The 54,204-nt window shown below is 35.7% G+C and overlaps 3 protein-coding genes and 1 pseudogene across 3 annotated transcripts; all 4 read right to left on the reverse strand.

Annotated features, from left to right (window-relative positions):
- Positions 1-16,888: 16,888 nt before the first annotated feature.
- Positions 16,889-17,557, reverse strand: LOC145628262 (uncharacterized). The gene has a single exon (XM_081680563.1). It carries the CDS (start codon positions 17,555-17,557, stop codon positions 16,889-16,891), a length of 669 nt encoding a protein of 222 aa, XP_081536689.1.
- A 102-nt stretch (positions 17,558-17,659) lies between these two features.
- Positions 17,660-19,141, reverse strand: LOC145628271 (uncharacterized). Its single transcript, XM_081680572.1, has 3 exons — positions 18,934-19,141; positions 18,113-18,837; positions 17,660-18,034 (listed from the first exon to the last, which is right to left on the reverse strand). Exons 1-3 carry the CDS (start codon positions 19,139-19,141, stop codon positions 17,660-17,662), a joined length of 1,308 nt encoding a protein of 435 aa, XP_081536698.1.
- Positions 19,142-22,248: 3,107 nt separating this feature from the next.
- On the reverse strand, positions 22,249-24,169 carry LOC145562881 (putative inactive receptor kinase At1g27190 pseudogene; annotated as a pseudogene).
- A 10,413-nt stretch (positions 24,170-34,582) lies between these two features.
- Positions 34,583-38,763, reverse strand: LOC145628281 (uncharacterized). Its single transcript, XM_081680581.1, has 4 exons — positions 38,457-38,763; positions 35,394-36,376; positions 34,861-35,196; positions 34,583-34,756 (listed from the first exon to the last, which is right to left on the reverse strand). The coding sequence occupies exons 1-4, from the start codon at positions 38,761-38,763 to the stop codon at positions 34,583-34,585; spliced, it is 1,800 nt and encodes a 599-aa protein (XP_081536707.1).
- Positions 38,764-54,204: the final 15,441 nt, after the last annotated feature.

The following is a 54,204-nucleotide window of genomic DNA, read 5'->3' on the forward strand; positions in this document are numbered from 1 at the left end:
CCATCCAACTACACCATCATTGGACCCATGTCATGGACCAACCAAACTGGATTGGATGTTTTCTTAAAATAGGTTTTCAAAAACAGAGAGAAGAGAAAAGAAATTAAAACTATCCGCAACACTAAACTTTCCACACTTTCACTTTATTCGATTATGATTCGACGCAAAAGGCACTCATCATCGGGTTTGGTTTCGGGGAGACACAAATGGGTGTCTACACTTGGTCCATTAACATGGTATCAGAGCCAACGTAATATAGAGGTCACGGGTTCGAATCTCACTCGCCCCGCCTTTAAAGTGGAATTAATTCGCACCAGGTATGGGTGGGCCTGTTTTGCATCCATATTTCAAGCCCAAAGGACTTTCATGTGAGGGATTGTGAATATGATATATATAATACATATTCGTGGGCCTCAACTATCAGCTTAACCTTTGATGGTTGAGTTGTTCCTTTAACATGGTATCAGAGCCAGGCCCAAGATATGGGACCTTAAAAAGTTCACTGGGCCAAGAGTAGGACCATGTGAAGGAGAGTAAAGAAGCACTTTAGCCCGAAAAATCACATGAGACAAAGTTAGAAGGGACCTTACATGTGGAGGGGAGTGTTGAAGAATAAACCTCTCAAGTGTCACCACATGTAAGTGTCCCACATTGGTTGAAGAAGAGAGAGTAAAACACTTTATAAGGCTAAGGGGCTACTCCTCCTATTGCCATATGGTTTTTGGGATGGAACCTCCTTTAATCCTGTGAAGTGAACTCTCTCTCTCTCTTGGTTTGCAGGTGCGACCCAAACCCGCGTTTAACAATATCACTTTTAGTGATATTGGTTATCGAGTACCAGAACCGTTAGAACTAACGGTAGGGGTATCCGTCCCATGTAGAGGTGAGCAAACCGGGTACCAGGTCAAAATTTTAGGACCCGGACTTGGAATTGGTTGAAACCGGGTCCTAAAATTCAGATCCGGGATTGGAATTGGTTCAACTAGGTCCTAAAATTTAGGAATTGGTATTGGAACCACCGGGTACCGGTTTTGATTCCGGGTACCCACTTATGTATGTAATTGTTAAAATATAATACAAATTATAATTCTTATTTAGTTAGGTTCATTTTTAGCGTTTAAAACTCACTTATATTTATACATGCATTAAGCTATTTGTATTTATGTTAAGTATTAATAATACTTTTTTAATTTACAAATTAGATACATTCAACATATTTTTATTATTTAAAATTTATTTATTTTAGCATATATTAGGTAACCGGGTACCCAACCAGTTCCGGTTCCAAAAAATTGAGAATTGGAATTGGTTATAACCGGGTCCTTAATTTTTTACCCGGAATTGGAACCACCGGGTCCAATTCCGGTTCCGGACCCGCCGGTTCCTAACCGGTTTCGGTTCCAATTCCGGGTACCCGGAATTTTTGCTCAACCCTAGTCCCATGCTCACCCCTATTATGTATAGCATGAAATACTTAAATGTTTTTTTTTACAATTTTCAGTGCAAGTTATTTACCAAACTTGCCACTTGGTAAAATTACTTGTTCTCTCTGTGAGAAATATGTATTTTCTCGCATAAGTTGACACTTGATTAACATTACATGTTTCTCATTGTGAGACATGTATTTTCTCCCACTTTTACTATTACCCAGTACATGCTTTAATTTTTATTGCCCTTTTTATTTTATTATTTTATAAGTTTACTCTTTTTTATGAGTATTTGTATTTTTTTTCAGAAAAATTTAATAGAGAATTAAATTTATTTATTTTTTTTTTTACAAAGGATAAAAACCGAAAGAAACTTAAGTAGGGGATTTTGTTTTTTTTTTTGGTGTTTAGAGAGCCACAAGGGCGGGGTGAGAATCGATCCCAGAATCTCCTGGAGCCGGGAGGGAAGCTCTAACCACTTGAGCTATTCCTCACTCTCAAAGTAAGGGATTTTGTGATAGAATAAAGGATTTTAAGATTGTGAGTTGTGATAAAAAAAACTTTTTTTTTCCTGTCAAAAAAAAAAAAAAAAAAAAAAAAAGTTGTGAGTGAAGGAGTATGTCTTCGATAAGTGAAATTACTAGATATATCAAGAATCACGATTATGGAGATAATTAGTTCATTCTATAGGGTCGTCAATGTTTGGTGCTAGATATGACAATTGATCTTTGGGCTGGCTTAATGGCCCAAAGCTTTATAGAATGGATCCTACAAAGTCACACATAAGAGTATTGGGTTAAACAAGTTAGAGGCTCATTATTGGGCCTCATGAGTTCATGACATACCATGTTGATAATTGGGCTTGGATAGTTAGAAGAGTCTGATGGGTTTTGGACTTGACATGGTTTTATTTCTAGATATGATCTATAAATATAAACCATGCCTAGGGTTGCATGACACAACAATTGACACACAGTGAATTGTCACACAAGCAACCAAGTTTCCCAAAAACCCTAACTCTCTCTCTCTCTCTCTACTCGGCCCTCTCTCTCTCCTCCCTGTCCGTACGGCCCTCCTCCCCGAGTGGCGCGCGTGTGGTGGCGCGTGGGTGGTGTTGTGGTGTGTTCGTGGCTTAAATCTCCGTTGAAGGTTGATTGAAGTGTTCAGTCACAACTAACTAGCATTAGTGGAGGCTTAATCCATGCTCGTGGACTAAGTAGAGGAATCACGCTTGGGGTTCTTTATCTCCCATTGTTCTTGCTCGATCGCACGTGGAATCACGCTTCAAAGGTACGATTATATGTTCTTTATGTGTGATGCATTAGATCTTGGGATTAGGTACTGTATGAATATGATTCATGTTTTTCCGCTGCATAGTACCTATAATTCCCTACAGTGGTATCAGTTAGCCTATTGCATTTACGCATATTGACTATAATTATTTGATAGTCAACATTTTTAATTCAATTAGGAGGGTGAATAATTTAATTATGGGTCAATTATTATATTAAATGTGATTTAACTCTTGGAATTGATTAAATGTGATTTAATAATGCTCAAAATAGCCATGAAGAGATCCGAATTTTGCCCCTAATCACTCGAAAATTTCGAACCCTCGCCCTATTTTTTTGAAAATTTCGAAACCCTAACCCTAAATTATGAATTTTGTGTTTTGGTTTTGATTTAATTCGTTTACTAGGTAATTAATGATTTTAATCTATTTGATTTCATGAGAAATTATGAATTTTTCATGATCAAATTATTTAATTTAAGTGTTAAATTAAATTAGGGATTAATTTCATGAAAAACCCTAATTTCAAGATTGAATATGATTTAATTTTGAAATTAATTGGACCACATTAACATTAATTTAATTTTACAAAATATGTTTTGTTTTATTTAAATTAAATTAAAAAAGGGGGTTTTTAGCAGCGGCAACAGCGGCTGGGTGGCGTACCCACGGCGGCTGCCGCTGTAGGTGGTCCAGAGGGAGGGGCGGGGTGGGGCAGGAGTAGGGGTGAAAGTTCGGTGTTCGGTTTGGTTTTTGGCCCAAACCGAAACCGAACCACCTAAATTCGGTTTCTTGATTTTAGAAACCACACCGCACTACTTTACTTTAGAAACCGAACCAAACCAAACCATATTTATTTCGGTTTCACAATAAAAAAACCGAACCAAACCGATTTTTAAGCAATTGAGCAATTAATTCCCACAAATTAGCAGAGAAATTAAGCAATTGACCAATTAATTCCCACAAATTAGCACAAACTAAAATCGCAATTCACAAATTAGCAAGTAGTAGAGCAACGATTCAAGCAAGTAGCAAGTAGCAGAGCAAAGATTAGCAAGTAGCAGAGCAACGATTAGCAAGTAGCAGAGCAACAATTAGCAAGTAGAGCAAATTAAAATCGCAAATTAGGAGAAGACAGTAGAGAGAGAAGTAGGTGGACGGTGGTCGCCTGGTGTACTAGTCAGTGGTCGGAGAGGAGACAGGAGGGGAATGAGTAGGAGGAGACGAGGAGTGGAGAAAGAGACTGAGAGAGTGAGGAAGGCTGAGAGGAATTAGGGTTTTCTTATTTTTCATTATATACCTAGGGTATTTAGTTTTGGGCCAGGGGTTTTGTAGAATTGGGCTTATAATTCGGTTTTGTTCGGTTTTTCAATTTCCCGAACCGAAACCGAACCGAAAACCGAATTTTTAAAATTTTTGACACCGAAACCGAACCACTCTCTCAAAAAACCGAACCACATTCCTTATTCGGTTCGGTTTTTCAGTTCGATTCGGTTTTACACTGATTCACTTTCACCCCTAGGCAGGAGGACAGGACAGCAAAGGCAGCAACAGCAGCACCGTGCAAGGGTTGCGCGGCACTGCTGCTACTGTTGTGCACCGCTGCAGAGCAGCGTACACCTCACGGTGTACGGCCACCGTGGCCGGCTTTGGCTGGCCACACCACGGTGGCAGGTGCACGTTTTTCAAAAAAAATTGTTATTATTATTTTATTTTAAAAATATTTCAAGATAAATATGATTTATTTTGGATGAGATAAAATATTTTGAAAATATGATCTTTAATTTCGAAAGATAAAATCGGTTTTATTTGGATAAAATCTTTTATTTTAGGATAAAATCAAATATTCAAAAGTTGTTATATTTGATATTATCCATATTTAAAGTTGTTATTTTGATAATTATCCATAATTAAAGTGGTTAATTTTGGATAAGATTTGTTAGGATATTCTGAGCATATTCCAAAAAGATAATAATTGATTTAAATAATGTGATTATCCCATAATTAATATTGGATATAATTGATTTAAAATTTTGTGATTGGCTAGTAATTAGGATATAATTTCTTAACATTGTTAGGATAATCTTTGAGGATAAATATGATTTATCTTTTAAGATTAAAATAAGATTTTATTCTATCTCATGACTAATTTAGAATATATGATATTTTATTGATGGTCATGAATAATATATGATATTATCTAATTGCATTAATTAAAAATATGAGATATTTTGGTGCCATGTTTCCTTAATTGTGAACATTCGATGTTGTAGTTTAGGAAAGCATGATTAGTGATTTATTATGTGGCAATTTTATAATATATGATGTTATTTATTGCTATATAATGACTAGTATGGCCCAGTAGATTACTAAATACGATCTACACATCGTGATGTATTTTTGTAATCTTAGTACGGTCTACATACCGATAAAGTATTTTTGTAATTTTATTTCATTTTATTTAAGTAGTAGATAGAATAGAATAAAATTACAGGTTGCAGTTAATCCAAGAAATCCATGGAGGGAAGGCCCAAATGAGCAAGATGGATGAGATCCATGAAGGTTCAAGTGGGAGTTTTTTGCTTTATTAGTTTCTTAGGATTAGGGGCCATGCTATGTCTTGTTTATGCATTCATTTTATTATGCATGTTAGATTTTATTGATGTTTTGTGATGATGTGCTAGAGTTCACTAAATAATCACAACATAATAAATCTAGGTCCCGGTAATATTGAGGTTGCTTTTCCAATTAAAAACCCGATGAAACCTTCGATATTTATGATGGGTCATGCCTCAGCTGGGTGTCATATTATATCTTAGGGGAGTGGGGGTAAATCACGTTTTACAATTTTAATTGGTTATACTCAACAAGGTTACCTAAAGAGTTTAGAACCTTGAAGCTAAGGGTAATAATTAAACATGTGATGGGTGATTATTCAACCAAGAATTACAAAGAGTTGTAATCAGTAAAGAGTTTACTCACCTTGAAAATGCAATACTTGATGGTAGGGCCTCAGTCCGGTCAATTATTGCACAAATAAAGGATCTTGGAATCATTTTATTCAATAGGGATCAAATTAAAATTGAATAAATGCTTTAAAGTTACCAACTTAATTCGCTTATGGTACTTTAAATTTTATTAAACATAATTGAATTTTGCGTTTACTTATAAGTAACATGTCGTTCTAATTTTATTTTATATATAATCTCCTCGATTGGAAATAAAGTTGAGAAACGTTCTCAAAAGGTTAAAAGATAATCCATAAACCTATATTCCAATTATGCTAAGATGGTTCTAAAAGGCAAGTTTTAGAAACCTATGTCATATGTCTAAGATTAGTTTTATTCAAAATGTTTGAGTAAAATGCCAACACATCTTCATTTTGAAAAGTGTTTCAAGGGATATAATGAGATGGGATGTACAAACCCTCTAAAAGACAAGTATAGAAGTCCAATAAAATCTCTTATCTTCAATATGATTGAATATAAGAAAGTGATTGAAAATCTCTATGATCAAAAGTTGATCAAATGACGCTATTCTTCATCCACTTTATATAAGAGTTAAATTGTTGGTTAAACTCTAATATGAATGATGATTGAATAGACTTAGCAAAATCATGAAATGTGCTTAAAGTAGTTATAAAAAGCAACATTTTGAACCTAAGAGAAGTGTTCAAAGTGGCTCAAATGGGAAAGGTTTAGGAATATATGAGGATTGCATTAAGAAGTTATGGGCCAAGAAATGCAAATAAGTTTCTACTTCTCAAACCTAGAACTACTTACATGCTAAAAGTTGTTATGAACAACAAATGTTTCAAATTAAATGGACCAATTCCAATTGATTAGAAACTGCCTCATAACAGTTGGAAGGTAAAAGAATGGAAATGTTCCAATTTAAGAAGTATATTATAGAAATTGATTTAGCACATTGATACTTCTTGGACATATGATGTCTTGTTTAGTTATCTCTTATTGAGAATGAGGTTGAACTAAATGAAGAAGTATGGCTAAAGGAGAAATAAATCTACAAGTTTAGAAGCAAATGTTGCTACTTCACAAGTAGAGTCTACGAGTTTGGAAGCAAAAGTTGCAACTTTACAAGTTGGACCTATATTTCACCTTAACTAGTTATTGGCTAGAATTAAATAAATGTTATTCATTCTTGCCATTATCAAAACACCATTCAATGTTAGTAATGACTAAGCATCGAAGATTCAAAAACGTGGAATAAATCTTATTCTATGCTTCATTGAGTCATAATGTGTTTTGAGATTGCCAAATAGGTTCAAATTTCTATATGATAGAAATAATTAAACCATTTCTATATATGAATTGTCTCTAATTCGAACGAAAATGAACATTGCATGTGAAAGATCCAAAGGGATGGACTTTCAATATCATTAGATTATGAATCCATTGATATATGTAATTATCATTCTAATTTGAAATTTTGAAAAGTCACCATTTACAGAAATGATGATGTGAACTCAAGGTCGAATACATATCGATGTCAGAAAACCAAAGGTTCAAAGGCTAGAGACGGACAATGAAACTTCATTTGTGATATGATCTCTACTTGTGCTTAGTTGAAGCATAAGTATGAAAATTTTGAAAAGTTAAAAAATGTTCAGTATGAAGCTCAGTATCAACTTGACAAGATAATGATTACATTACAATATGATTGTAATTGTGAAAATTTAAGTCAAAAGACATATACTTGAAAACACATTCAAAATATTGCGATATGATCGTAATAATGAAAATTTAAGCCAAGACCTTGATGAACATCCAAGAGTTGTGAAATCGTTTTATAACAAACTCCGAAAGAAAACCTTGTGCAGTGTTTATGAAGGGAGCTATCAATATATATAAGATATATTTTGATAATGGATGAAAATTACCTATCTTCCAACCGTTTTTCAAGGGATATACTTTTAAGATAAGCTACAAAACTAAACAAAGAAACATAAGTCAAATCAAAATGTAGCAAAGGTTTCATATGTGATATGGATAAGAAGAGTTCTTATTAAGCCTTTCTACAAAGCAAGGAATAAATATTGTATTAAATCGTTTAATGCACGATCAATTCCTACACAGAGCACGGGGTACTACTACATAAATCATACTTAGCACAAAATGTTTGTTGCTCAAGTAGGTGCCCTTATGTTCCAAAAGGTCAAGTGGGAATAGTGTAAATCTTGAAAGAGTTCTAGAAAAGCAACAAACAAACATGGTTCAAACCATGGTTGGTTCACCCTATGCTAAATGTGCCTCCTCAAAAGGCAAGTGGGAGTATAAGAATCTCAAAATGTTTGAGAGCCTTGAAAGAGTTCAAGAAAAGTGATTTCGAAAATCTTGAAGAAATTTGAGAAGTAATCGAATCAAAGCAACAATATGAGCATGATTCACCCCATGTTACAAATGACAACGTGTGGTCTCATTAAGTGTAATGGGAATAATAACCATGTGTCAAAGGTAGTACATTCCAAGTGCAAATCCTCTATTGTCGTTTCTCATTGAAAGCTAAACAAAGTTGTTGTATGAGTTTTAATTGTTGCATAAAAACCCACAATGATGACTAGCATATGTACAACATAGCCAAAGAAATATGATTTCATATTGACTAAGAGTTCTAAAATATTTATTTTGGAACATGATGATTATGCAAGTAACAAAGATGATTTGACAAGTTATAACTCCAAGTGGTTTCAAAACCAGGAAATCTGACATAGATTCTAAGTCTGTAAGCAAGTGTATGACACTTGAATAATTTGCCTCATTGGGTGAGACCCATTATAAGCAAAACAGACGAGAAAGAAAAATGTTTTCTAAGTAAGCAAAGACTTGTTAAAGGATTCAACTAATTCATAGTATGACTATGACTACGACGAAAACTTTACATTAGTCATGTTGCAAAGATCTATTAAACATATTTTAGTGATTTCTACCTTATAAGATTTGGTAGATGGATTTCAGAATGCCTTCTTGAAATTGTTCATGAAAGAAGATTTGTATATGATACAATCAGAATGATTTTAAAAATCCAATAATCCTAAAGATGCATAAAAGATCCTTTAATGGATTGAAGTTAGCATCATGGAGTTGATTAATGTTCTTAATTTTGTGAGTTAATCAAATTATTTGATGTTCTCGTAAAATGAAGAAAAGGTCTTGTGTGCACAAGATGTTTAGTGGGAGCTATGAAGTCTTCTTGGTCTAGTACAGAGAGCAATTATTCATTTCTTGAAGGGTCAAGTGATGGCTAATGCATTTTGTATGAAAATCTTGAAGAAGAAGATGAGTACATTTGGGATTCAAGATCTATAGAGATAGGTCTCAAATGATGTTTGATCTTGGTTAAGAAACTTATATTGATAAGACTCTTATAAGGTTCAACATTATATTGAAAGGAGTTTCAATCCCATGTAACATGGCACATTGCTTATGATTCAATACTTTGAGAAAGGTTGATGAAATTAAGGTCTTGAGTGATGATCCTTATGCAGGTTGCAAAGGATGCATCATGCATGTCATGGACTATACTTGTCTATTTGATTCACATGTTTTTAAGAACAAGTGATGATAGATTTCAATCGAAATCCTATGTAACGTTGGAATACAAATTAGAAATTTCTAAGTTCCTTGTGAAAGGACGAAGGAAAATTCTTAGTGTATGGAGATGAAAATGATTATAAGATTTAGAAATTACAAAATTCATGTTTATGAGAATGTCTCATGAACTCTACTTAGTAAACCCCTTCCATTTCCAAAGCATGAGAAACATGCTAATGAAACTGGATTGAGGAAAATGATGTAATTAGAAGTTGTATTTGTTTTTGGAGAAAAACAAGTTACATGTGTAATACATTCATTTGTAGAATTATATTTATCAATTGAAACAAAGTTTAAATCTTATTTAATCGTGGTTTCAAGATTAAATAAAATGTCCAAAATAATTATGAATTGATGGGCTCATCGGGTTGATGACTTGTTGAATGAAACCCCACAGGTGAACTAAATTCATACATTATTTAAGTTCCTAGTTCGGAATCATTAAAGTGGACATAAATGATTTCATAAATTGGACTAGCATGTAAGATTGATTGGATAGTGCAGTTTCATGGGCTATAGGAGCATAGTGATGATGCTCGGTCAATCACATGGATATGCATGAATGATGCATGATCGAACTATAGACCTACTTTGAAGTTCAAGTATAGAACTTCCGGATATATTAGTGGATTCCTTTGACATGAGTGGAACACTGATTCCATTCAATGATTGATTTAGCTGTGGTACACTCAAACATCCAACCGTAACTGGGGATTATAAAGGGTGTTTCCCGGTTGCTTCATGAGTTGAGTGGGAGCTTTGGTTGCCACAAGATTGGATTGAGTCTACCTATTAAATAGGAATGTGTTTTGGCCCCTTGAAGAGGGAGAATTCAGAAAATGTATGGCCGTGCTTAAATGCATTACATAGTAATCATTTGTTCTGTGAATCTCACTCAGTTTTTCAAGAAAAGATTTGTAGACTAATATGATCACGACATGAGATGCAATCATATTATCAAATCGACACACATTGACTTAAGGAATTTGAATATTGCGCACTTGTCTCAGACAAGTGGGAGATTGAAGGAGTTATGTCTTCGATAAGTGAAATTACTAGATATATCAAGGATCACGATTATGGAGATAATTAGTTCATTCTATAGGGTCGTCAATGTTTGGTGCTAGATATGACAATTGATCTTTGGGCTAGCTTAATGGCCCAAAGCCTTATAGAATGGATCCTACAAGGTCACACATAAGAGTATTGGATTAAACAAGTTAGAGGCCCATTATTGGGCCTCATGAGTTCATGACATACCATGTTGATAATTGGGCTTGGATAGTTAGAAGAGTCTGATGGGTTTTGGACTTGACATGGTTTTATTTCTAGATATGATCTATAAATATAAACCATGCCTTGGGTTGCATGACACAATAATTAACATACAGTGAATTGTCACACAAGCAACCAAGTTTCCCAAAAACCCTAACTCTCTCTCTCTCTACTCGGCCCTCTCTCTCTCCTCCCTGTCCATACGACCCTCCTCCCCGGGTGGCGCGTGGGTGGTGTTGTGGTGTGTTCGTGGCTCAAATCTCCGTTGAAGGTTGATTGAAGTGTTCAGTCACAACTAACTAGCATTAGTGGAGGTTTAATCCATGCTCGTGGACTAAGTAGAGGAATCACGCTTGGGGTTCTTTATCTCCCATTGTTCTTGCTCGATCGCACGTGGAATCACGCTTCAAATGTACGATTATATGTTCTTTATGTGTTATGCATTAGATCTTGGAATTAGGTACTGTATGAATATGATTCATGTTTTTTCGCTGCGTAGTACCTATAACTCCCTACAGTGAGTTGGGGAGTCAACGCCGGAGCTCGATTTGACCACCAATCATGAGTATTGACTATACATTCATCTACTGAGTAATTCCACAAACAAAGGTTTTGCCTCCTCTAAAACATTACTCCCTTCCTCTTATAATAATTGATACAGTCAAACTTTGCACACTATTAATGCACTAATTTGACCTTATTTTTGTATAATTAAATATTAATAAAAAAATATAAAAAAAAAAGTTATAATATAAATTTCATATCAGTACCTATATAAAAATAGAATAATGCTATATGTAGTCCTAAGGGTTATATATAAGCATTAAATACACTCTTGGAAATTGTATAAAATTAAGAATTCATGACAAAAACACGTGTAAATTAGTATAATTAGTATCTATATTTTTATGATTTCTTAACTTTTTATGATTTTTAATTGTAAATTTAATTTAATGCTTATATGTAGCCCTAAGGGGTATGTATAGCATTTTCCATAAAAAATATTTTTCATGATTTTTTTTAAAAAAAAATAGATATACATATATTTCATGATAAAAAATTATTACTTTAAAAAAATTATAATCAAAGTTAATATATGAATAATGAAATTATATCCAAATGTGTATACTATTCTAAAATGGAGTGAGTATTTCACATATTCATGTCATTTTCACTTCCAATTTTGAGTTTCGACACAATATAAATTGAAAAATTGGCTTAAAATAATACTAATTGTCAATGGTGTGTGCAAAATAATACGAACTAAACTATTTACTATTAGCAGTACCACCTTTTGTACTATATGTGCAAAATAGTACTACAGGCACCGAAAAAGTGCCGCAAGTAATACTTCGTCTATATTTTGCACATATAGTACAAAAGGTGGTACCGCTAATAGCAAATACTTGAGTTCGTATTGTTTTGCACACACCGTTGATAGTTGGTATTATCTTAAGCCAATTTTCCATATAAATTTGGTATAATGAGTTCAATGATTTTTAAATAGCTATCTACCTACTTTTTTTTTTTGTTTTTTTTGAAACAAGCTAGCTACCTACTTTTAGTAGACAAGTAAATATTTATGACACTATATTAATTTGTACAACCGATAGTAAATGTGTTTCACGTTAAAGATTGTATATTGTACATTTGTACTTGTATTATCAAGATAGAAGTCATTGTTAAAAAAAAAATTAAAAAAAATAAAAAATAAAATAAAGATAGTAGTCATGTTCATATGAAGATATGATGCATGTTCTTTGGAAACACCATAATACCATATGCATAATGCACGGTGCATGGTGAATTGGTGATGGTGCTATATAATAAAGCTCAATATGAAATTGCTCCCAAGACTTTCATAAACGATATGCGGAGTAATTATTTAAGATGTTATTGGGATGAACGGGATCTTACTTTTAATGCGAACTACTTATCTCATAATGATTTTTTTTTTCTTTTTTCCTTTTAGTTTAAGACAATAATACTCGCCAGCAATATTTACTAATGAAGAAACATGAGTTAAGTACAAAGTTAGGGTCTAAGTTTTTAAGTTTTTCACCTTTTGGTACCTGAGTTTTTTTTTTTTTTTTTCACCTTTTGGGACCTAGAGTTTAGAATCCAGCAAGTTAACTCACATTTAACTCACCTGAGAAAAACTTAGTCCCTTAGCACTAATTTTAGGGAAAAAAACATAATCCTCTCTTTAAAAAAAAAACAACATAAATGCTGTCAAATAAATAAAAAAAAACAGGTGAATCATTAATAAATTTTAAAAAAATAAAATTTTATAAAAATATTTATAAAAAATCGATGGTAATCAGTAATCTTCTAATGATGTTGATTCCCTTATTGTAATTTCTTTAAAAAAAATATAAAAAATTAAAACTTAATGTAATTTCTCCTTAAGCATTTGGGCAGCCATCTTCACTATTCCCAGCAACCCCTACGACCTTCACCTACCCAAAATCACCCAACCATTGCAGCACCACCTCCAAGTTCTCCAACCACCGTCCACAACGCGTCCAGCAACCAAAAATCACAACAATTTTGATTCAACTATAAAATTTTAAGGGGGCTTTGAGCTTCATCTTCATCTTCGCCATCATCATCGGAGTCGTTGTTGGTTGATGCTTTAGCTCCTGTAATATCGGATCTCGCCGCATGAAACTCTTGGTGCGGCATAGTTTGTGAATATATATAAATTGAATTGCAAAATAATATTAGTGTAAAATGGCATGATATACGTAATTTGTTTAAATTGTATGCATAATTCCGTCAAAATTATTACTACATTTCAGCACACTAAAAAAGGAACGCTTGAGCAACACTAAGAGAAGGGAGGGTGTTAAATTAAAAAAAGAAAAATAAGTGTCATCTATGAGTATCTAATTATCTATAGGGGACTAAGTTTTTTTTTTTACCAACTTTTTAGGGGACTATGTTTTTTTAAGGAAATTTTGACATTTGCTACCACTAAAATGACCTTCTTTCACATTTGCTACCTGTTTAAAATTTTATTTTAATTTACTACCACCCAAATCTCACATTGTTAAATATCACTACCTCCATCCTTATGTCGTTACTATTTCCGTTAAGGAGCTCAGCCACCCTCACTGCCATCGTACAACCACTCCTATCTCCTCAGCCAAACCTATCGCTCCTCTCCCCATTCCGGCACCTAAACCAGTCCTAGCCCCTCTTCGCCGACCTTATCTCTCTTCTTCACCGTCCCTATTGGCTATGGGGGTTGAATTTGGCGCTCGAATCATCATTTTCACCATCTTTTATCAAGAAATTAGCACAATTTAGCAAAATGCATAGAATCGCACTTTTTCACACAATTCACAAATTAAAAATCAACAAACTTCTAGAAAAACTTTAGCTTTAGCTTTAGAAGTAGCAATTACAGTAGAACTTTCAGGATGTGATTCAACAGAATGAATCAAATTCGTCGGTCTCTCACCGACAATTCGATCATCATCCGCCGGAGACCGATCGATGACGACAGAAGACAACGAAGAATCACGGATCTCGCCGAAATTACAGCAGAATACGTCGTTTTTTACGAAGTTGAGGCCATTGAAGAGGATTAGGGATCCCAGTGTAATAGTAATAGAAATTATCTAGAAAAAGGGCCGATTTTCGAGTGGTCGGAGGTTGAATTTGGTTTTGGCGGTGCGATGGTGGAGTGACTGATATGTGGAGGTCGATTTGGGTTGTTTGTGATTGATTGGGCAATGCTGCTAACTGGTGGCTGCTTCGACGTTTGGTGGGCGGTACGGCTGTGCAAAGTGAACTACTGCTACTGTTATTGTCGTGTTGGTTGGGTGTTGCTGTTGGAGTTGTTGGTGTTTGCGTCATTGCGTAAGTATAGACAGAGGTGCGAGGTGGCTGTGAACAGTGGAGGTGACTCAGGTGAGGGTGATGTCGCTGAATTGTGTGGTGATGGTGGTTGGTTTGAGGTGCGGTGTGGCTGCTTGGTGGGCAGGTATAGGGAGGGGGAAGGATGGCTAACGGGGAGGGGGAAGTGGCTGGGAAATATATTTGGGAAATTCTACGTGGCGGCCTCCAACTTTTACAAATTCTATATGGTGTCAAAAAAAAAACACATAATCTCTAGTGAACCCAAACTTTCATTAAACTCTATTTAGTGGCCAAATCTCACTTAGAATCGGTTAACCACTCGATTAGGGTTAGATTATTAACTCTAATCAAGTGAATTACTAACCTACCCCCATTTAAATCATATCCACCTTTTTATTTCAACTGATTATATTAAAACCATTGCAGGCTCTTAAAATCCTCCCCTTTTCTTTGATAAATTAGGGTTCTTTAAAAAAAATCTGACTTCCTAAATTTGCAATTGATTTAATTGGTTTTCGAGCAATTGGTTCAAGGTCCAAAGCCACCATTACAAAAACGAAGAGCTTCAATTTCTGATCGCCTTCAATCGCCGACTAGTCCCCTGTTCTTATGCTCAAACGACGACAAACTTGAACGCGCTAAAGCCCGTGCCGCACGCGCTGCCACCGTTCGCCGTAAACTCGCCTGAGGTGATCTATTTCTGCTATATATCTTAAATTCTAGTGTTTTTGGGTAATTTTTGGTTTCTGCTTGGATTGGTGTAGTTTAATTTTTTTGATTCTATTAAACTGCAATTTGTGAAATTCAATTGCCCTTTTTTGTAATGATTTCTGGGATTTTTATTTTTTTTGCTTGGATTGGTGTAGCTTAATGTACTGGTAAAATTCTCTTTCATATCATGTTACTTTGCTTGATTTTTGAGTAGATTAATTACATGAATTTTATTAAAGATGCTGGATTTCTGTAACTAATTTATTGTTTAGGGGAATTATGTTGGAAGTTAAGGAATTATGCTCATGTCAAGAACTAAAAATTAGATTAAGATAGTTGCCCCCCTGATGATCGAACCTATAATACGATCATTAGAGGTTATATACTCAATAATGACTTGTCAAATGCAATATACTCAATAATGACTTGTCAAATGCATTATACTATTGTGATCTTATGGTTGGGAAAAGATTTGAAGCTGATGCAGACACTTTGTCATTGTTTGTTGGCCTCTTGTCTTCTGATAAATTAAGTGACTCAAACAAGAATTTGCTATCGAAGTTTATCAGCTGAATTTCAGTTAAAATGTATGCAAAGATTTTGGACCTTGAATATGTTTTCTGCAGAGAAAATTGAGATGGAGTAGGATGCTCCTAGACAATCTATGAATAACAGACCGCTTTTAGCTCCAATTGGCATGTTTCTTGTGAGCTTTGGTGCAGAGATCACCAAAGAACAATGATATCTTGTTTGTATCCAGATGCTTCACTACTTGGTTTTGTAAATATTTCTGTACTTTAATGTATATATTATGCTCCTTTACTTTGTTGTTAACAATGTAATGCCCTGTGAGGTTCATTTGCAAAAAAAAAAAAAAAAAAAAAAAAAAAAAAAAAAAAAAAAGAACTAAAAATTAGATTATTTTTCAAGGCTATTAGCTCAACGGGTAGAGCAATGTACAGTAGTGTACATGGTGCGGGTTCAAGCCCCGCATAGCCTACATAACACTCCTAGAGTGATCAAAGTTGATGCTAATATTCCTACCCATGGCATATCTTAGAGTAAAGCAAATGGATTGTATATAAAAGGTTTAATCAACATTAGAACCATACTCATTACCTCATAAGCACACTGAAGCTTCTTAAACGACTCACTTGCTTGTGGAATACCCATATTTTTATCAGGATGCACTAGCACAGAAAGATAAAAGTGCCAACAAATTTATCCTTTTGTTAGCACGTACATCCATTCTGCATATTGTTGCAACAGAAAGATGCATAAATAACATGAAATATTCGGCAATTTATAAGAGCCCATTGCTCAGCACTTCGGCATGAAAAGTTTACTGATCTTACTGCATAAGGACAGCCATCTTTGGCATTTAATTGCATTAAAGCCATTTAGCTGGAAGGTAGTCACATGTATACAACAGCAGATCTGGCTGGACTATCACTAAAGTGAATGTATGTAGAAGTTCAGGAATCAAAGCAACACAAGATTAAAAGTAGATAGCAGCAGTCTGACAAATTCCAATTGATGCATAAAAAAATGTTTCAGAAAAAAAAAGAAAAAAAAAACATCAAATCTAGTACATAAGTTGACCTTTATTTACTACTAAATAAAAGATACTCATGTTGAAAAAACCAGACCCCAGGCTACATTTTCTCTTTCCCTTTGTTGCTGTTCCTTGGCTTGGACTGAGATGGCTAAGAAACTGGCTCTGGTTGGGAAGAAGATATAGTTAAGCTTCGTGTAACATTAGCAGTGGTTGGCTGGGATGCAGAGGCAGCAGCAGTTGTCTTTTGTTTTTTCTCAGTACCGTGTGATGCTTTCTCCTTTGCCGTCATACCACCTTTGCATGTTTGCTTGTTATGGCCATATGATTTACAGAGTGAGCATTTGACTGTGGTTGACCTTTTTTCTTTATCTGGTTCATCATCAGCTCTTCTTCTCTGTCTTGATGGTCTTCCTATTCCTCTCCTCATTGTAGGAGCTTGAATTGTTGGCTGGTCAATTTCTGGCCAATGCTCAATGTTTGGAATTGAGTTGATGGCATGTGAATAACATTGTTTGTAGGCTGCAACTGAGTACCATGTGCTAACATACTTATGAGGATCATTTCCTGCAGCTAGTATAGCCCTTAATGCATGCCTACAAGGGATGCCTGAAATTTGCCAAGCCCCACATATACAACTTCTATTATTGAGTGACACCGGGAGCATTGACTTACCCTCTCTTATTTCATATTCTCCCTCTTTACTCTGGAATGCCTTGCAAGTTCTAGAAGCATTGATCAGCATTTGGATTCTCCTTACAATGGTAGGACATGGATCAGAATCATTCCAATCTTTACATTTCTGTCTTCTACTTGACATCCTTACCATACACATTCTTTGTATGCTTGCAAAAACCACATATAACCAAGCATACAATTCAACATAAGAACCAAGTTATATTTACAAAAATAATTATAAAGATTAAGAAAGACATAAATTTTTACCTTCCAAAAGAGTCAGAACAGGTCCGCATCTGTCCACTCCTAAAGTGGCATTGAAACTCTCCACAAAGTTTGTTTTATTCTCATCTGTGCATATCTTTGGGTCAAACTTGTGTCTTGACCACCTCTCTTGATCTCCTAGATTAGCTAACCATATTAGTGCCAAGTGGTTTGTCTTCTGAATTCTTTCCATAGCCTTTTTAAAGGTGAATGTTGAAGTAGCACTACATGCCAACCAAAATAAGGAGTGCATCAAGGGTCCTGGAAAAGCAGATTTCCAGTTTTTAGCTAAGTGCTTGCAGCAATACCTCCTCCCTACTTTTGGCCATAGCTCAGTTAAAGCAAGATCTATTCCCTACAAGAACACATAATGAAGAAATTAACACTAGTAGAGTATACTTACTGAAATTAAGCCAACATATGAGACACTAACCTTTTGCCTGTCAGATATAATGCACCAATCATCCCCTCTATTTAAGTCTTTCAAGATTTGCTTCAAATGCCAAATGAAAAACTTCCAGTTCTCCCCATCTTCAACTGAAACTATAGCCCATGCAAATGGATGTAGCTCATTATTTGCATCTATAGCCACTGCAGATAGCAAAACCCCTCCATAGTTCCCTTTCAAGTGAGCACCATCAACCCCAATCAAACTTCTACAACCTGCACCAAGCCCATCTATTGCTCCCTTGAATGATATGAAAATGCTAGAGAAAGTGAGTGACAGTTGGGGATCATTCTTTCTCCATGCACAGTTAGCTTCTGAACCAGGATTAGTTTGCTTAACCATTTCATAGTACCTAGGAAGATGGCCATAAGACTCATCATGCTCACCATTGATCTCCCTAAGAGCAATACTCCTCATTTTATAGAGAGTACTAGTGGCCATCTGCACCCCATACCTGGTCCACAACAAGTCATTCAAAGTTTTCCCAGTTATATCATTGTTTGCCCTTATATCATCAATTAGCTTACTTGCAGCCCATTTCACATTAACTAAAGGATTCCTCTCATCCAAACCCCTACAACTGTGCTCTTGATCTTTTATACTCTTTATGGCCCAAGTAGTGCCATCAGGGAGTACACTTGAATGTATCCTCCAATTACAGTTCAATTCCAAGCACTGAGCAGTGAATCTAGCTGGACTAGATCTATCCACTACAATGGCAAACCCAGATTGTATACAATAATCTCTTAGAACAGATAGGAAATGTGCTTTATCACTAAATATCATTCATGGTTTCAAAACAATACTTCCAAACTCAACATTTTCAGCAAATTCTCCATTCTTATAAATTTTACTGACATAAGTGTCATCATCAAGTAGTTCAGTTTGCCATACATCAGATGCATAAGCATCATAATTGTCAATGATCTCACTAAATTCCTGATCTTCTTCATCTGAGACACCACCTCTTTCAAAATCTATGTCTAAATCTTCATCTCCAATGTTAGCATTCATTTTTGGCCGTAAAGTTTCTCTATGCTCAAACCTCCTATATATTAAACTCCTCTTCAGTAATCACTTGTGCCTCTTTTTCATATGGTTTGTTCATCAAGCCCTTCCTAGCAGCAGTAGTCTTAGGTATTTTATGAACAATCAAGGCTGTGTTGTTTGATAAGGTTGGATTCAGGGTAGTTTTTTCAAGCAAAGGAGCATTGGAAAAAGTAGTAGTGTCAGCTAGAGTAAGTGGCTCATTAGTAGGTAAACTCCTTTGAACAGGTAACTTAACCCTAGGCTTAGGATTGCCCCCTCCCCCCTTTCCCTTCTTTTTAAGTGTCTTACATCCACTCGCTTCCTCTTCCATTCTTTCCCAATTGTCTATAAGTGTTTCATTTAACCTAGGTGGACTAACATCAGGCATGTCACTAGTCCCAACATCAAAGCTTTGGTTGTTTTTCTTAGGTGGACTTAGACCATAATGCATATTGGGTTTGTTTTTCAATGACTCTTTAAGATTCCTAGCTGCAACTACACATTCAGAAGGTGTTTCAACTGAACCCACATACACTGTAATCACTTTCTTACTTCCTCCTATTCTATCTAACATAGACATTAAATCACTGTCACTAGTAATTTTAACATCCTTCTTATTATAACAGTAATGGAAACTAGGATATTTAGGCATCATATACGCATTTTTCCTAAACAATTCCTCATACTCAATAATCAAATCAATCCACATTACTTTATCAACATCATCAACATTAATATCAACCACATTCTCTGCCGTTTGAAATTTTAACACAATTGAGTCCATTCTGCAACATTAAACCAAACACACAAAAATTCCAAATAAATCAAGGGAATGCTCAATAAAATTCTCAAAACTAAGCTAGCTGCAAATCGCACAAAAAAAAAGACCAAAAAAATGCTGCAAATCGCACAAAAAAAAATTTTAAAAAATTTTTTTAAAAAAAAAAACAGAGTAACCAGATAATTTAGCATGCATATATGAGCAAAATTCAAAATTTATTGAAAATATCTTCAACTGATTACCTGGAAGATGTTTACCACTTTAATGTTCAGTCGCAAACCGTTATTTTGCAATAAATCCAACAACAAACCCTAGCCGTCGATTTGAATACTCAATCGCAAAATTGCCAAAAAATACAACACAAAACAGAGAGAACTTTGTGCAAAATCTGTAAATAATCAATTTACGTTCTTAAAATTTGCTCAATTTCAACGAGTTTGAAGTGTTGTTATAGATTGCACTTTGAATTTTAGGGAAGAAGATGAACATGTATATGAAATAATAGGGCAGTGGAAGAAGATGAACAGAGAGATCATCAGTGCGTGAAATATAGTCAGCATTAATGAAATAAGAGGAAAGGATTAGAAATAGGGGTATGTTAGTAAATTCATAAATTAGAGTTAATAAAGTCAGCATTAGTGAGTGGTTAACCGATTCTAAGTGAGATTTGGCCACTAAATAGAATTTAATCAAAGTTTGGGTTCACTAGAGATTATGTGTTTTTTTTTTTTTTGACACCATATAGAATTTGTAAAACTTGGAGGCCGCCACATAATATTTTTTTAAGAGGTTTTTTTCTTTTTATTTTTAATAAATTAAATTATTATTTAATGAAATGATGGTCCCCACTTAACGGAATTCTAACGGATTCTGTTAAGTGGTAGCAATATTTAACAATGTGGGATTTAGGTGGTAATAAAATAAAATAAAATTTTAAACAGGTAGTAAACGTGAAAGAGGGTCATTTTAGTGGTAGTTAATGTCAAAATTTCCTTTTTTTAACTAAGGGACTAAGTTTTTAACCCAACTCAATTAAATTTTGACCAGAATTTGCATGTGATGTCCCAAACGGTGAAAAAAAAAAAACATAGGTCCCAAAAGGTGAAAAACTTTAAAACTTAGACCTCATATTTGTACTTAACTCGAAGAAACATTTGCCTATTCTTCAAAAAAATCTTGCCTAAAATTTTAATAAAAGACCCTTTAAGTTAATCATATCAAAATAGAAAATTAGTATAAACATTCAGATCAAATTTGATCATACATTATTATCTTATCATATCATTCTATAAAAATAAATAAATAAAATAAAAAAAAAAAAAACTCAATACATTTTCTCAAATATGACATTGTACTCCGGTAACTTGTCATACCATTAATTCAAATTACATGACCAACACGACTGTTAATTTTCGATGGAGGGAGTTATTTTTCCGAGAAGTAAAGCAATGGTCGAAAGAATATGAACACACCCCTTTCAAAGTATGGTCATGAGGAGTGTAGGGACGAGAACATGTGCTCTACTTCATTACAGAATGCAACAGCAACCATATCATACTCCGTAATATCAATGAATTATAGGCAGCAGAAAGCCAAAAGTCATACATCTACAAATAGTCCAAAGTATACTCTATATCAAAAGCATCACATGCTGAGTTTTAATGGTCCCCCAAATCCAACATTTTCAGGCCCCTCAGCAGTAACCTTAGACAAATGGATGAGATTAGCATAAAAAAGGGAGACTATGATTGAACATCAAAGATAATGAAAGCTGGTTAAATATACACATTTATTAGGATCACAAGAATCCTGCTTTTGGTGCTACCTATTCTCCTTTACTGCACCTGATTCATCAGCTACTTCATGATTCAGTTTTTGGACTAAAGCAACAAATCTATTTCTAATGATCATGCCCGGCCCTCTAATCGATCGATAAATATAGTAGTAAATCATTGAACAATGAGTGCACCAATAAGCTTGGAAAAATACTGAATCCCTATGGTAGAGAGATGGAAGTTCTGCCATTGAGCTCTCACTTGATTCTCGACATTGATGGATGATAAATTCATCTCAAGCTTTTTTGGCATAAGTTGGGCATTTAGGTATTTCTCTCATTAAATGGGATAAGAACCCCGAGAATGAATGGTTTTATCCATCCCTAGTTAGTATAAGCTTTATTGACTACCATGACTTTCAGGACTGTTTGAGTAATTAGTGGCATACTTGCATAAACAATGATAGCTAAAACATGTATAGTTGTATATTATGCTGAATAAACACCACTAAGCATAGACACAATCATACAAGTGGATGAAAGAACAATGGAAGCTGACAATAAAGAAAGGTGATAACATACAAAATTTTGTATTATACAGGAAATTCCAACAATGGAGGAGACATAGAAAGATACAAGCTGCAGGAATTGGAAAACCCCATGAACTTGAAAAGCTCCAAGAACACAGCAACAAATACAACAAAGAGGTTAAATTTCGAACCAAACCATGAAATTAACATGTTAAGAATCAATTTAATCAAGATCTTGTTCATTCAAGATCATAGGGAACTCATCGTACTGCTCTAAGCAACCGTGATTCTCAGCCAAGTTCTTCAGGGAATCGTACACCCGGAACATAGAAGGTCTATCCTTGGGCCTCGAAGCCACACACGAACAAGCAACTCTAAGCAACTGCTTAATCTCATCGTCGTTACCCTTCCCACACAAGGACTTATCAATTGCATCCTTAATCCTACCAGAGCTGGACAAATAAGTCACCCAATGAACCAAGCTCCCTTTAAAGCCTTCCCCTGCATTATTAACTTCAAGGGGCTTTTGACCAGTAACCAGTTCCAATAGGACTACTCCAAAGCCATAAACATCACCCTTCAACGACGCAACCAATGTGCTTGCGTACTCAGGTGGGACGTAACCAAACTCTCCAAAGTCCCCATTGGCAACCGAGCTGCCATTGGAGTTCCCGATCCCCATGAGCCTAACTAACCCGAATTCAGTGATCCTAACATCGAAATCATCATCGAGTAGAATCACATTCGAGCATATGTTTTGGTGCTTGACTGGGGGCTGGCAACCATGATGGAGCCAAGCTAACCCTCTAGCAGCCCCAACACTAATCTTAACCCGAGCTCGCCAATCCAACACACTATCCTGATTAACCCCTGAGTGCAACCATGAATGTAAATTCCCATTACTCATATCCTTATACACCACCAATTTCTCATCCTCCACACAACAAAACCCCAATAATGGCACCAAATTCGGGTGCCTAAGTTGCCCTAACCTATAAATCTCCGACCTAAACTGCTTCTCACTCACCTTATTACACCCTCTTAACCTCTTAATCGCCAATGCCGATCCATCACTTAACACCGCGCCATACGAAACCCCGGTTTTCGTGGTATTAACAATCTTCCCATCACTAAAACTGCTGGTAGCAATTAACAAATCCGCCACTCGAATCTTAACAATAGGTTTCTGAAAGAACACCACTTGAGCATTCTTATTAGACCTCAATTTCCCAACCCAACCCACAAAATTCCCACCTTTTTCACCATCAAAAACAACATCATCTTCCTTCTTTCTATGATCCCAACAACACCACCACCAAATCATAAACCCTAACAAAAGAGAACCAACACCACCAATCACACCACCAAGAATCACAACCCTAAGATTACCATTTGCACCACATCTTAATCCAACAACATTCCCACAAAGTTCATCATTCCCACTAAACCCATCTTTCCCAAACTTACCCAAATCATCTGGGATCAAACCCTTAAGTCGATTATTATCAAGTGAAAGCTTCTTAAGCCTATCTAACCTACCCAATTCAAAAGGGATAGACCCAGAAAGCTTATTATCACTCAAAATCAAACTATTCAAAAACTTGCAATTTTCGATCTGGGGTGGAATCGAACCAGAGAGCTCGTTTCCAGAAAGATCTAGGGTTACTAAATAAGGCAACCAATCACAGATTTGAGGTGGGATTTCGCCGGAGATTTGATTGCCGGAAAGCACAAGAGTCTGTAAACTCCGGCAAAACTGAAGCGAAGAAGGGATTTTTCCGGCGAGATTCATCGTCGGAAGTTGAAGAGAGAGAAGACGGTCTTCCTTTTCATTCCAGCAAGAAACGCCGGTAAGTCGGCAGATTGAATCGACGGAAGTGTTGTCAAAGTGCCAGTTTGAGAGACGGTTTTGTGGGTCTGAAAGCGACGATTTTACGCCTTGTAAGCATTTTACGTCGTCGTCGAAGGAGAGAGAAAGCGTCACAAAAAGAGAAAAGAGGAGAGAGAAAATGAAGGGAAAAAAGGAAGACGACATTTTTTTTTTTAAAGGAATTTAAAATTTCAGGGAAGCCATGGAAGTAGAGAGTAGAGTAAATGAAGCAGCTTTTTTTGGAAGATGAGGAAGGAAGAACTAAAAAGTGAAAAAATTGGAATGAAATGATGTCGTTTTTAGGAGAGAGACTTGAAAGTGTTTTTTTTAGGCTAATGATTGAATGAAAGGGTCAAAGTGTGTTCAAACTATAATTTTTCTTTTTTTTAAGTAAAAGTTTTTTTTTTTTAGAATAAAGAGTGATTATTGTATAGTTTCTCAACAAAAAAAAAAAAAAAAAAAAAAAAAGTGATTATTGTATGATTTGTGTAAAGATGTGGTTGGGTCTTGGAAATTGGGTAAACCTTTTCAATGGTTTTGGGCTTTTTGGAAGGTAAAAAGGCTGCCTGCCTTACTAATCATGTGGTCTTTAAAAGTGGTTGGATTTCTACGAGTACTTCGTGTATTAGGCCCTGGTAAGTACAGTAAAATAGAGAAGGATGAGCACTCAGCAGGTAGAACAAGGAGCAGAGCATAAGGGTCTGTTCTCATTGATTGAATTGAGCTAAATTGAACTTATTGCAGCTGAACTGAAGTGAGCTGAATATTTTATAAAAGAAGGAAATTAGGAGCTGAACTGAACTGAACTTATTAGAGCTGAATTAAACTGAATTGCACTTATTAGAGCTGAACTAAACTGAACTGAACTTATTAGAGCTGAGCTAAACTGAACTGAAAATTATCGTATCAGAACAGGGTCTAACAGTATAGAAACCTAGATTAGAACCGAGGAAAAAAAATTTGCTCAAAAGAATATGACCTTAGAACATAAAAGTAAAATACTCCCTATGCATCATTTTGAGTTTTCACACTACTCTCTTTGTTTTTATTAATAACTCATTTTGATTGAACATGTAAAATCGATATAGAAATTTGACTAATTATATATTTTCTTTGTTTTTTATTAAATTGCATCATTTGTCATTTCACGCTTGTTGATAGGGATATCATGGGGTGGGGTGGGGCGGGCGGATGTTGACTTTTCCATCCCCACCTAACATTTTCATCCCTATCCCTGCGGCAGATTCAGAATTCATCCTCATCCTTGCTTCGTCGGGTACAACTCCAAAATCATCCCCGCCCCCCCCCCCCCCCCCCAACACTTAAATATCCACCCCCTCCTAATCCCTACCTAAAACCCACCTAATCCCCACCCAAGACCCACTTAATATCCATCTTTCAAATACACAATTCAACATAATTAATACGGATTACAATAAAAAAATCCTTAATATTACACACATTTTTTTTTTATAATATAAGTGTAGTACAAAGTATTATAATTAATATTTTATTTCACGTAATTATTTTATAAAATAGCATAAAAGTATATAATTTTGTTTTTAAATATATATAAATGTGGGTATGAGATGGGGCTGGGGCGGGTACGAAGTGGTGTGGGGCGGGTACAACTTAAAATCCACCCTCGCCCCATCACCCATGACGGGTATGGTTTTTATCCCCATCCCCGCCCCACCACTCGCCAAACTAAGACCCATCTCCGCCCCATTGGGGCGAGGGTAGCCGGGGCGGGTCTCCTACTTGACTCGCCCCGCTAACATCCCTACTTGCCGATGCAATACTTAGGTCATTAACATCTTTGATTATAGTTAAGTAAAAATTATAAAAAGTTGATATTTGAAAAGTAGACGTTGAGACAAATCCAACAAGATCCCACATGACTAAGTTTTTTTGTATAGATAATTCACAAAGATGCTCAAAGGAGGTTGTGTGAATCTATAGTGTAAAAGTCCATATAGTATGTAATTATTAATAGGGTTTTTCTACATGGTACCCTTGAATTTTTGAGTTTTCTACCTTGTACCCTTCTAAATTCAGATTTCTACAAGGTGACCTTGAGTTATTAGTTTATTTTACATTATACTCTTGAGTTTTTAGATTGTTCTATATGGTACCCTTGAGTAGTAATATAAATGGCTCTAAATTAATTTGACTCAAACTCACACCACCTAAACGACTTATTTAGCACCATCAAATACACAACTAACATGTTTATTGTAAAAAAAAAAATAATAAAATAATAATAATAAAATAAAATAAAATAAAAAACCTAACAACTTGAGTCCCTCTAAAACAAGCTCTTTTAGTTAAAGTATGAGCAAAAAAAAGTTCTTACCTTCCATCTCAAATGATCATACAAAAGTTTCACTAAATAGCGAATAATGAAGATTGGTGATTCCTCCATCTAATATAAATATAGAAGTGGTAAATAGATCATTTAGATGGTGTCGGTTTGAGTCAAATTAAGTTAGAGTCATTTAATTTACAACTCAAGGGTACCATGTAGAAAAACCCAAAAACTCAAGGGCACCTTGTAGAACTTAGGATTTAGAAGGGTACAATGTAGAAAACCCAATAACTCAGGGGTACCATGTAGAAAAACCCTTATCAATAAGTACAAATTATAATAATTGAAATGATAAACTATACATTGAGATGATTCTAACAGGACCCGCAATGTAATACCTTGGAAATTTCCTCCTTTTAATACTCTTTTTACTCTAAATAAAACTCATTTTAGGAAATAACCAAAATATTACCACCACCATGATAACGGCTAAAGCTATTTTCAAAGTCACACAACGAAAGTCTAACTTAAAAATCAACTTTTCAACATAAATAATTGAGTTCACAACCTCAAAACATAAGTAAATTAAAACAACCACAAGTTGGAACTAACCAATATAAACATGGCCCATCCAAAACCAACTCTAAAATAAAACATAACAATGTTAATCCATAAATCATAAGCAACAATTCAAAATATAAAACTAAGAGATCGAGCATAACAGATAACTCTGTGCACTCTCTCCCTTCATGCTCTTCTTGCTTCAAGTATCTGTCACTTTCTCTTTATTTCAATCCCTCTACTCACCATATAAATGGGTCATATTAGGGTCAATCCAAAGATAAGCCAAACACAAACACAAAAGTACGAATCAGCAAAAGCCGAGTACATATGCACCCCACTAATATGATCTGCCTAACAATAAATAAAACCTGCTCGCCATACTATTCATAAGTCAACTTATCTTTGACTCATAACTAACACTATTAATTTTAATAAATAGCTTTCGCATTGAACGAGTTTCTTTCCTTAAAAATAGCCCATTAAAATATTAAGCTTCCAATTAAGGAGCTACCCCAATTGGCACCTACTATGTCACACTTGTGACGGAAGTCCAACGCATTATTAATAAAAGAAAGTACAGCGTCATGTACCCCTGTATATACATTCCAAGAGTTTTGGTGCATATCCTCTTACACTTTACGTGATTTAACATTTTTACTTGTGATGATTTCAATCAATCAATCAAGAACAAACATCACAATAAACAATACATACTTCCATTCCATTCTTGAATTAATTAGTGAGCACATATAATTTATTTTAATCAAGGTTCATTGCCTAGTTTTTTGCATAAAATTGCACTATTACTACCTTGGTGCATAAGATCCACTAATAAACTTCCTTAACTCAATCTCAACTTACATGAGTGAGTAAAATAAAATAAGCACTAGGTGAAAAAGGGCTTTGGCAGCGGTTCAAACCCGGTCTAAGGCACCGGTTGAACCGCATTCTATGTGGAAGGTGCCAAATACCCCCCTTTTTAGCACCGGTTCAAAACCGGTGCCCTATACCCAATTTGGCACCGGTTAACTGGTGCCTTTAACTGTTTTGGGCATCGGTTAACCGGTGCCTAAAATAGTCTCCCGCCATTTTTTTTGGGTGGTAGCTAGTTTTGGCACCGGTTAACCAGTACCTTTTTACTCAATTATTATTTTTTTTTCCCAATTTTCGTGCAATAATATTTTTTTAAAAAAAACCTGTTTCCAGCAATAATAATAACCTGTAATTCCAACAATTATATTAAATAAAATAATTAATAATATTATTATTATAATTACTAATAATAATAATATTATTAATTATTACAGTAAGATACAAAAATAATATTAAAAACAAGAATTCATATATATATATATATAGATATAAATATTCCCAAACGCAATACAATAAAAACAAGAATTCATATATATATATATATATATATATATATATATATATATATATATATATATATATATATATATATATATATATATATATATATATATATATATATATATATATATATATATATACATATACAAATGATAGTAAGTAAATATATAATGAATAATAATATATATAGTTCAAAAGTTAACATAAATAATTTACAATTAAAATGTCATTTACATGTTGAAGGTGATAAAATACGGCAACATGTCACGAACTTCATTAAGCTCCTTGATTGTCAACGGACCATCCTTTTGGACCTTGAAAAACTTGAAATACAAAAACATTATGTTAGAATTAATTAATTAGGCAAAACAATATGTATTTTATCAAATATTACCTATATGACTTCTATGTAGCCCATTTCCTACATTACTTATCAAATGAACTATTTCTTTCTCATAACATGTCAATGTTGGGTAGTTTTATGTGTCTAAGCCCTAAAATTGAATCAAAGGAGCATTTTATTAAGGTTTATGACGCTTTTTACTCAAAATGGCTCGAATATGGCCTATATGACTTTACTTTGCCCATTTCCTACATTTCTTATTAAATGAACTTTATTTATCTCATAACATGTCAATATTATCTAGTTATAGGTGTATAAGGAAAGAAGTCACATCAAAAGAGCATATTAACACAAAATGGCCAAAATATGGCCCATATGACTTCTATTCAGCCCATTTTCTACCTTTCTTGTCAAATGACCTTTTTATTTCTCATAACATGTCAATGTTGGGTAATATTAGGTGTCTAAGGATAGAAATCACATCAATATAGCAGTTCATTAAGTTTTAGGACTTACCGCATCAAGCTATCTAGTGTCCGTACAATGAGTCACAATGTCAAGCATGAATCTCATCACATACAAAGCACAATCAAATCCATTATCTTGTTGTGCGCACTAGCATATGACAAACAAATCACATCAGTGAAACATGCAAAGGAAATTAGCAAATATTTACTAACATAGATTTTGAAATAATCACAATATCATGTAAATTACCAACGGTGACTTCCATGTTGGACCCTTTGGAGCACGACAATGTAGCTTCTTCATAACACTGTAGTAAATAAAGTACATTCAAATTTGATTAGTCGTATGACTACTAAATTAGTTATTATTAGCAATAATCATCACTAGGTAGCTATATATATATTTACTTTTGCAATATAGACTTTACGAGCCACTTCTCCGATGATCGAGCTGAATCAAGGTGATAAATTGTGTTATTGGAATTACAAATCACCATGAGGCTCCAATGCTCCCTACATAAGTTCACAATAGACAAGCAAATTAATATTTAGGAGTCAACATATAATGAGGCCAAATCGATTGAATTTGACATGGTTAGACTTACTCTTTATAACATGGGGAAAATATGAACTTGTCTCCCGCACGCGCTGATTCCTTGATACTTTGCTCAATATAGTACAACACGTCATGGGGGTTTCCTATGATTCTAGTAGTGGATAACTACTCGGGGCATAACCACCCAACTTTACAAGGAGAATCAGTTTCAGTTAAGTGCTCCTGTACTGCTCTGCGTGCATGAACATTGAATAATTAATCACATGTAGGATAATCACCATAAATTTGAATAACTTGAAAAAAAGTGTAGATTATGTGGGCATTGAAGTACCTCATGAATGTTTGAATGAGGGAAATGTTAAGCTTTGCACCATGTAGAAATTCCTTCACATCTTCTTTGCTGATCCATGCAACTGCATCCTCATCATAGTGGAACATTGCCTTAGGAAGTGAAACTTCCATGGGATCGACCAAATGACAAGCACGGTTGTGAAGAAAGGTCATGTCAGTAGAGAGCGATTGAAGAACAATGTCTTCAACTAGTGGAGTAGGTTGCATGGGTGAACCTTTCGAAGAGTGCAACTTCGATGCTTGTTCACTCTTGGACCTTTTTCCACTTAGCTTCTTCTTAGGTTGATCAATGCTTTAAGGCTTCTCCACCCTCTTTCTCTTTGAAGTTTTGCTTCCATGCGAAATCTGAAATAGTTTGAGAAAGAATAAGTTTATAAGTTGAGAAATGAAGAAAATGGCATTATTTTGATGAAATGGGACCAAAAACCTTAGAACTTTGCTTCTTTTATGTAATTTTAACTCACAATCACTTATAAATATGTAATTATGATATGGTTTGAGAATGAATAAGTTTATAGGTTGAGAAATGAAGAAAATAGGCAAATGAGAAGCCATTTTGGCTCAAAATGGCTTTATTTTGATGAATTGGACCCAAAACCTTAGAACTTAGCTTCTTTTATGCAATTTCAACTCACAATCACTTATAAATATGTAATTATGAGATGGTTTGAGAATGAATAAGTTTATAAGTTGAGAAATGAAGAAAATAGGCAAGTGAGTAGCTATTTCGGCTCAAAATGGCTTTATTTTGATGAAATGGGCCAAAAAACTTAGAACTTTGCTTCTTTTATGAAATTTCAACTCACAATCACTTATACATATGTAATTATGAAATGTTTTGAGAATGAATAAGTTTATAAGTTGAGAAATGAAGAAAATAGGCAAGTGAGAAGCCTTTTTGGCTCAAAATGGCTTTATTTTGATGAATTGGACCCAAAACCTTAGAACTTAGCGATTTTTATGTAATTTCAACTGCCAACCACTTATAAATATGTAATTATGAGATGGTTTGAGAATGAATAAGTTTATAAGTTGAGAAATGAAGAAAAAAGGCAAGTGAGAAGCCTTTTTGGCTCAAAATGGCTTTATTTTGATGAATTGGACCCAAAACCTTAGAACTTAGCTTCTTTTATGTAATTTAATTTGACAACCACTTATAAATATGTAATTATGAGATGGTTTGAGAATGAATAAGTTTATAAGTTGAGAAATGAAGAAAATAGGCATGCGAAAAGCCATTTTGCCGAGTTTTTTTTTTTTTTTTTTTTTTTTAAAAAAAAAAAAGAAAATTGCTCAATTTTTTTTAAAAAAAATACGCAACTTCCGCCAAACCGGAACACCCGAGGGAGCCGCCCTCGCTGCCGGAACAGCGAAGCCCGCACCGAGGCCACAGTAGCCCCGGCAGCCTCCTGCCAAGGCTGCAACAGCCCAGGCAGGGGCTGCAGCAGCCCCGACAGCGGCTGTGATAGGTGTGTCGCGTACCTAACAAAAATAAACCTAACTAGACCATTACTATGTAGACGGGCAAGCAAGGGTCGAATCCCAAGAGACTATGGTTCAACTAATTAAATAGACTCAAGCAATTACTAGGCAAGTAACCAAATCAAATGAATGAGAATCAATAACTAAAGAACTAATTAAAACGATTAAATCAAAACAATATGACAAATCAATGCTAAAAACATCCAAGATCAAGCATCACCACGAATACAATTAATGCAATAGTCGTTCTACCCCTAACACATAATTCAATTGATTAAAGAGGAAAAGTAATCCATGAATAATACCAATGGTCTCTCCCGAGTTATCAATGGCTTCTCTAATCACAATCAAGCCTACTTCCGTGGAATCATGTAAATTAAAGACCTTAAGCACATTACTCTAACTTCCTAATCATCCATTCAACTACTCCCGTGATGAACTGCAAACCCTTAATTGATTTATTTAAATCCGTCAAAACTCAACTCCCGTTGCGATTAAAACAAAGGATTAATAACAATACCAATTATCCCTAATATAGTATTGGCATAAGCATAATCAATTACAATAATTATTAGAGAATTTAAAGAAGTAATTCATGCATCAATTATATTCGGGTTCTGATATATCTTGGAATAAAGAAACTACTCACACATATTAATGAATGCAAAAACAATAATCAATGAATAAAACATGATTAATAATCAATTAAAAGTAAAAGAAGAAATAAAGATGAATACCAATTGCTTGAATGAAGAAAAGTACCAATTGTTGATGAACAAAGATCAAAACTTGAAAGTGCAAATTAATCTAGATCTAGAGAGAATATTAGGGTTCTAATGAAGGTTTAAAATCTATAAAATAATAACTAAGTATGTTAATTCGGGGTTTACAAAGGGTATTTATATCCCTTAATTAAGAAAACCCGAAAAAATAGGAAAACGCGGTCTTCAACACTCCGCCCGGTCTGACCGGGCAAGGCTGCCCGGTCGGGTGCGCGAAGAAAAATCGACCTTATCCCCTTGATAAATCCTTCATATGCAGTGCTTTTGTCCGCCCGGTCCGGGCGGATTGAAGTTGGACTCTTCACTTCTTTCTCATGACTTCTCTTCTTTCCTTCTTCGCTCTAGCTGCCAGGGCAATGTTGCCCTCCAGGGCGGACACGGGTAAAATTCTTCTCCATCTTGATAAGCTCTCATAGCTATCCAAAACAAGTTCAAATCATCCGAAAATCTTCAGGTGCCTATAAAATCAATTAAATAGACCAAGCCTCACTAGAGAAGAGAGTATTAGCGAGAAATAGCTCCGTAGAGCTCAAAAACCATATGGAAATAACTATAAAATGAGGGTAAAATATGGTATAGAATGTTTACATCAAATTCCCCCAAGCTAACTTCTTGCTTTCCCTCAAGCAAGACAATCAATGACTAGCAACAACCAAATAAACATACTTCACCCCATAATACATTTGAAAATACCATACTTAAAATCGAAATCGGACACACAAGCATCTTAGCCAACCAATCACCTCATTCAGACTATCAATCAACCTGAATGGCCATCAAACAGAGTCAACCATGTACACATAAGGAATCGATGACTAGAATTTCTCACTTAGTGGTCACTCCGCACAATTTTATGTGGCGAGCTAAAAATGAGCCCGATCTCTCTCCATCCCCACTAATAATGATAACCCCCCATTCTCACAACACTCGCGTGTTTAAAGGGTGATGATGTCGCTCAACCTAGTCAAATGTCGACTCGAAATGTGACAAATACTCCAGCATTTTGACAAAAGACTCGTTTCACATGAACACAATACTATGCACGAAGGTCAGAAGGTCTTTTTTTTCAAGCTTGTAATGTTGGCCGGGTGAAAATGGGTAGGAAAAATTTGGAAAATGTAGGCAAATATAGTCCCTCAGGGAATCCATCAAAAATGAACAATACAAATCAAAATCCCATCGAACTAATTCACAAGAATACACACTCCAAACACAACTTGAATTAAGAGCAACTACCACCTTATTCACCCTACATAATCAATTCATCACACTATTCTTATTGTTGAAGCTATTTTATTTATCCTTCAAGAAGCTGAAATTTTTTTCTTTCTTTTTTTTCTTTTTTCTTTTTTTTTTCTTTTTTTTTAACAAACTATAAGAGCTAAAAAATAGATCATATAGCAAAAATTTCAAGAACCTTCAAGCTTTAAATTAATCTTCTCCAAAACATCATCACAAACCATAGAGAACACCAAGATAGATGGCTCCCCCAAGCTAGACTTGGGATAAGTTACTAATTGGGGCCGATAGGTTAATTTTGTGACTTAGATGAAAAACATGGACAAGGCTACAACATGGGTAAGCAAGAAGGGGACAAACGTTTCTAAATTCATCTGGAGGCTACCTAATGAATTGAACATGGCCTTCGTCTTCCTCATCGTGCATGTGCAATGTATCATGACATACTACTAAGAGTCTCAAGACAAAACTAAGATCAATGTCACACCAGGAACTAACACAAATAAATAAGTAATAAAGGCTCAAGCCTCACAGTTAACACAGTCAAGCTCCAGATTCATACACAGTTGCGCAAAGTTGATTTCCATTAGGCCAAGACAATCCAAAATCAGATCATGATCATTTAATCCGCATTGCAAGTCTTTCAATCAAAATCAAGCCAAAAACCTTTAAATCATCAAGGATAGGGGCACAGAGAAGTAGTTTACTAGCTATTCATGTCATGATTTATAAAGTAACAACAAGCTAAACTTCACATTGTCCTCAATCTGAACATATATCAAATAACAACAAGCAAGGGAAAAAGAAAACTAGGCCCTACTGGTAGAGGAGGGATCATACCTAAGGGCGGATCTGGGACCGCCCTCAAAATAACGTCGCATCATAACCCCAAGACACTAAAAAAAAATTAAATAAAGGGAAAATAAAATAAATAACAAAAACAGAATGGGTTGCCTCCCATTTAGCACTTGTTTAAGGTCTTTAGCTCTACCCCTCTTTAGTAGCTCAACCTGGGTCACCACACAGAGAAGATACTCTATGGTATTTCTCATAAATATATCCACCTCCAAACGACTCCTTCAAATTAGAGTTGATGTGCTTTGTATCCGAGCTTATTTTGATGTAGCTAAACCCATCATGTACTGTGGTGGAATATTGTCTTTTTTGCGCACATGATTTCTATTAGAAACACACTTATTAACCAAAGGGTTAGTAGCATCAATTCTCAAACAAGTACCACCATCAAAAGTAAAATTATGGTCATTGAAAAGCTTAAACACAACTTGTTTATCCTGAGCTCTAATGGTCACTTGTCCTTTAGGAACATTTATTAAAGCTTGACTTGTAGCAAGAAAAGGGCGACCAAAGATGAGTGGGATCTTATGGTCTTCTTTCATATCCACTACAACAAATTCAACAGGAAAAACAAGTTCACCAATCCCAACTAATACATCTTCAACTACACCCTTAGGGAGTCTAACAGTTCTATCAGCCATATGAAGAGATATAGGAGAGGGTTTAAGGTTTTTCAAACCTAGTTTGTCATACACTGAAGAAGGCATTAAATTAACACTAGCCCCTAAATAACACAAGACCCTATCAAAATATGTTTCGTTTATCTACAAGGGATAATAAAACTACCAGGATCATGCAATTTAGGTGGTAAGCTATCATGTAAAAGATCAGAACATTTCTTCTTTACTACAAAACTTTATAATTTCTTATCATTATGATCATGATCTAGAATTCCTTTCACAAAATTTGCAAATTGAGGCATTTGAAATACAAGATTGGAAAAAGGAATGGTAGCATATACCTTCTTAAGAGTCTCAGAATACTTCCCAAAATGCGTATCGAGCACATCTTTTGATAACCTTTGCGAGAAAGGCATCGGCTCCTCATATGCTTGTGGAGCAACATATTTGGAACCTTCTCTCTCATGCTTCTCAGTTCTTGACTTCATATTGCACACTTTTTCTTCTAATCCACCCATAAACAATTCATCACTCTTCACGAAAATTGCATTGCATTGTTTCGTCTGGACTTTTGCTTGATCTTGAAGAGTTGTTAGATGACTCACTTGCTGTGAAATTTGATAAAGATGAGTCTCTATCCTCTTATTTTGAGCGGTGAGCAATTGGATTGAGTTTTCAAAGTACTCATTTTGCTTTGCTTGTAGCTCAAATTTCCTTGATATAAGCTCTTGTTGTTGAATTTGGGAGGTAGTAAAAACTTTCATAATTAATTCAAGATCAAATTTTGAGGTTTGGGGTGGTGGTAGTTGTGTGGATTGATGATTCAAAGGTGCCCTTGCTTGAAAAGTAGGTGGTGGTTGAGGATTCACTTGAGCCTGATTGTTCATATATGAGAGCCCTTGATGATTTCTCCACCCTTCATCAAACGGCCTTGTGGAGGTTGTGGTATAAAAATCATTAGCCTGCTCAATTGTCATTCCATCATAATTAGGTTGACACTCCCGTGTAGTATGGCCTTGCAATCCACACATCTGATAAGTTTCCATCGAGGGTCGAGGGGACTCAGCTTGGAGTTGATTGCCTTTATGAGTTAGTGCCTGCACAGAACTAGTCAACATGGATAGCGCATCAACATCTTGTTTATTACCGGTGTTGATAACATTTCTTCCCCTTGGATGGTAATTATCATTAGCCGCCATCTTCTCAATCAAATCCTTTGCATCGGTTGGGTTCTTCGTCATGATAGAACCTCCAGACGCAGCATCAATGTATATGCGAAACTCATGGGTCAAACCATTATAGAACGTTTGGATCAAGATCCACTCTGGAATACCATGGTGGGGGCATTGTCTCTATGTAGACACCCATTTGTGTCTCCCCAAAACCAAACCCAGTGATGAGTGCCTTTCACGTCGAATCATAATCGAATGAAACGAAAGTGTGGAAAGGTCTAGTGTTGCGGAAAGTTTTATTTCTTTTTTCTTCTCTCTGATTTTGAAAACTTTATTTTAAGAAAACAGCCAATCCAGTTTGATTGGTCCATGATATGGGTCCAATAGTGGTGTAGTTGGATGGGGCTTGCAAAGACCTTTCCAACGATATATTATAAGCCCAATTCCGATGAATGTTGAGGAAGTTATGGCCAATTTACTAAACTGGGCCCGGTTTGAGCTTTAAGTACGGCCCTATGATCTAGGGGAGGGCCTAATATAATTTATCATTCCTAATGTAATTAGGAATGGTTTTAGTCTTCTAGAACATTCTAGAAGGTTCTTTTCATTCTTAATTCAATTAGGACTCTTCAGAGTTTTAATCAAGATCAAATAGCATTTTCGATGGAAATTATATTATTTTATCTTCCAGTACGGTAAGTTTATCAGATTTTCGAAAACGCGTTGAAAACCACTTTGGCGTCCAACCCCAGGCCTTGGCGCCTGGAACCAGGCTTGGCGCCAGACGCCAGCATTGGCGCCTGGCGCTAGCCACTGGTCCTGGCGCCAACTAGCCAGGGCTGGCGCCAATGTGTTTTTGTGGTCTTCAGACTCTGTTTTGTTAAATTATCTTTTTTGGCTAATTTTCTCTATAAATATTGTATCAAAAACTCCGTTTTCAATCATCATCTCTTTTCATTCAGGAACTCTCATCAAGATTTTCTTGATTATTCTCTCTCTCTCTCTTTTTCTAAACTAGCCTTTTCTCAAATACAAAATTCCGCATTCACAAGATCTAGAAACACTTAGCCATATTCGAAGTTGCCTTCGCCCTAGACGTGAAAGGTTTAATTTCTGAGGGTTTGGTCCCAAATCTCTATTTCAATTATTTAATTTAATTGTTTTGATTATTATTTTCCTTGAAGTTACTAACGTGTGTATTTTGTTATTAGAAAGAGATACGAGGCATCCAAGTAAGTACTTTAATGGTTTTATTGATATTATGATGTAGAAATCATGCTTAGATTGTTATGATATTCCTAGTATCATGTCTAGGGTAACTTTAATATCAAGTATGATTAAAAGTACGATGCTTCCTATGTTCTTCCTAATATTTATGATTGTTAGTATCATGTTAGGGTTAAAGATTTGATTTTTATTGCTTAGTGACATGCTAGGGTTTGTTATTAATCTTGTTAGTATCATGCCTAGGATCTTGCTATGTTTATTATGCTTTAACATGAATATTGTTGATTATTATTATTATTATTGATTATGTTGCTTGATGCTTATTTATTCTTTATTGCTTGATCACCTTTATTGCATGTTTAAAGGGAATTGGTACTTGTAATCACGTTTAATAAGATAATTAATAATCTTGTTTAGGGTTAATTGTGATTATAATTCAAGTGATCGCCAATAATAGTTTATTTGTGCATTAAATTCAACCAACATAGATTAAACAGGTTTAGGGTTAATCCTATTGATTGTATGTTAATCAGAAAGCGCACATGAATACGAGCAGAATAAAGTAGAGGCCTATTATTAGGGCAGGTTCAATCTCTTTTAGGTTGGATTTGTACCATCATCCCCGAACCCTTATTTGGTTCATGACCTTATGGAGTTGACGATCTCTTGGATCGTTAAGGGGTGTAACCTTCACCTCGTGAACGGTTTACAAGTTCCTTAAAAACTTGTTGGCGACTCTTTTGCTCTATCTTCTTCCCTTTTGGACGCCACCGTACTTTAGTGTATGATCACAGTGGGGTTCAAGCTAGTGGGATTTTAAAGGCTTGAAACTATTCCCTACATTCTGAAATCTCTTAAACCTTCTCCATGACTCATATAAGGATTCGTCATTAGATTAATGAAAGGTAGATAGCTCGTTCCTTAATTTCGTGGTTTTCTCTTTCCCCAAGAATTTTACTAGGAAGGCCTTAGCAAGCTTGTCCCACGTATCAAAGGAACCAATACCTTCATCTCGTAGCCACTCCCTTGCCCTATCCCTTAGTGAAAAAGGGAAAAGGCGTAGTCTAATAGCATCATCAATGACACCGTTGAGCTTCATAGTGTCACACTTCTCCAAGAAACTATCAATGTGAGTCACAGGGCAATCATTTGATGAGCCCGCAAAAGAATCATTGGAGATGAACTGTATGAATTGGGGCTTCAACTCAAAACTCTGAGCGGTGACAGGTGGTCTAACAATACTGGAGAGAAATCCGGTTGTTGTATCCGGAATACCATACTCCAAAGGAGATTTTGTTCCTGGGTCGCCCATGTTTCTTATATTTCGATTTCTCCTTCTTCTACCTCTTCGTCTTCTTGCAGTAGCTTCGATCTCAGAATCAAAAGGTGTTAAATCATCTGAACCTGAACTTCGAGTTTGCATGCAACAAAGAAACTAAAACGGGAGATCAAAGACACAAGGAACAATAGCCGAAGCAACAAAATATATGCTTAGTAAAACGAATCACAAATAACTAGAATGAAACCGTTAGTCCCCGGCAACGGCGCCAAAATTTTGATAGGCGTGTCGCGTACCTAACAAAAATAAACCTAACTAGACCACTACTATGTAGACGGGCAAGCAAGGGTCGGATCCCAAGAGACTATGGTTCAACTAATTAAACAGACTCAAGCAATTACTAAACAAGTAACCAAATCAAATGAATGAGAATCAATAACTAAAGAACTAATTAAAACGATTAAATCAAAACAACATGACAAATCAATGCTAAAAACATCCAAGATCAAGCATCACCACGAATACAATTAATGCAATAGTTGTTCTACCCCTAACACATAATTCAATTGATTAAAGAGGAAAAGTAATCCATGAATAATACCAATGGTCTCTCCCGAGTTATCAATGGCTTCTCTAATCACAATCAAGCCTACTTCCGTGGAATCATGTAAATTAAAGACCTTAAGCACATTACTCTAACTTCCTAATCATCCATTCAACTACTCCCGTGATGAACTGCAAACCCTCAATTGATTTATTCAAATCCGTCAAAACCCAACTCCCGTTGCGATTAAAACAAAGGATTAATAACAATACCAATTATCCCTAATCTAGTATTGTCATAAGCATAATCAATTAAGCATATCAATTACAATAATTATTAGAGAATTTAAAGAAGTAATTCATGCATCAATTATATTCGGGTTCCGCTAGATCTTGGAATAAAGAAACTACTCACACATATTAATGAATGCAAAAACAATAATCAATGAAGAAAATATGATTAATAAGCAATTAAAAGTAAAAGAAGAAATAAAGATGAATACGAATTGCTTGAATGAAGAAAAGTACCAATTGTTGATGAACAAAGATCAAAACTTGAAAGTGCAAATTAATCTAGATCTAGAGAGAATATTAGGGTTCTAATGAAGGTTTAAAAGCTAGAAAATAATAACTAAGTATGTTAAGTCGGGGTTTACAAAGGGTATTTATATCCCTTAATTAAGAAAACCCGAAAAAAATAGGAAAACGCGGTCTTCAACACTCCGCCCGGTCTGACAGGGCAAGGCTGCCCGGTCGGGCGCGCGAAGAAAAATCGACCTTACGCCCTTGATAAATCCTTCATATGCAGTGCTTTTGTCCGCCCGGTCTGCCAGGGCAATGCCGCCCGGTCCGGGCGGATGGAAGTTGGACTTTTCACTTCTTTCTCATGACTTCTCTTCTTTCCTTCTTCGCTCTGGCTGCCAGGGCAATGTTGTCCTCCAGGGCGGACACGGGTAAAATTCTCCTCCATCTTGATAAGCTCTCATAGCTATCCAAAACAAGTTCAAATCATCCGAAAATCTTCATGTGCCTATAAAATCAATTAAATAGACCAAGCTACACTAGAGAAGAGAGTATTAGCGAGAAATAGCTCCGTAGAGCTCAAAAACCATACGGAAATAACTATAAAATGAGGGTAAAATATGGTATAGAACGTTTACATCAAGCTGTCTGGGGTGCCGTAGCCCCGGCAGCGGCTGCCTGGGGTGCAGCAGCCCCTGCCGGGGCTGCTGCTGTAATACCCCGTATTTTTATGTATTTTTATAAAGTATTTAAGTATTAATAAAATGTATTGTCAAGGGCTCAAGTATTTTAATTAAATATTTTAAAGGGTTAAAGTATTTTAAATATAAAGTTTTATGAAAGTAAAATATGTTTTGGGCCAAACGTTTATTAATTATTGGGCAATGTAAATTATTCCTACATACTCTTATTGGAATAACCCATTCCAAAACCCATAACTTAAGCCCTATCCCATAACTCAAGCCCACATTTTTATAAGCCCAAATTTAACCCTACACTTTCTACTCTATAAATACCCCATGAATCCCCAAAAATTTCCCACACAAAAAGGTTAGTCTTATTTTCTCTCTCCTTTGTTTTATTAATTTGTGTAATTATAATTATTGATTTATGGGTTTTGATTTTATGGTTTGAAATTAATTTAATTAGTATCAAATTGTATTTTAATGATTAAACTTTATAATTTTCAGATTTTATAAATTTTATAACCTAGGGTTTTTAATTATTGAAAATCATGATTTTAGGGTTTTTATGAATAATTGATTTAGGGATTTTATAGTAATGATGTTTTGAAATTTTGGTGATTATAACTACTAGTTAGTTTAACTTAATTCCAGATTTATTTTGAACACGCAAATTCATGTTTTAATAATTAGATTTCCGTTCGTTAATATTAATCCCGATCAGGTTCTGAACTCGTCCGATTTTGATAAAAAAAAGTAGTGTTTTTCGTGTGAAAACAATGTTTTAAAAAAGACTTACTACCTTTGGTAGTGAGCACCACCCTTTCGTGGCCAAATTCAGCCTCTAAATATGATTTTCGGGCAGTTTTTTATTTTTAACGAAGTTTTTTTTTTATGCTTTAAATTTAATCCTTGAGTTTAATAGGGGTAAGAGATAATTTAATGTTTCTATGGATAATTTAAGTATAAAGATGTATTTTGATGAAGTTTTAAAGGATTTTTAATTAGTTTAAAATGTTGGAATTTTATTTAAAGTAATATAATTGTGATTTTTAATAAAAGGGTGTGATTATCCATTAAAAAAAAAGTTTAATTAGGGGTTTTTAAATAATTTTCAGATTATTATAAGTTATTTAAAGTGAGTTTAAGTTGCTGGAAATTATGTATACAAGGGTAATTAATATAGGTTTATTGTCCCTTTATGTAGGAGACTTGGTTCGAGAGGTGTTGTAGTGTAATTGACCATTTTGAGAGCTTAATTGAGGTACGTTTGCGTACTTAGCATATTTTGATGATGTAGAATCACGCTAGGCTTGATTTCAATCAATTACAAGTAGTATCATGCTAAGGTTTATGTATGGAATTGTGAATTTATGATGTTTGTGATTGAATTGGGAAGCATGAATTATTTGTGATGGTTATAGATTGGAAGATTATATTTTGGGCATGTTGTGTTTGAACCACATTTTTATTTATGGCATGTTAGAAGGCATGATTAATTAAACTACATGTTTAATTATGTTTGGAATATTGAAAAGGAATTTTATTATGGTTCAAATAATTTTTATTGATGCTTTAAGCATGAGGAAGGAGCTATATAAGTGTCTATGTACACAAGGAATAAATTGTATGTTGGTGCCTTTGTGCACTTAAGGTGTTTTTAACACCGAGGGATAGGATTTTTGGCGCATTATGCGTTTAAGGTGTCTTTGACACTGAGGTAGAATTAAAAAGGGTTCAACAATAAATAATGTGTGGTCACTAATTATTCAAGAATTAAATTGGTATGTTTGTTTGATTGTATAATTATTGTTGATTGCCTTATTATGCTTTGAGAGTCATCACCAAGTCTAATAATATGTAAATAACGTAAAGTGAAAGAGATTACGCACCAAAACTCTTGGAACGTATATACCTTGAGTATGAACAATGGGGGGAGTTATGGGGTTTTATATTTAACCATAACTTCCAATGGAGTACAGGACGCTGTATATTCCTTTTTTATTATTTATTATTATGCGCAGGAATTCCGCCACCTTTGTGTGGTTTTATCGCTGGCACGGTTAGCTCCCGTGCCAGTTAACCTCAAATTTATTTGGGGGAGGTTAATAGGTGGAAACCCGTTCGATGCGTAATCAATGCAAAATGAATTAATTAGTGTCTAGTCATTGTGTCTTGTTGATTGGTGTGAGTGCTTGTGAACAGGTGCAATGAGGTAAGTGTGTGTTGATAGGTGAAAGCATGTTAGTGTGTTTAATTACGCTTATGTACTCAGCTTTGCTGATTGTGTGTGTTTGTGTGTTTTAGCCATGTCTTTATCTTGGCCCTATGATGACCCATTTTTAATGGAGAGTAGTGGAGACAAGTAGAGATAAGCTTTTCAGGTATTGAGGCATATTCATAATGGGGCACGAGTGAAAGAGCGAATCATGCTAGTTTATATTAGTTACAATGTGTTTCTACTTTAATTATTTATGCTAATATTTATATGTGAAGCTAACATCAAGTTTGGATTTGGTTTGGTTTTTAATAAGGGCCTTTAATGGTTCCAAGTTGTAGGTTGATTTTCATTTTACTTCGCTCATTTTGGTTTTAACTTTACTTTCGTTTGGTTGGCTTTTCAAGTTGGTTTGTTTTGGAAAGGTTTTTAAAATTAGTCTTCCAATGTGTATCTTTGATATTTGCCTTAACCGTTTTCACGGTGGCGATAATGTCTTAGATATTCCTATTCAAATTTTTATACAGGGCAAAACAGGTATTTTAAAATAAAGGAATTTCTAGGGTGTTACAGCTGCACCCCAGGCAGCCGCTACCGGGGCTGCTTCAGCCACTGCAGCCGCTCCCGGGGCTGCGTGATTCCAATGCCGGAGTAGCCCCGACAACGGCTGTCGAGTTCGGAGCTGCCCGGGCAGCGGCTCCCGAGGTCAAGGCTGCCCGGGCAGCCGCTCCGGAGGCCGGAGCAGCGCAGGGAGCACCAGCCGAGGCCGCCGCTGCCTCGGCATCGGAGATGGGGGCCGGGGAGTCGTGCTATTTCGGCGGTTTTATTTTTAGAGTGCTTAACGGTTATTTAACACTTAAAAAATTGAGAAATAAATAATTTACCTCCTTATTAATCAACTTGACCCATGCACGTGGCCAATCCACGAAGCTACCTATAACTTGCCAAAGCTTTGTTATCTCAACCTCCTCTATCGGTACGGGTAGTGGGACGTCTTCGAACCCCGCAACCACTGAATCGATCCCAACCGAGTAATGATGTGGCCCCGCCGTAGCACCCGTCGTCGCTTGGGCTCTACCATACGCCACCCAACTCAACGCCGTACTATTTGCATGCCCCGGGGCTAGAAATGCTCACCGGGTGTCTTCCTACACAAGTATATATAAAAAGAAGATAGTTAAATAGGAATTTTACTACAGCATAGATAATATAACAAAATTCATTAAGGTAGAGGGTTACAAATCACCTGTAACTCTGGATATTCATGCGGTGTTGGATTATCAAGCTCCCTCGAGTCCGCATGTGTAGGAGTAGGAACCTGCAACAGTACATCAATCATGCCACCTCAGATATCAATTAACTCAGTATTTTAAAACTTTTAATAACCCAATTGATTTTACCTCAGGTGGCACATCTTCACCACGTATCTAATCTCCTCCATGTCTATCACCTTCTCCTTGTCCTTTTGGTTGAGAACATGAGTCGACTGGGGTACTCGCGAGGAACGGAAAAGTGGGTAAGTTCTTCTGCTTCGCCCAAGCATTGAATTCACCTACTAACTCGTTGCGTACTTGTTCCTTAATTGATGCCACCTTGGCATCCAACTCCCCCGGTGAGTTAACACTGGCTCGAGATCTACCCGATTTTGTGTATTCTGGACCCATCACCTTTTGCCATCCAAGCAATGACCCTCCCGAACCTATTACTCGTCCTGGATGGTATGGCCTTCCCAAAGCCATGGTGAAAGGGTCATTCTCCACACTTGGTTCAAATTTTCCCTCCACCAGCTCTTGAGTGTGCTCAAGCTATAGCAAAAGGAAAAATGGGGTCAGTAAGACAGTTAATGGTTTGTATAGTGATTTAGATGCAAAAGTGACTTAAAATTTAACAGTTCATAGGTAACTTACAAGCTTATCTGCCAATTTTTTGGTTTCCGGACCCTTGATGACCCATTTTCCGGTTTCCTTATCAAACGTATGGAGAGAACAAAAGAAATCACCGGCACGACTCACCAAAGTAGTGATCGTAGAACTAAAGGGTTCCTTCGATGCCACTAGAAGCGATTTAGGGTATAAACCCGTATCGACCCACTCAGGTCTCTTTTCACCAAATGTCTTCGGCCCCATACGATGGACGTATTCCTTCATTTCTGCATTTTTTTTATTTTTCTCTTAAAGTTCCTACAAAACTAAAAATGTTAGTATCATTGCTACAAAAAGAGTTAAGCTATTATTCAATTGAGATCTGATTTACACAAACTTACAATGGCTTTCTTTTGAGTCTTCATTCTAACGAACTCTTCCCAGTCATCTTTTGACACGGTCGGCCATATTTGCCACGGGAGAAGGTCATCCTCATTAGCTTTCTTCTTCTTTGATATCTTCTTCTTCTTGTAGATCTACCCATTAGTCAAGTTGGTCTTAAAGCCTCTGAATCTTTCCGCTAATAAAGATTCAAACACCCTTCTCTTCTCGGGATCATTAGGAATAGAAAACAGCCTATGCAAGCACAAATTAAAACCGATTATTAGTTTCTATTTAGTAACAACCATAAGGTTAAGGTTTCTTAAATTGTCTAAATGTGCCAAAAACACACTTACCCTTGTATCATCCCAAAATGTTTGAATCAAACCCGGAGGTACTTGCCGCATTACAAGTGTAATGGGGATTTTCCGCGCACACATGCCAACCTGATTAGCATATTGTCGACGCCATTTGGGCCCGGGTTGGCCGTTGTTGTCATACTCCAAGACCATGGGACCGTCCGGTTTCTTAAAACTTCTCGTCGGACCCCTTCTTTTTCTTTGAGCCGGTGCCTTTACTTCCCCTCCACCACCTGTGTTGTTTTGATCTTGTCCTTGGCCATGAGTTTCAGGAGTCGGGTTCTCACGAACAATCTCACGTGCTGTATTTTCAATAGGCGGTGCACGTTCAGCTGAAATTTCAAATTCTTCAAGCCTACGCTCGAACTCATCTTGAGCCTGATCCTCTGGCTCACCCAAGTCATCTTCCTTATTCACATCATAAGGCTCATCATCGTCCTCGTCCTCATCCTCGTACTCGTCCTCATACTCATTATCGTCAATGTCCTCTACACAATGAGGGTCATGATCGTCCGCCATTAGATATAAGCACCTGTCAAAGCAATCATAAAACAATATTAGTGTATAGTAAAGTATATGCATGATAGTTCATACACAAAACAAAGGAGTTGGGTTAAGTAGAAGCTATTTAAGCCATTTTCACCTACTTATGGTCCTATAACCTTGTATATGCATGATAATGAGTACACTTAGGCAATTTCAAACTACAAACATGTTAAATATAATGAATATTGGTTGTTAGAATGAATAAATGTTAGTTCATACACAAAACAAAAGAATTGGGTTAAGTAGAAGCTATTTAAGCCATTTTCACCTACTTATGGTCCTATAACCTTGTATATGCATGATAATGAGTACACTTATGCAATTTCAAACTACAAACATGTTACATATAATGAATATAGGTTGTTAGAATGAATAAATGTTAGTTCATAAACAAAACAAAAGAATTGGGTTAAGTAGAAGCTATTTAAGCCATTTTCACCTACTTATAGTCCTATAACCTTGTATATGCATGATAATGAGTACACTTAGGCAATTTCAAACTACAAACATGTTACATATAATGAATATAGGTTGTTAAAATGAATAAATGTTAGTTCATACACAAAACAAAAGAATTGGGTTAAGTAGAAGCTATTTAAGCCATTTTCACCTACTTATGGTCCTATAACCTTGTATATGCATGATAATGAGTACACTTAGGCAATTTCAAACTACAAATATGTTAGTTTATGGTCATTTTCGCCTACTTATGCTCCTATATACATGATAACTAAACTATATTTGCAATTAAACCATTACTAACTTTTAATCAAACTACCTCAATCTGAAATTCCTTCGTTGTGGTCTGATCGCATATAACCTGCTTCGTTGTCTATGTCATTTAGTACAACAGGTCTAGGAACAGTAAAAGGTGCTGAATCATCAAATGCATCATATTCTTCCTTATCCTCAACATCTCCAATGCCTAGGATTCTTCTTTTGCCAACTAGCACTATAGACCATTTTGAATCCATTGGGTCAGTTACGTAGAACACTTGCTTAGCTTGAGATGCAAGGATATATGGTTCCGCACTCTCATTCAAGTGGCCAAGATCTACAAGAGTAAAGTCCTCATATTTGACGTTACGCCTGATATTATCAACCCACTTACACTTGAAAAGAGCAACCGTGAAGTCACAATAATCAAGCTCCCATATTTCTTGAATTCGACCATAGTATGACAACTCTGCATCGACAGGTGATTTATCCTTAGAACTTGCAAACTCCCTTGACGATGCCACAAGCGTTACACCACTGTTTTGGGTGGAGGAAGATTTCAAATCACAACCCTCGGTCCAAAAAGTGTACCCATTGATGTCATATCCCTCAAATGAACGGACATCATCCCTAGGACCGTACGCAAGCCACCGTACTGTATCGGTCACATTAGTATCATCCAATCCACTCATTACTCAATCACGAAACCAATTAACAAACCTCTTATTATGCAACTGCATAAGTGCCCTTTCACCTTTCGATGGAAATTCGTCAAGCAAACTAGCTATGTGCTCGTCTAAATATGGGTGCACATCTGAAACATGGTGCAACACATAAAGGTGTGCTTGTAAGAACTGATCTCGGTCTGGTGACATTCGTTTCGACCCAATTGTTCCATGACCATCAAGTCTACCTTCATGTCGAGAAGTAGGAAGACCAATAGGTTGAGCAAGGGCTATGTAGTCCGCCACAAAGTTACCTATCTCCTCACCCACGGTCCCTTGCATCATACTTCCTTCAGGGTGAGCCCGGTTCCGTACTTTATCTTGTAATGTACCCATGTGTCTTTCAAAAGGGTAGCACCACCTCATGAACACTGGACCGCACAACTTAATCTCACGCACCAAATGAAGAACTAGATGAACCATTATGTCAAAAAATGAGGGTGGGAAATACATCTCAAATTTGCACAAAGTCACAACCACATCTGTTTGCAAAGCATCTAGTGTACAAGGATCAAGAACTTTGCTACAAATTGTATTGAAAAACGAACAAAGGCTTGTAATCGCTTCCCTCACGTGTTTCGGTAGAATACCACGGATTGCAATCGGTAGGAATACTTGCATCATAATGTGACAATCATGGGATTTCATACTTGTCAGCTTCCCTTTTCTAACCTTTTCTTGAGGCCACAATTCTGGACGAATCCCCATCTCTTTCAAATCTAACCGTGCACCCTTTCCGTCCTTTGTTTTGCCTTGGATATTCATAAGCGTTCCCAAAAGAGCATCACACACATTCTTCTCTATATGCATCACATCAAGACAATGCCTAACGTCATGTTCTCTCTAGTACGTAAGCTTCTAAAAGATTGATTCTTTCTTAAACAGAGCAGCTGAGACCCTAGTTTTTTCTGATTTTCCAAACACCGTTCGTATCCCTTTCACCCGAGCACAAATCTCAGCACCAGTCAATGGTCTAGGCGCAGTATCCTCTTCCACGGCTCCATCAAAAGCCTTTTTCTGCCTACGGTACGGGTGATCACGCCTAAGGAACCTTCGAGTCCGTAGGTAGACATCTTTGTGAGAATGAGTAAGGTATACGCTTGATGTGTCATCAATACAATACATATGGGGCATGCTTTTTTCCTTTTGGCCTTGTACCCACACAAGTTGTCATATGCAGGGAAGTCATTCATGGTCCACATAAGGGCTGCACGCAATGTGAACATCTCGTTCTGATTAGCATCGAAAACGGAAACCCCTTCGTCCCACATCTTTCTCAAGTCGTCAATAAGCGGCGCAAGGTAACCATCTATGTCGTTTCCAGGTTGCTTAGGACCAGTTATTAGCAATGAAAGCATTACATACTTACGTTTCATGCACATCCAAGGAGGCAAATTATAAATCACTAAAAGTACCGACCATGTGCTGTGTTGGGTACTAAGAATGCCAAATGAATTCATCCCGTCCGTGCACAACCCAAGCCTTAAATTTCTGACTTCATTACCAAATTCCTCAAACTTCAAATCAATTTTCTTCCACTGTGGAGAGTCAGCTGGATGCTTCACCATTATGTTTTTCTTTCTTCCCTCTGCATGCCACCTCAAGTTTTTAGCGTCTTTTGGTATTGAGAACAGACGCGTAAACCTTGGAATAATGGGAAGATACCACAACACCTTAGCAGGAGGTCCCTCCGTGCTAGGATTGCAACTCATGCGCTTGTAGCGCGACCGCTTGCATCGTGGACACTCCTGCAGTTGTTCATACTCATTTCGATACAGAATACAGTCATTAGGACATGCATGTATCTTCTTATACTCCAAACTAAAGGGACACATGAGCTTCTTTGCGTAATAGTAAGACTTAGGAATTTCATTCCTATCAGGCAACATATCACTTAATGTGGTCAACAAAGAAGTAAAACTAATGTCCGTCTACCCATGCTTAAACTTAATGTTGAAAAGTGTTAGCACGGCCGATAGTTTGGAGTATTTTTTGCACCCGGGATACAAAGGCTTTTTGGAAGCCTCCGATAATAACTCAAACACTCCACCTTCAACACCATGCAACATCTCATCCACTTGTTCATCCTCAACCTCATCCGCCTGATCATCATCGGCTCCATCCTCACCATTATCAACAATATAGTCATCATTCTCGTATTCCTCGTCCACATTAAACTCATTGCTTCTAACACGCACATCATTCCGATCAAGATCCTCATTGTACTCTCCACTTTCTCCGTGCTAAATCCACACATGGTATAAATGCCTAAACCCACGACATAATACATGATCTTTAATGATTTCAACACTATTGACCACATTCACATTATTATAATCAACACAAGGACAATAAAAGCCTTTGCCACCCAGTTTGCGTTGATAAGCTAAAGCCATCTCGCAAAACTCTTGAACCCCATTCCAAAATTCCAATGTATCGCGTCTACCATACATCCAACCACGATCCTTCTCTATTTAGTAAATTGTCTCTAAACATATATAGCAACATATAATGAATAATGTGTAGTTGCTACAAATTTTATGTAAATCAAATTCAAGTACAAAACGTGAATATACCATTAATATAGTGAAAAATGCATGTTTCCAAAGGGTCCTTATCACTCCAACCTAACCCATCCTTGAATGTCTACTCTCACTAGTGAATGTATGTCAACTTTCCAATTTTAAGGAAAATCCGGCTGCATTTCCCCCTAGTTCTCTAAGTACACGATGTAGATAATTAATTACCCACATATGTACCCAGAGAACATAGTGAGGAAATGGTAAGCCAAGATGTTCCTTAAAATCGAAAAGAAAACATACATTCACCACCTAAGTGAGAGTACACATTCAAGAACAGTCCCAACCGGGGACTATTCAAGACTTTCTCCTAATGAGAAAGCCTTGAACGGGTATCTAGGCATATGATGATGCAAGTATTCTATATATTGTTGTATTTATTTGAAATTAAACAATACACAAGTTGCAATTTCATGAATAAACTTTTATTAAATGGATAAATAGAAAGAAATATAGCTAAGTATAGTTTATAAGTCATACCAATATAGCAACTACCCACTTGAGCTCAATATGTAGTCCTCAAGCTAAACTCGTGCTTCAATTCACATATGAATCTATATATTAAAAAAAACAAAAATTAGCAACGTCACTAATTCTCTAATATATTCACAGTTCTCTAATGTATTCACAATTCTCTAATTTATTCACAACTAATTAAGTGGAAATATCACTATTTCTCTAATTTATGCACAATTCTCTAATTTAATCACAATTCTCTAAATTATTCACAATTCTCTAATGTAATCAAAATTCTCTAATTTATTCACAATTTTCTAATTTATTCACAACTAATTATTGACAAGGTCACTAATTCTCTAATATATTCACAATTACCCATTAAAACAACCTAAAATTACACATAATAACATACCAAAATTCAACTAATTAAGTAACATTTTTACTAATCTCTACTATATTCAAAAGTACTCATTAAATCAACCTTAAAATAACCCATTAAAACATACAAAATTTTCAACTAAGGAACAATGATTTGCAAAATTACTCTAATCTATAATATGTATTTAAAATTTCTAAATAAACAACCAATTAAAAAATTAAAAAAATTAGGGTAAAATTATATACATTCCTTGACTTTAATTTGCTTAACAATAATTGTTCAAAATGCTATTGAAAATAATAGAAGTACATATTTCAAAATAATTCTGGTGGAGGCAGCAACTTTGAAAGAGAAAGAAAGGGAAAACAGAAGGGCAGAGGAGGATGGAAAGAGAGGGCGGTGGTTTTCGACACCCCTGGTGGCCGGTGAAGGTGGCGGCTGTGGTGGAGTGAAAAGGGGGAGGTTGTTCGTCTCTAATGAAACAGTGAAGTCGGGGATAGCTAGAAAGGAATGAAAGAGAAAGAGAGGAAGGAGAAGAATAAAGGCCGCGTTTTTTTTTAAAATGCCCCGGTTCAAACCGGTGCCCTTCTTATTTTTGGCACCGGTTTGAGTTGAACCGGTGCCTTTTCCCTTTGTTTAAAAACCCGCCCAATTTTGGGCCGATTTTTGGCACCGGTTTGGCTTGAACCGGTGCCATTAGGGGGTTGCCTTTTTGTATTTTTCTAATAGTGAAGCTAATTTCTTGACTCAACTCCAACTATATATAGTGAGAATAAAATCATGAATCATGTTCTATAATTCTAATCTTAGCTCTTTTTATCATACATAAGTATTCCTTATTAAATTCATACTTCCTTTATACTTAAAAATAAAATGTACTTTCATGATTCACACATATTCTACTTGTATCATGCCTCAAATAACATATTCACATGCTTGCGTAATAATATATAATCAACTAACATCGAATTCAAGCATTTAATCAACCAATCATGCTACAAATCCATCACTTTTTTTACACAAAAGGGAAATATTATCATTAATTACTTAGAAGAATTACTAATGATAAAATCATCAGGGCAAAAGATAGACTCTTAGAGCACATGAAATGCTTCTCAAAGAGGATAAAGTACATGAAACAGTTACAAAATATAGAAGAAACATAAAGCTTAAAGTAGATAGTACTGATAAACATCAGCAACTTTGTAGTCTTCAAAAGTAGTTGCTAGGATAAGCAGAAGCTTAGGCTTCCATTTCAGGCATTTCTGCTGCATAAATGTCGAAGACATCAGGTGGAGGATAAGAGAAAGGAACAACCTCTCCAGCTTACATCTTAGTTCTGCCCATCAGAGCCAATCTGTCAGCAACTATATTGACAGTCTTGCTGCCATGAAAAAATTGGACAGTCCAATCTCTTTCTAGAAGAGAAGCAACATCCCTAAGGATGTTACCCAAGTCACTGTCTTCAAAAGCTTTAGGATCCTTCAGCATTTTAGTTAGTGCGTCTGCATCAGTTTCAAGCTCTATGAACTTGATTTTCTTGCTCCAAGCAGTCAGCAGCCCCTCTGTAATTGCCATAAGTTCAACAGCAGTAGGTGAGAGAGCATTGGATTTCATGGCATATCCTGTAACCCACATTCCCTTTTCACATTTGATAATTCCACCTCCCCCACCATTGTCCACATTAATCCAAGAACCATCAATGTTCAACTTGTGGTACCCCTTTTGGGGAGGGGCTCACATCCTTGCAGCCTGAGTGGAGGATGATGGTCCGTCAACACTCTCCTGAGATAAGACCAAGCAGTTTTGATAATCAACCAGGAACTTGTTAAAAGTTGACTGTATAAACAACCTTTTTTTTTTTATCAAAAACTGCCATATTTCTAGTATTCCAGATAGGCAGATATGCCATATGGCAACAGAAAATATAATTCTCCAAGAAGCATCATTAGTAAGGTTAAAATGCAACCAATCAGTGAAAGTGGAGTTATAGAACTTTTGTAAATCGATTTTTAAATGGTTAAATTTTTGAAAAATAAGTGGCCAAAGAGAACAAGAATTGGGGAAGTCTCTAAAAAGGTGGATAAAATCTTTAAAGGAGTAATCACATCTCATGCATTTAGGATCAAAAAAGGAAATTTTTTTCTTTAGAACAGTTCCCACAAGGAGGATGTCTCTAACAATGTTCCAAAGGAGCATTTTATACTTATAAGGAACTTTGATTTTCCATAAATTTTTCCAAGAAAAAGAATAGAGAAAGGAGGTATTAAGATTATTATAGGTGAGGGTAGAGTTATAAGCCGATTTAATGGTGAAAGATCCGGAATTATCTAAAGTCCATTTTAATCTATCATGAACCTTAGCAACTTTTGGGAGGGGGTGAGCAAGAATTTGGATACAAAGGGAGTTAGGAATAATAGCAAGACATCATTTAAATACCACTCATTGTTCCTAATAATGTTGGAAATTCTCCAATGACCTTTAGAATTAGGAATAGAAATGTTAGGAATTTGATAAATGGGACTCTCTTATCCAATGATGATACCATATGGAAGTTTACTCACCATCTTCCGGCCATATTTAAAAGCTTAGCTTGCCAACCTTTAATTCGTGAACAAGTTATCAAGAAGAGGAAAGTAGTCTAACTGGTTTAAACGTTTGTGAGATATGATGATACCCATATATTTTCCAAAATTAGTGGTATTAGTAATGTTACAAAGGTCACAAATAGACTTCCTGACATTGTAGTTCATCTTGCTAGGGAAAATAGCAGAAGACTTTTGAATATTAATAGAAGACCTGAAATGCTTTTAAAGTTATTAAGAACTTCCATAATAACCTTAATATTGTTAGAATCCGCCTTTCCAAAAAGAAAGACATCATCGGCATAAAATAAGTGAGAAATATTGACATCTTTAGCAATTTTCATAGGTTTCTAAGCACCATAACTAACTTTGTCTTGAATCATACAAGAGAGCCGATCTAGGAAAAGGACAAAAATGTAAGGTGAAAGGGGACAACCTTGTCTAATGCCTCTAGAATGAGTAAAAGAGTCAGTGATCTCACCATTCCAAAGAAGAGAAATGTTAGGAGTACAAATGCAACTTAGAATGAGATTAACAATGTTAATGGGCAGATTAATCATTAAAAGGGTGTCTTTAATAAAGTCCCATTCTAAACCATCAAAGGATTTTGAAAGGTTGATTTTAAGGGCCATAAGATTAGCATTCTTAGAAACTTTGTTAAAATGGTGAGCTACTTCCTTTGTAATGATGATATTCTCTTCTATAGTTCTATTTGGAATAAAAATTGATTGAAAGGGGCTAACAATATCATTCATGAGAGGTTTAAGTTTATTAGAAATGCATTTAGTGATTAATTTATAAATGGAGTTACATAAACCAATAGGTCTAAAGTCTTTTATAGAAACAAGACTATAACACTTAGGAATAAGGGCAATGTAAGAATTGTTGATGGAAGGGGGATATCACCTTTAGTGAA

Source organism: Chenopodium album, chromosome 1 (assembly GCF_948465745.1).
Source record: "Chenopodium album chromosome 1, dcCheAlbu1.1, whole genome shotgun sequence".
NCBI classification, from domain to species: Eukaryota; Viridiplantae; Streptophyta; class Magnoliopsida; order Caryophyllales; family Amaranthaceae; genus Chenopodium; species Chenopodium album.

Bases quoted from the DNA above. Each gene is read 5' to 3' on its own strand.
- LOC145628262 (XM_081680563.1), bottom strand. From the start codon at position 17,557: ATGTCAAGTAGAAGACAGAAATGTAAAGATTGGAATGATTCTGATCCA.
- LOC145628271 (XM_081680572.1), bottom strand. From the start codon at position 19,141: ATGAATGCTAACATTGGAGATGAAGATTTAGACATAGATTTTGAAAGA. The intron at 18,838-18,933 runs GTATTGTTTTGA...TTGCCATTGTAG, and splicing joins TGAAAATGTTGAGTTTGGAA to TGGATAGATCTAGTCCAGCT. The intron at 18,035-18,112 runs GTTAGTGTCTCA...GTGTTCTTGTAG, and splicing joins TTATATCTGACAGGCAAAAG to GGAATAGATCTTGCTTTAAC.
- LOC145628281 (XM_081680581.1), bottom strand. From the start codon at position 38,763: ATGGGCGACCCAGGAACAAAATCTCCTTTGGAGTATGGTATTCCGGAT. The intron at 35,197-35,393 runs GTATATGCTACC...TATCCCTTGTAG, and splicing joins ATTCTGAGACTCTTAAGAAG to ATAAACGAAACATATTTTGA. The intron at 34,757-34,860 runs GTTGTGTTTAAG...TGTTTCTAATAG, and splicing joins TTAGAGCTCAGGATAAACAA to AAATCATGTGCGCAAAAAAG.